The 72089-nt window shown below is 35.0% G+C and overlaps 4 protein-coding genes across 4 annotated transcripts; 2 read left to right on the top strand and 2 right to left on the bottom strand.

Moving 5' to 3' along the window:
* Positions 1-6447: 6447 nt before the first annotated feature.
* Positions 6448-6965, bottom strand: BDCG_17590 (uncharacterized protein). The gene has a single exon (XM_045426695.1). The coding sequence runs from the start codon at positions 6923-6925 to the stop codon at positions 6482-6484; it is 444 nt and encodes a 147-aa protein (XP_045282222.1). The 5' UTR covers positions 6926-6965; the 3' UTR covers positions 6448-6481.
* A 27990-nt stretch (positions 6966-34955) lies between these two features.
* Positions 34956-35805, top strand: BDCG_17589 (uncharacterized protein; the record flags this gene model as incomplete). The annotated part of the gene is made up of 2 exons (XM_045426694.1): positions 34956-35253; positions 35786-35805. 2 exons carry the CDS (start codon positions 34956-34958, stop codon positions 35803-35805), a joined length of 318 nt encoding a protein of 105 aa, XP_045282221.1.
* A 20990-nt stretch (positions 35806-56795) lies between these two features.
* On the top strand, positions 56796-58573 carry BDCG_07612 (NAD-binding Rossmann fold oxidoreductase). Its single transcript, XM_045423397.1, has 3 exons — positions 56796-56968; positions 57036-57145; positions 57227-58573. Exons 2-3 carry the CDS (start codon positions 57100-57102, stop codon positions 58216-58218), a joined length of 1038 nt encoding a protein of 345 aa, XP_045278805.1. The 5' UTR covers positions 56796-56968; positions 57036-57099; the 3' UTR covers positions 58219-58573.
* BDCG_07611 (tryptophan synthase) lies at positions 56863-62510 on the bottom strand. The gene is made up of 5 exons (XM_045423396.1): positions 62093-62510; positions 61570-62013; positions 60725-61028; positions 58300-60519; positions 56863-58194 (listed from the first exon to the last, which is right to left on the bottom strand). The coding sequence occupies exons 2-4, from the start codon at positions 61703-61705 to the stop codon at positions 58785-58787; spliced, it is 2175 nt and encodes a 724-aa protein (XP_045278804.1). The 5' UTR covers positions 61706-62013; positions 62093-62510; the 3' UTR covers positions 56863-58194; positions 58300-58784.
* Between the last annotated feature and the right edge of the window lie 9579 nt (positions 62511-72089).

The raw sequence follows: 72089 nt of genomic DNA, 5'->3' as shown, positions 1-72089 counted from the left end.
TCTTCAAGAAATTTATTTCAGCAGTCTATTTTAGCTCTTTTAATATCTGAAAAATATTCATTTCTGACAGCTTTTAACTCTTCATCAGATATTACATCATTCTTTCAATCTCTTCTAACAGTAGCTAATTCTTTCCTTTTAGATGAGATATTCTCATTTCATCAAGATTTTAAATACTCAGAAGATTTTCTCTTTGAAATATTATCTCTAATACTTATTAGAATAATAGATGTAATAAGCTTCACTCTATTCTCAAGTATTTCATTTGAGATATCTTGATCAGAATTCGAATATAGCTCACTCTGTCTTTCAGATTTTAACAGTTTTATGCTTTCTTCAACTGCTTTTCAATCAGCTTTTTCAAAGTTAAACTGATTAGAGAGAAGAGGATTTTCACTTATTTGTTTTTCACTCAGTTCAATATCAAATTGAATAATCTCATGATCTGATTCTGATGTCTCATTTGAATTAATAAACCAGTTTACAAGTCTTCTTTTCATTAGATAGTAGTACAGTCTCACTCTTTACTGTAAGTCTCTCTGTAAGTAATTTCTTACAGATTCTAGCTAATAGTTTCTATAAAGCTTTCAGTGCTATCAGTGCTCTCTGCAGCTCTGCAGATCTATAATCACTCTCTCTCTACTTATATAATTCTTGATTGAATATATGTAAATATATCTAGATTCTCAATTAACAGTTCTCACACTGTGATGCATTTCTGCAATCTTAATATTAATAGAAGATGAGTTCTTAAGTATCTGTAAAATCTGAGTAATTAAGACAATGTTAATACTATGAATTTGTGATAAGAGTTAATCTGAGTAGATAAGCTCTCTCTTTATATCTTAATTGATTCTGAGCTGAATACTTCAGTATAACTGAGAAAGTGAATACAGCTTTATAAGAAATATCTGATTATATATATAGATGATCAGCTCTCAAGACTATATTATAACTGTATATACTCTGATATTTAACTCTCTTGAAGTCTATGCATTTCTAACAGTCTTTATATCAAATATAATAATTATCTGTATCACAGATATAATACTTTCTACTTCTTTAAAAAAGAGAATTGATAGTTATAAGAGAATTAAGTGTCACAGATATTGAAAATATAAGTATGAGTTTTCTTTACTTTTTCTTTATTAGTTTGTAAATTATATTCATAGCTCTATTTTTATTTTTCTTTATTTTTAACTTTAATAATAATATGATTTCTTCTTCTCTTTATATATACTATGAACTATTCATCTCAGTAGAAATTTATTATCTTTATAAACTAGAGTTTATAAATAACAGTGTTAATATTTTTATTATAATCAGATTCTTAGTGAAGACTATATTATTCTAACTTATCAGAATTTATAGTATAAAAGTTATATCTCAGCTTCTACAGATATCTTATCTATCTGAATAATTCTTAAGTGAACTCATTCATCTTATCAGAATATTCTTATCACTGAATCTTGAATCAGAGCTTATAATCTTACTTCTCTAAATTAATAATTTCTTTAATCTAATATTCTCTTTCACTCTTTAATACTTTATAAACAGAGTAATAAGTTACAGAATTCTCTTCTGAGAATTTCTTATATTCATAGAGTAAAGAGATATAAAAAATATTGTATATTTATAACTCAGATAATAGTTTTAATCTATAGAACTGTAAACTAACTTTCTTTATAATCTTATAAGACTCTGTCTGTAAGAGATTCAGCTTCTTACTAGATCTTTATATAATACTATTTTTCAGACTTAGTCAGACTTTATTATCTTTCTTAAAACTCTTTATAATATACTTAAAGTTATAGTATCTATTCTGATACTCTTAAGTCTTTCTCAAGAATTCATAGACTTTCTCTTAGATATTCTGAATTCTCTTAGTCTGTTCATAGATATCATTGTACTCTATAGTATACTCTCACAGATTTATCAAGATTATCTGTAGATAAGTCTCAGTGAGTATCTTAAAGAGAGTTTTATCTGTACTGATATATTTTAAGTTATTATATACAAACTCTGTAAGTAATAATTAATATACTTAGTTATTCTAATTATACTTAATAAAACACTGTAGATACTTTTTTAATATACTTATTAAATATTCTATCTAATCATCTGTCTATTAATAAAAAGTCATACTTAAATCTTATAAGATCTTCAGTATAATTATCAGATCAGATCAGAACTTCTCTATAAAGATTAATTCTCTATCTGAGATAATATTTATAAGTAATTCATATAACTGAATTACATCATAGATAAAGATATAAGTTAAATTCTTTGACTTTAAGTTTCTATAAGTGAGTATAAAGTATACTATCTTGATAAAGTAATCTACTATTATCAGCACACTGTTAAATCAGATATTATATATATTCTTACTTTCAGAGAGACTTATAAGAGTGTTCATTTCTAGCTGTTTTCAAGATTTCTGTAAGATGAATAGAGAAGTAAGTTCTTTATATAGTCTGAACTGTACTACTTATAAATTCTAATAAATAGTATAAGAATTTACTATCTTCTTCATAAGTTCTTATATCTTTGATTAGAAGTATTTTCTTATAAGTAACTTATAAGTTCTAGTATCTATAAAATAATCTATTAGAGAAGAGTTATAATATCTTTTAATAAGTTCTATATATAGAAACTCATTTATAGATACATAAATTCAGTTTTCTCTTTATAAAAGACTATTTAAGTCTCTTTAATTCTTTATTTCTGTAGAATTAATCTCTGTTATAAGCAGTTTTCAAATATACTGAGTATATTTATTCTTCAGTTATAGTTCTGATAATTTGAATAGAAGATCTTATAAAGACTTATACTCTGTTATCTTTTATATCAGATCTTCTACAGTGCTTCTCAAAGTCTGTAAACTCTAAAGATTATAGATACTCTCTTCAAGAATTCTTACAGAGATTCTCAGAGTGTTAACTCTCAGTATTATAGAGAGTAATTATACAGACTTCTTCTCTCTCTTCTTCTTCTTCTCTTATAGAGAATTGAGACACTCTTTAGTTAATCTCTTTATAATACTCAGATTGAGTATCTTATAAAGCTTTTCTATCTTCTTTAATCTCTCTATGTCTGTTATTCTGATCTTCTTAATATAGTCAGATCTGTGAGAGAGTCTATCTACTGAGTTCTTAGTTTTCTTAATATACTCTATCTTGAATCAGAGCCCCGGTGGCTGAATGGTTAATGCGGCCACTCAGTAGCGCCTTGGCGTGGGAAATCAAGGCGCGTGGGTTTGAAACCCGCAGGGGATATATTAAATCCGGAACTCAAGCCCCTCAGGTTTCTAATAAATACAGAGGTGTACAAATCTCTTCAATGAATCACTCTATGTTTCTAGACTAGGAAGTTATTATTGCATGTATTTAATTGTCACTTCTTTGTATTTTCCTATGTTCTTGTTATCTTGATATGATCTCAACATCTGTATTTCCTCCTGTATAATCAAAACTTGGCCTGTATTTAACATCACGCAAGGACTCATCATAAGCTCCGCTTGTATATGAGTATAATGAAAGAATAATAATAATAATAATATCTTAAATCAGAACTTACTCAGTCTCTGAGTTCAGTGAATCTGCTACTGCAAGAGTTTCTTAATTGAAGTAAACTATTATAAGCTGTTATAATCAGTTTTAATAGTAATCACTGTTCTAAGACTCTTAAAGTAGTAATATCAGTGATAGAAGAATTTCACTATTATAAGATGCTTCTGATTATAAATATCATAGTTAATCTTCACAGATTGTATCTTCTATAAGAAAAAGATCATTAAAATCTAGTTCTTATTTAACTGTAGTTATGAGATTATTTCTGAAATTATAAAGAAAAAGATATCTGTCTTCAATCTAATTAAGAGTAAGAAATTAAAGTGAAATAGTATTACTGTATCTATGAATATCTGTTTTAATCTTATAATAGTCTTATAAGCTTCTAAAATAAGAAAGTTCTTACAGCTCTTTCTTCTTAATAATCTTTTTATTCTTTATTTATAAGATAACTTCTTCTTATTTTCATTCTTCAGTATGTCTGTAAGAGCTAAGAAGATTCTTATAAATATAAAGATAAATTATCTATAGAAATTTATAAAGCTTAGAAAGATTTAAATCTTATAAATACTAGTTAACTTCAGTTATAATAGAATAGTCTCAATTTATAAAGATTTTATCTGAATATTATCTGTGATAATTATGTATTCTAGAAAATTAATTCAATAGATACTGAAGTTATACTTTATAAGCTTAATATACAGTTCTATCTCATCTAAGATCTTTAACATAGTTTATATATACTCGGTGTGTTCTTTCTTCTTTATAAAGTACATTATCACATTATTTAAATATATTATTATAAAGACATTGAGATATATATAAAGTATTTTATTAATAAAAGACTGAAATACTGCAGAGATATTAGTTAAATCAAAAGATATTACTAGATATTTAAATAATCTCAGTGCAGTTTTAAAGACAGTCTTTTATTCATTCTCAGATTGTATTTACAGCTGTGTATATATATTAATCATATTTAGTTATGTGAATATAACAGCTGTTATAAGATAATTGATTACATTCTCAATCAGAGACAGAGAATAGCAACTCTTTATAGTCTTAAAGTTCAGATTATAATAGTTTATATATAATCTGAAATCTTTATTCTTCTTTTTTATAAATATCACAGAGACTTCTGCAGAGATCTGTGAAGATTAAATGAAGCTATTCTTCAGATTCTTCTTTATATAAGTCTGTAAGATCTCTGTCTTATGATGAGAGAGCTTATAGATTAGTTCTCAGAAGAGTTTCTATTCTTCTATTAAATTTATTATCAGATTCTTCTTATAATGAGATAAAAGCTCAGCTATCTTAACTAAACTGAATATTTCTATAAAATCTTAGTATTTCTCTGATATCTGAAGCTCAGTTTTTATGACTATGAAGTTCTCAGATATTTACAAAGTTATTATATAGATAAGCTTATCTTCTCTAATTAACTCTACAGTATCAACTGATTCTATCTCTATAAGTAAGTAGACTGACCGTGTGATCATGTCTGAGATCAGAATCAGATTTTTTAATAGTTTCATTATCAATTCAACTAATTCTATTACACAGTTTTAACATTAAATAGTAGTTTCATACTGTCTCAGTGAGACTTACTGTCTACTCTTATTGTATTTTTCAAATGAGATTATGATTTTTACTTCTCAATTTAAATTATTTTTATTGCTTTAAATGACTTTAAATCTCATTTGAGCATTACTAAAAAGTGTTACTTTTTAAAAAATTAAAAATAGTCTAAAAAAAACCTTAAAATGTCTAAAAATAGTAACTTTATGTCAAGAATGAGACTAAATGAGATCAAATGAAATCACTTTCTCATTTTTTTCAAGTCATGATTTCATTTTAAGATCTGATATATAGTCACTTTGCATGTTTTTTTAATGACTAGTCTCAGCAGGATTCATACTAAGAAATGTATGAGATCAGATCAAATGAAATCAAACATAAAATTCATAGTCTCAGTAGTTAGTCTATAAGTAAGTCTATTAACACTGATCAGAAGTTTAAATCTAACTTATAAATAGCTATATACAGATTATATCTTTGAAGTTATACAAGTCTTAAGTATATATTATCTATGATATTCATAATAATCATAGTTTTTATAAATCTTCTTCAAGTTCTGAAGAGATCTTGTAATTTAAAGATAACTCTTATAAGTCTCTCAGTTCTCAGATCTGAGTTCTCATACTCTGCTTATTATAAGAGTAGATTCTCAGTTTTCATCATTCAGTTCATTTACTCTGTAAGCTTTAGAAACACTACAGTAATCTGAGATTCTAAGTTTATTAATACTTTTCATACTTGTGAGATAATAGTATTATAATACAGTCTCTTCTCATAAGTATATATTTTTATTAAAAGAGTAACAGATTCAGATGTCAGCTTCAAGACTCTGAAGAAGACAGTTACTAACTCTGTTCATAACTCTTTAAATTTCTATTTTAATTTATTCAGACAGTTTATTTGCGGAGCAAAGTGAAGTAAATATGATGAAAACTCTGATTATTAAAAGTGAAGAATTTTCTTTTTAAGGTTCTTAGCGCGAATACAGCTTACTGATTGATATAGAATTAAGTGAAGTGTAATTCTGTAACATTGCACTATTATATTATCTACTCTGTACAGATTGTTGAATAGATAATATATCTGATTAACAATCTACTCTGTACAGATTCTTGAATAGATAATGCATCTGATCAATCATCTCTCATAGATTCTCAAGAATAAATAATATGTCAAAAGTCTGTGTTCACTGCTTGCAAAACCAGTCTCTTGATTAATTCATTTCTTTACAGTGTTCTACTACTTCTACAGCTGTATGTCTTTAATATCACACTCAGAGAACTCAGGTATTATAATCTTCTCTCATTACATCTTTTCTATCACTGATTATCTCTTTACACTGTGTAGAACTGTAAATGAATCAGACAAGTCAACCGCTCCACCACGAACTCGCTCGATTTTTTGAATAAGAACCCGCCGATAGATCCATCGAAAAGCCCTCGATCATACGAGCATTTTGACCCCATCGCCGACCGCATACCCCGTGTGGTGGTGGAGTTATCCAGCCAAACGTGAACCAGACGTTGTTCAAAACTCCTGTGTGGGATTATCCCCCGTTCTCCCCTACCACACCACAACCCCGGGCCAAATTGCCATACAAATTGTAAGGTGAAAAGACCTAGCCATATGCACCAATCTTCTCGATTTTGGAAGATCCCCGATCTGTAATTGTGGAGATATCTGAGGAGCGACATCCGCGAAAACCCTGTCCATCTTTGATGTTCCAAAACATCAACGCCAAGTCCCACCCTCGTACCGCCCTTCCCAATCTGGCCCATCCCCGGCAGAAAAATACAAAAAGATACCTCGGCAATAATATCAAGCACATAATCAACAGACACTTCTGAAGTGCAATCTCTGTGAATACTCTGTCTGTCTTCAGTGTATCTAGACATCTACACCAAGTCTCACCCTTGTACCGCCTCTCTCAATCTGGCTCATCCCCGGCAGAACAATACAAAAAGATACCTTGACAACAGTACTTGATACATGGATATCATTCTGAATGCTGGAGAGAAGCCACTGAAGTGATTCTTGCAAAACCTAATAGAAAAACTTCAATTCCTAAGTCATATAGAGTAATATCTCTATTGAACTGTTTAGAAAAGGTTTTAGAAAAGATAATAGCTACTCAACTATCTTTTATAAGCTCTATAGATGATTCTCTTTTATTCAGTGAATAAATGAGAGATAGAAAACAGTGTTCTGCAATTGACACTGTTCTCTCAGTTGTTCATGATATTCAAATAGCAAAGCATGAGGGTCTGGTCTCAACTGCAGTTTTTATTGATATAAAAGAAGCATTTGATCATGTTTCAAAGTCAAAGTTAATTCAGACATTGAAGATATTAAAACTGTCACTTTCTCTAATAAAATGAGTTAACTGTTTTATATCTAAAAGAATTATACAACTCTTCTTTGATGGAATGAAATAAGACAAGACTGAGATAAAAATAGAAGTATCACAGAGATCTTCAATCTCACTCATTTTATTTGCAATATACACTGCATATCTATTCAAAAATAGAAATATGAGAATAGTGTGATCTCTGAGTTATATGGATGATATTGGTCTAGTCTACAGCTCAAAAACTATTAAAGAGAATTTGAAAGTAATTGAAGAAGCTGTAAAGGAAATCTTTGTTAGAGCAGATATCAATCAAATTCAATTTAATATGAATAAAACTGAGTTAATTCATTTCTTTTCTAGATTCAATGAGAAAGAACTATCTCTAACTCTTTTAAATAGAGAGATTAAACCCAGTATAAATGTCAAATGATTAGAAGTATGGTTAAACTCCAAGTTGAATTTTAAATATCACATTCAACAAAGAACTGTCAAGGCAGAAAGACTATTGAACAACATAATCAGACTATCAAATACAGAGAGAGGTCTATCCTTCCAGGCTATGAGATAGTTATATATAGCCTGTATTATCTCAGTAGCTGATTATGAAGTTCAAGTTTGATGAAATAATCAAGAAAATTTCACTGAACTCTTTCAAAGTCTGTAAAACAGAGCCTTGAGAAGAATTCTGAGAGCATTCAAATCATCTTCTATTAAAGCAATGAAAATTGAAGCTTTAATTCCTTCTTCTGCTATTAGATTTGAAAAGGCCTGTATGAACTATGCTCTGAGAGTTGTAAAGATGAGCTTAAATTATATAATCAGAGAAAGAGTCTCTTCTTCATTTTCATCAATTAACTCTGGAAATGAACTGGATTGAAATAGATTTCTTGATTGAAATGAAAATAATTCTTCAAAGAAAATGCCTTCTCAACTGTACAGACTATGCTCTCTGATTAAAAATCAATTTTCTTCTTTAAATGTTGAAAAAGTTGATCATGAGAAGTTATCTCTCTGAATAGAAAAGCTTGAATCTCTTATAGACTTATAAATAAGTGAACTATCAAAAGAGAAAGAATATGAACAGCATTTGAAGAGAATTTCTACAATCAATATAAAAGACTCTATTCTGATTTATTCAGATGACTTAAAAAATGAGAACTTGAATAGATTAGATGCAGGCATTGCTTATACTGAAGATAATATTAATTTTATCTCAGATTTCTGGAATCTAGGCTCTGAATGTGAAGTCTTTGATGCTGAACTATTTGCAATAGTGAAAGCTTTCAAACTCATTGAAATAAAATCTTATAAAAGAGAAAATTGTTTGAAAGAGATATGAATATTCTCTGATAGTCAAGCTGCTTTAAAAAGACTTAGAAATAGTCAGATTCATAATGATCAAATGAATCTTGAACTGATCTTAAACTCTGTTTTGAAAATTCAAAAGAGAAGAATATCAAAGCTGATAATTCATCTGCACTGAGTTCCTACTCATATGAATATTCATGGCAATGAATTGGCTGATTCAGCTGTAAAAAAGGGTGCAGAATTAAGCAGATCTATTCAAAAAATTATATTCTGATCTTTTATGAAGAGAAAAATAAAAGAATCTTGTTTAGATAAGTGAAATGAAAGCTGGCAGAAATAAAAGAAGAGTATACATTATTCAAGATTTGAAATAAAACCCAAGTGAAAATCTTGTTTAATTAAATGTAAAAAGAAAATATTCTCATCTATAATACAGCTGAAACTAGGACATGGCTATTTCAAATCTTATATACAAAGATTTGATGATAGATTTGACTTAATAGAATGCTCATTCTGCAATACAAATGAGAATCCTGAGTATATTGTAATACACTGTGCATTATACAATAGTCTCAGAGCCAGATTGAAAGAGAAGTATGATCTAAATTAATTAAATATGAGATTCTTATTCTCAACTGAGACAGGAATTAAATACTTAATAGACTTTCTATCAGAAACTCAAGCAGCTATAAGAAAATAGCTAAATTCAGAATTATCTGAATATGAAGAGGAGGAAATTAATCAGATATAGTCTGTTAAAACAGCTATACACTCTCTTTTAATAATTTGTCTTGTTATAGTCTCTCTTTACTTTATCTTTTTCTTTATCTTTTCCTTTCAATTTCTTTCTATCTATCAATTTAATGTGTCTATCTTTGAGACTGTGTTCTTTTTCTCTTTTCTTTTGTCATGATATTGTCAAATGATTTCAAAGTATCAAAAGATGTTAAAACACTGTAATTTGTAAACAGTTTTTGTATTCTGAGCTAGAATTTTCTGATTTTACTTATCTGAAATTGATGAATGTATAATAGTTAACTTTACAGACATAGAAAAAACCCTGAGAACTAAAGTTCTCAGGTAGATGTTATAGTCTCTGACTGCATACATCTATAATTGAAGAATAATAATAATAATAAGTACTTGATATATAACCAGTGAATAACAAGTCTACAGAACAAGTCAACAGCACATCAACAACTATAAATTCAGTATACTTCAAGGTCTGACTGAGCCTTTGATCCCTGCACAGTGAGATATATTAAATCTAGTTTTAATATCTCAATATTCAATAGATTCTGCAAGAAATTGAGAATAGTAATACTAGGTTTCTATTGAATTTGAGAATTAACTCTATATTAATATAATCATTGACAAAGTCTTCTATTTTGAGATATAAATAACCAGTTTCTCTACATTCTGCTGATAATATTTATATTATTATATAGAAACAGACTTATATTCTCTATAATATCAAGACTCTGAAGAGGGAAAGTCTTGATAGAGAGTATATATGTAAGAGGCCTACGCCGATTAGATCGGTATAATATTGATAGGTCTTATATAACAAAGATAAAAACGCTAGAGAAGGAAAGAAAGAGAAAGTGCGAGAATCAGCGATCGAGGTGGATATTTATACACATATGTGGTGGCGTACGCGGTGGAGCTTCGGGGCGGAAGAATATACGCGCGTTCGTAGCGGCCGAGGATCGGCGATCGAGAATGGCCGAGGATCGGAGCGTACGTGGAATCTGTGGAGTGTAACGGAATAGTCTATATGATTGATCGGGGTGGCGGCCGAGGATCGGCGATCGAGAATGGCCGAGGATCGGAGCATACGTGGAATCTGTGGAGTGTAACGGAATAGTCTATATGATTGATCGGGCGCAGCCCGCCACAATATAGTAGTGTATATCTTAGCAGTTTCTATCTCATTCTTCTGCAGCAGTTATTGCAAAAAAAAGATCTTAGAAATAGTTTTTTACTTCTCTTGAAAAAATAAGGTGTTTTTCTCTGAACTTTACACAATATTCTTACAATTAAAAACAGAGCTGTTTTCTGTTATAGTTTCATATTCTTTTAAGAATTACTTTTTCAGTGACTGAAGAGCTTTCATTAATACTTAATTCTTTTTTATACTCTTTATTAACTGATTTGAGTTGCACACTTGTTGTGTGAGAAGAATTGAATGATTTAGAATAAAATTGAATAGTTTTAATCAATTTCTCTGCAAAAAATTGATTTATTTTTTATCTGTTTTTCTCTCAAAAACTGTCATATTATCTGATTTATTATCAATTAATATCATACTTTTCCTCACTGTATTCCAAGAAAGAGATTGTAAAGATTTTATTAATTTATCTTAAAAATTAATTTTAGTTTATTAGATTCTCTTCAAAAATCTAATCTAGTTACTGAACTAGTGTGAAAAAAATCAGGTGTTTTATACACAAAAGTCTTTTATTCTTCTTTTGAAACAGTCTGATCAACTTTTCAATTGAAAACAGACTTAAAAACCTCTTAATTGAAACAGTCTGATCAACTTTTCAATTCAAAAGAGTTTAATAAATATCTCAATTGAATCAGTCTGACCAACTTTTCATTGAGTAAGAACAATGAGTTCAAAAGTACACTCAGTTGATGTGAAAAAACATGCTTTCTCAAATGCTATTCCTGAGATTGAAATTCTGAAGAGAAGAAAGAAAGAAGAAATAGAGAAACAACAAGTTCTTGAAATACAGAAACTTGAAAAAGCAAGCAAGATTCTTGAAAAGCAGTGTCTGAATGAGATGAATAAAGAAGTTCTGTTAATTCTTCATACTCAGACTAGACAACTACAGAAAGTAATTAAGTTCAAACTTGGAATTTCAAACACAGTTCTAAAAACTTTGAAAATTTCTAATACAATTACTGATTCTTCAGTTTACTCTTCTTTCTTTTCTACTTCTTCTTCTTCTTCTTTAAATTAGAAGAAAACATATACTCAAGCAGCTGAATCTGCTATCTCTAAACCTGCTGTCTCTAAATCTGCTGTCTTAAAATCTGCTCAAAATTCTGAGAAAACTGAGAAGAATACTGCTCATACTTCTATTAATAGAAGAGTGAGAAAAAAAATGTAAAAAGAGAAAAATCTTCAAATCTCCAGAAATAGAAGACTTATTCTCAAAGTTTCAAATCAGGACATCTTGCAGAGAAATAAGCTAAACTTAAATCTTATTTTCAGAATTAGAAATGAAATCAATCAGCAGTTCTTTTCTCAGTTAATAACTGATATTGAAGTTCAAAAATCAGTTATAACTTCAATTGAGTCATTCTTCTTTGAAAACTCTATTATTCTGATTACAATGTCTGAATTCAGTGCAGAATTCCTTATTCAGAATGAGAATCTCTGAAAATTAGTAGTAGAATCTTTGTTAAATACAATAATTCTATCTGAGAGAGATGAAAAGTGAGATAAATTCATTCTTCATAATATTTCAGTTGAAATTTTTGACTGTGAAGAAGAAATTCTACTTATCAAAAATGAATTAGAAGAATACAACTCTATTCAACTGAGAAAAGAGCCTGTATAACTAAATTCAATTGAGTTCAGATAAAGCAGAAGAAATGCCTCTGTTCTAGTATATATAAAAACACTTAAACAGTCAAAGATCTCTGAAGTAAGAGTAGCAGGTTTGAAAATGAGAGTTCATGAATACAAAGACTCAAGAATGAATCTCAAAGCTCAAACACAGTGTTCAAACTGTCAATGATATGAATACTTTGCAATCTTTTGTTTTAGAGACTCAAAATGTGCATTCTGTGCCAGGGATCACAAAACTAGTGAGTATAAATGTGAAACATGCTCAAAAAGAGGTGAAATATATTAATACACTCTACTTAAATGCTATAATTGCAAAGAAAAACATGTGTCTAGCTTAAAAGAATGTATATTTACTTCAAGAACTCAAAAGAACTGGAGAAAAGATGAAGCTCAAAGCAAATCTAGAACTGTGTGATTCAAAGGTTGCTTAAGCCAGCGTACGATTACAGGCGTACGCCGGCTTCTTATATTGTAATATCATACGCTAAATTAATTAGCGGCCGCTATGGCCCCTTTACACTCGTACATGTACACTAGTAGTTCGGAAGCGGCCGCGTTATTATCTGACAGTCATACATTCTTCCAAATCACATTCTTTCTCACCAGATTCAGTCACACTCACATGACCATGTTGTATGTCCTAGCTTCATGTGAATTAGCTTGTCACTAGTGTTTCGCGATCATGTGATCTATCCCTGATTCAGCTAGCATTCTGTATACATTCTCACAAAGAAACTTTCACTATATTATATCACTCATTCACTAACTTTTCTCATTCTTCAATCATTATCTTCATCATTGTCATCATTAAATATTATCATCTCATTCAAGATTTCTATCTCTTCTTCTGTCTGACTCTTTTCATCTGTCTCTCTATTATATTATACATATTTCTGGCAATGATCTCTCATTCTCATAATAAGCATTATTATAGTGTTCATACCAGGCAGTTCATTAGCAGTAAGTGTAACATGTTGTGAAATGTGATCAGAACTTGTTTATCTTTTAACAATTATCAGAATATATTATCATGAATGATACATCTTCTTCACCTTCTTATACACTCTCAATCATTTTCTTCTCAGCGGGTTTCTGATCATGTTTTCTAACATGATTTTGTGTGAACACAGATGCTGATATGTTTGTTTTTATTCATGTAGAATCTTCACACATTGACAGATTCATATTCATCAATAATAGTAAACTCAATATTGAATTATTAATCAAGAACTTGAAGAATGTGATAATGAAGAAATTGTCTGTATTATGTGTAATAAAGTCTTCTGTGTTCTCTTCTGCTTCTTCTATCACTTCTTTTCCTACTGCTTTCTCTCAATCTTCTACACTTATCTCTGTGTCTGATTCTTCTACTCTCTCTACCTCTGTTCTCACAATCTCTACTCTCACTACTTCTGGTTTTGCTGTCTCTGCTTTCATTACCAGCTCTCCTCATTTCAAGGAGATATTGTATAGGCTTAATAAATCACATCTCTCAGTATATACACTCTCACTCTTCTTACTGACTCTCAGAATGATTTATTGTATAAAGACTGTGTATAATATAATTATCTGAAGCTCAGTCACAGACACTGATTATTACATTTGTTTTAAATATTCATGATAAGAAAATCATTCATTTATATCAGAGAATCATCTCTCTTCTCAACAGTATTGAGATTATAAGTTTTTTTCTTTTCATCTTTTCTTTCTAACACTGATTTTTCTGTTCTTAGAGAAAATTGTTATGAATTTTACTGTGTATAAAGTCATAGCATTCACAGACATCAAGAAACTTTTCACAATTATTAAATTCAATATTACAGATACATCTACTCTGATTAATATCTTCAGAATGATCAATCTGTATCAGCCTATTCTCTGATAGTTATCATCTGACTTTGTGATGCAGGCGAAGAATATCTGTGTTTTCAGAAACAGAAACATGAATATCATACTCTTTTACACCCGCGGGTGTGAGGCTTGTACACCTTGTCTGAGATGTCATCATGGAAATGAGTTATTTGCATGCTGCATTCTGCTTCCTGCATTCTCTCATGTCTCTCTCTCTCTTTCTGAGAAGCCTCATATGTGTTGTAATTATGTGTACAATTCTAAGACCAGCAGGTATTTGTTCAGTAATTGTTATCTCTGCTTTTGCAATTTTTGTATACTAACAATGATTCTTAGTTGCTTCAGTGTCAGAGGCCATTCTGATTGAAGATGATAATATCATCAAGACTATCTTCTTCTGCTCTCAAGCTTCTCTCATCACTTTCTCTTTCTTTCTCTTCTCTGTGAAGAAGATTGTGTGCACATCAGATTATAAGCATTCAGCTTCAGATAACTTCTACTATCATTCATTCAGTTCTGCATCTTCTCTTTCTTCTGTTTCTTTCATCTTCACTCTCTCTACTCTGACTCCTGGTTCTGTGAGTTCTGCACTCTTCTTCAATTTCTCTACATGTATGTGTGCGCATTTCTATATTAGCATTCCAGTCAATCTTGTAATAAATGACATTAATGTTATATATAAAGCAGTAGAGGAATCAGAGATGTGCACAGTATTATTACAAGAGCAGCTTATAACTCTTGAATTTCTTATGAATCTCAAGTTTTGAGATTTCCTTTATTTTTGACATTTTTCAGATGATGTGATGTTGAAAATAGATTAAATATGTGATGTATGAAAATGAATGAAATATGTATAATAATATTTATCTTTTACAGCTGACTCTTACAGTTGATAATTAATTCATTATTTCTTTTCTTTTCTTATACTTTTTCTTTATCTGCTAGTCACTACTCTTACATGATCTCTATATAATACAGTGTTCAGTGACTAGGTTCAGCAGCTTTCATCTTTTGTAATTCTGTCTTATGCATTATACTGTCTCTCTTCACCTGCTCAGATCACTACAGTAAATAGCTCATTGAAACTAATCTCATCTGATCTCTGAGTATCTTCAGAGATTGAGATGACTTAATCTCATATATCTGTAGATGTTTCAGATAGTTCATTCTCTGTGATCTCTGTAATTAAACTGATATAAACAGTTAAATTCAACTCTGAATTCCTTTTTCTTCTGTGATCTGACTTATATACAAGTCTGTCACTTTGAGACTGCTCTTTATCATGTTGTATCTACTATCTGTGATGTGTTATTATACAATCAGCTACAGTCTCATCACTTATTAAAGTATGATATTTATCTGATTTCTTCATTTCTTTCTATTCTTTTCTTATATTTGTGAAAAGATTGAAATAAGTGAGATCATCTGATTCATAAGTGTCTATAATTTCTCTTACTTCATGAGACTTTTTAATTGTAAGTCTCTTCTTTTTCAACACTGATGATAGTGCTGTAAATAATTATAATTCACTCAAGTCTTACATCTTTACTTTTACAAGTTATAAATCATTGATTAAGTTATGTAAGATCTGTCTCTCTGATTCTTTCAATGCATACATTCTCAGAGAATGTGATTTGAGTATTTTATATAACTTAAATCATCTAGGTTGAAACTTCTCAGAATTCTCATTGTATACAAGAACTCATGTTCTCATCTTAAGACTTAATTCCTTAACTAGTGAGTCTCATATTCTTTTCAATTGAATTGCTCAGTTCAGAAGTAACTTGTTAGCTTTTGCACATGCATGACTGATCTCTTTCAATCTTGATTTCACATCTGTGACTGTTGTGTCTGCAACTGCTGTTTCTACTGTGTCTGCAACTGCTGTTTCTGCTGTGTCTGCAACTGCTTTCTCTCTCACCTTTTTCAAAGCATTCTTCAGAATGCGCGGATGCAATTCATACAACAGATAGAATGATGAACACTTGAAGACTGCATACTGTTGAATCTGCATGATCAATAGCACCTGCCCGAGATATTCATTTCATAGTCTTATAGACTTGCTTACTAGATATTTCATCAGCATGTTGCTCAAGATTTCATTCAAGTGTTTCATCTTTCTGTTCATTCACAGATGATATGATGTTGTTCTATGATATCTTGTCTATAACTGGCTTATAAAATGCCTCACTACTTCTTTCACAAGATTCACATTATTTTCAGTTAGAATCTCACACAGTATTTCATAGTTGATATAGATCTCATTGTATAGAAACTTCACTATTATCTTCTCTATTGTCTCTGAAACTGCTTTCATAACTGACCAGTCAGTAGTGTAATCAATAGCAGTGATTATTCATCAATTTTCATTTGACATTTACAGTAATATGTCTATGAGATTCATCTCTCATTGTTTAAACAGTTGTATTATACACTTTATCTAATATTATACTTTCTTATGTTCTAACTCTTTCTTAGATCCTTTCACAACCTGGCAATTCAAGCACTCATAAGTGTACATCTGAATATTCTCAGTCATGCTTGATCAGTATACTCTTGATTTGAGTACACTCATGAGTTCAGAGCTTTCTAAGTGACTGAATTCCTTGTGCATGTGAGCCACTAAGTTACATCTAAATGAAGATTCTAGATAGAGAGCTTCTATGTATTCTAGATCACAGTAAAGCACAACATCATTTTTGTTTCTCAATTTCTTCAGCTTGAAGTTTGAAAGCATCTCTTCTACTACTCTCATGAGATGCTTATCATTCAACACCTTGTCATTCTCTAAGTAAGAGATCATGGTGTTCACTCATTCTGATTCCTTGCATTCTCTCAGTGTGTTTAACATGAACATCTCTTATGCCTGGTTCATAGAACTCTCACTTATGAAATCAGGTCTGTGACTGATTGCATCAGATATCACTGTGTTCAATTTCTTTCAGTATTTGATATGAAGATTATACACTTGAAACTCTGAGATTCAATGTGCTAAGTGTTTGAAAGGTTTTATCATCAATTGTAGATAGATAAGGCTTTTATGATTCATGATCACTGTTATTGTATATTCATTATCAATATATCTATTTCACAATACCAGCATGTGCTTGATTGCTAGCAATTTCTTTTCATACACTGAGTAATTGAGCTTAATACCTGATAGTTTTCTACCATTGTATGCCACTGAGTGCAGCTTGCTGTTCTTACTCATCTGTAGAAGAGTGTCTCTGATAGCTCATTCAGATATGTCTGTCTCAATGTAGAAAGGTTTATCACAATCTGATTGAATAAGCACTGAGAATGTTATTATACATTCTCTCAGTGTGAGAAAAGCCTCTTCACACATGACATTTCAGATGATTGAATGAAACTTCTTCTTTCACAGATTTGTATCTGTTTCTCTTCAGAGATCTGAGAGTGATGCAGATATTCATGCAAAATCCTTGATGAATCTGCAGTAATATGAGACTAACTCAAGAAACTATTATACATGATATATGTTTCTCAGCCACAGTTAATTCACTATGATATTCAATTTCTTCAGAATGAGACATATACAGTCATCACTCACTATATATTCTATGAACTTCAACTCTTTCATTTCAAACACACACTTGATTAATTTAATATAGAGCTTATACTTTGTCAGAGTTATAAGCACTTCATCAAGATACTTCAGATGTTTATTATATGAGTTTGAAAAGACTAGAATATTATCAAGATATACAAGACATGAGATTTTATTCTGTTTATAAAGAATTATATTCATCATCATTTGAAAGATGATAAGCACATTTGTCAGACTGAATGACATTATCAGGAATTTGAACTTCTCTTATTGCATATTAAACATAGTTCACAGGACTGACAGTTTATCTACACAGATCTATCAGTATTCTGAGAGAAGATTGATCTTCAATAGATATCAGACATTTCTGATCATATTCAACTGTTATTGAATCTATGACAGTGAATATTCATTCTTGATCATAAGCTTGTTAAGTGCTTAATAATTGATACACATTCATCACTTCTTATTCATCTTTTTCATGAATAGGACTGAAAAGCCTCACACACTTGATGAGAGTTGTATAAGATCATATTCTAGAAGATCTGTGATCTGATACTTCTGTTCTTCAAGATGTGTTTGTGACAGAGAGTACACATTCTGATTGACTGGTTTTGCATCTCTCATATCAATCTCATGTACAAATCCTCATTCTGGCAGCAATTTCAGTGAAAGATCTGTTCAGAAGACCTTCTCATACTTCTTCAGAAGCTTCTTCATACACTTGTTCTTCTGTATATCTTTTATCTTGGTTTTCTCCACTTCCAGGTCCTGTATGACATACAGAATGCTTTCAAATGAGGTCTTGTGAATTGTTCTCTTTGCTTGTTGATATGTAAGCAGATTTAATCCTTCTATATCAGAGATGTGAAATGTCCTTCTCATATCAGTTGATAGAATTGTATGAACTATTTTCTTTCTATCAGTTAACTGCATATAACATGTACATCATTGAATCTGCAGATTGAATCTTTGAAATCAATCAAGTTCAAGAATAAGATTGTATTTCATGTTCTGCAGCTCTCGCGCTCAAATATAGCAAGATCATTCTTCAAAGTGCAAGAGAACTCTTACTTTTACAGGTGATATTAAATATCAGTTATTAGATAATCTTATGTATCAGAGATTCTTCACTCAGCAGACCTCTTTCAATCTTCAGATTATATAATTATCAATATATTGTATAGAAGCTTCTGTGTTCACTAACACTTTTGCAGCCATCTCTCAATTCTTACTCAAGTATTCCTTATACATTAATATTTCAGACCTCAAGGCATTGAGATGAGCATTTACTTCATCCTCACTTACTTCTCAGTCAGAAGCCTGCTTTCTCTTTGCATTTACAGGATTCAGAGAGTCATCTAACACAGGCATCTCTTTCACTTTAAAGACTTTTCATAGAATATCAGTGAGTGCCTTCAAGCTCACTGATTCTACTAGTTTTTTGACTTTCTTGCTTCTCTTGACTGCAAACACTGAGTGCAATCTTTTATATCATGATTTTAGCATCTACAGTTGAAGCAAGCTCAATACTCATAATATCAAGATTTTCACTCAGAGAATTCCTTTTTCAGAGAATTCAGCACTTTAGTGATGACATTCAGATCTAGATTTATCATATCTGAGTGTATAACTTGTGTTATAGAAGTCTGATTACTCATTCTTCACTGAGACATACTTGATTGCAGTATTTTCTGTCACAATTGACTCACTTGTTTCTGTATAATGAGAATGTTGTATGCTTCTTTCACTGTGTCTGATTATAAGATTAAGCATTTTCATTTCACTCTTAACTCAGATGTAAGATTATGAATGAAGATCTGTAAATAGAAAGATATTGAAAGCTCTTCATTCAATATAAGATAGTGTAAACTGAAGTGTGTAAAATACAATGTAAGATTACTTACTTATCTACACTCAGTGAAGTGTTTTATAACACTTATCTCACACATTCACTTTCTCAAAGTTATGCAAGATTCATTTGAAAAACTCATTTCATATTTGTGAGAATGAATATTGCTTCAGATCTGTGAGATTCATCTTTTCATCAGTCATTTATAATGACTTCACTTTTCTGTGTAGAAACACAGCAGATCTTAAGACTTGTTAAAATTTCATTGACTGTCTGTCTGTGAGTTTGTATTCAATCTGATAATATGATTGCATCTGACTTAGTCAGCTGATTACAGCATTATTTTTTCAGTTGTCATTGAAGCTTGATAACTTCAGCAGATCTTTCAGCTTGATATATTTCATGCTCAGATTCTCATTCTGCATAGTGATCTCTGATAATGTGTACACTTCTGAAGAGATTGTGAACAATCATGATGAGATCTTTAGATTCAGTGTAGTTATCTATCTGTATAAACATTTGATCTCTCACTGCAGGTCTAAGATCTGGTTTTCTCTATTCTTATTAATGATGATGATTGTGTCAGTGAAGCTCTTCATAGTGAATACTTGATCTGCAGTGAATGTCAATTGTTACTTGACTTCTGCCTCAGTCTGTCACTGTGTACACAAGGCCTCAATCTCATTTAGAATTCTTGTACATGTATGAAGCTTCAATTCCAGTTCAGTGATTTCAGCTGCTTTTCTTACTGCTTTAAGTAAACTCTCTGAGAGGTTCTGCATATCTTTCAGTTCAGATAGCAGAGAAGGATGTTGTTTGTATTGACTAGAAAAGATATTCATTTCAGTGATTTCTCATTAATTATACAATGTCTATTATTATATCACTATGTTATTATATCAGTATATCATTCTATCACTATATCATTATATCACTATATTATTATATGATTTCTGTTATCATTGTATGACTCTGATGATGATTATGTCTCTCTTTTATTATTATTATTATTATTATTCTTCAATTATAGATGTATGCAGTCAGAGACTATGACATCTACCTGAGAACTTTAGTTCTCAGGGTTTTTTCTATGTCTGTAAAGTTAATTATTATACATTCATCAATTTCAGATATGCAAAATCAGAAAATTTCAGCTCAGAATATAAAAACTGTTTACAAATTGCAGTGTTTTAACATCTTTTGATACTTTGAAACCATTTGACAATATCATGACAAAAGAAAAGAGAAAAAGAACACAGTCTCAAAGATAGACACATTAAATAGATAGATAGAAAGAAATTGAAAGGAAAAGATAAAGAAAAAGATAAAGTAAAGAGAGACTATAATAAAACAAATTATTAAAAGAGAGTGTATAGCTGTTTTAACAGATTATATCTGATTAATTTCCTTCTCTTCATATTCAGATAATTCTGAATTTAGCTATTTTCTTGTAGCTGCTTGAGTTTCTGATAGAAAGTCTATTAAGTATTTAATTCCTGTCTCAGTTGAGAATAAGAATCTCATATTGTAAGAAATCCCGCTCCTCGCGGATCTCTTACCCCTATTCCTATCTCTCGCGTAATCAATAGGGCTAGCGGCCCTTGGCTACACACAACTATATAGACTGGAGTTCATGAATACTATTCACAACTCAGCTTGAATGCTATTATACATTTAATCTCTATATTTATCTTTCTATCATAAACACTTCTAGTAGTTAACAGTACATATTACATCAAGCTGCAAACATCTGAATAATCACCTGTGAGCACTTATTCTTATATTTCAAGCTCAGTCAGTCAGCAATCACTTATTATGACTGGAAGAACTAGAAACTTGTGTGCTTCAACTTCTGTGAACTCTACTGCAGGCACTCAGAAGCAGTCACTCAAATCATGAATAACTTCTGTGAAAGAAGTTTCAGAGAACTTATCAATCACTTACAGAATATCATTCTCTGCATCTGTGACAGAGAAACTCTCTGAACTCATGAATGAATCAATCTCAGTAAAGAACATTCTTGAGCATCTCTCACAGAATCAAGCTATTTTTCTACAAGAAATGCTTACTGTCTGCAAACACTCTTGAATCAAGTCTCTAGACATGATCTTCAGAGATATCTACAAATTAAAAAGAAACTTTCTCAAGCTGTAATTACTTAAGATTATCTATCAAACTACAATCTATAAAAGCTTTTACAAGTTTGTATTTGAAATTGACTCACAAGCCTGACTGTGTGACATGAAAGATGAAGAAGCTGTTATCTATATAATGACAGACCTCTATTACACTGAAGTCAAGAACTGGCTGAATCATCTAGAGAATGATCATGAGAGATCTCAATAATCTGTTCTTAAGACCTATCTAGAGAACAAGTTGAGAGACTCTGCAAGCTGAACAGAGAACATCTGAGCTGTGATTATCAATATTAGAAAAAGAGATGAGAAATCTGATGAAGACTACTCACAGTGCTTTATGAAATTGTAATATGAATTGAGACCTGTGAAGACAGGGCTCTGAAACAAGACCTGAATGATGATGTTTATGAAGAGACTGAATAAAGATATGCAGAACAAGCTCATTAAGCAAGACTCTAAGTTCTTGACTCTGAAGAAACTGATGACTCTCATTCATTACTTGCAGATCACTGTGAGAGTCACAGATCTGTGAAGAGTGAATCATCAATCAGTCTCATAAGAATCAGAATAACAGAGGACAGATTTGTTAGAAAAAGATGATAAGACACAGAGAGATTTGTATCTGACTGCTGAGTAGAGAGAGAGAGCTTCATAAGCTTCTGTGAACAGAGTGTATAATAGAGAGATTAAGAAAAAGAGACTCTGCTTTATCTATTTTAAATCAGAATATCTTCACACAAACTGTCTGAATAAATCAAAATAGAAATTTGAGAAGTCATAGACAGAGTCAGTAACAGCCTTCTTAAGAGTCTTGAAGCTGACACCTGAATCTGTTGCTTTCTCAATGAAAATACTTGCTTATGAGAAGAGACTGTGCTGCAGTACTGCTGCCTTACAAGCATGAAAAGTATTGATGAACTCAGAATCTCAGATCACTGTGATGTCTCTAAAGCTCACAGAGTGAATAAGCTGAAAGATGAAGACTGAGAATCTGCTCTTATAATAAGCAGAGTGTGAGAACTCAGATCTGAGAGCTGAGAGACTTGTAAGAGTCATCTTTGAATTACAAGATCTCTCTGAAATCTGAAGAAGATTTACAGAAACTGTGATTATCACAGACATCACAGATGACATGTATTTGAGACTTACATGACTTCAAAGACACAATTCACACATAGCTGTTCATGAGTCAGGTTTATACTTCTGATCAGTGTTAGCAGACTTACTTACAGAGATAGAAGCAGTTGATGCTGCAGAGTTAATTAGAGAAGACAAGCTCATCTATATAATGACTTTGTAAGTGTTGAAGAACCTTGTGATCATGAAAACTGAGCTTCAGATATCAGAGAAATACTGAGATCTCACAGAGATGTTCAGCTCAGCTAAGACAGCTGAGCTTTCTTCTTATCATGAGAAGAATCTGATAATAGATTTGATAGAAGAGTAGAAACCCTTCTGAGAACTAATCTATAAGCTCTCTCATTATAAGACAGAGGTCTTGCAGACCTATGTAAAGAAGAATCTGAAGAATGACTTTATTCAATCTTCACAGATCTTCATGGGAGCCTCTGTGATATTTATAAAGAAGAAGAATGAAGATCTCAGATTATATGTAGACTACTGTAATCTGAACTTCAAGATAATAAAGAGTCACTACTCTCTATCTCTGATTGAGAATGTGATCAACTGTCTCACAGAAGCTGTTATATTCACATAACTGAATGTAATCAATATATATACACAGCTGTAAATACAGTCTGAGAATGAATGAAAGACTGTCTTTAGAACTGCACTGAGATTGTTTAAATATCTAGTGATGTCTTTTAATCTGACTAATATCTCTGCAGCATTTCAGTCTTTCATCAATAAAATACTTTATGCATATCTGAATATCTTTGTGATAATATATCTGAATGATGTGATAGTGTACTCTGTAAAGAAGAAAGAACACACTGAGCATATGCAAAGTGTGTTGAAGGTCTTAGATGAGGCAGAACTGTATATTAAGCTTATAAAGTGTAACTTCAGTGCTCACTGAATTAATTTCCTAGGATATGTAATCACTGTAAATGATATTCAGATGAAACCTTCACAGATTGAGACTATTCTATCATAATCAGAGTTAACTAGTATTCATGAGATTCAGATCTTTCTAAGCTTTGTGAATTTCTATAGATGATTTATCTTTGCATTTATAAGAATCTTCTTGACTCTTACAGACATGCTGAAGAATGAAAACAAGAAGAAGTCATCTCATGAACAGAGAATGAAAAGATTATTAAGAAGAAAGAACTGTAAGAACTTTCTTATCTCAGAAGCTTATAAGGTCTTTGCAAGATTGAAACAGATATTCACAGATATAGTGATGCTGTTTCACTTTGATTTCTTACTCTTAATCAGATTGAAGACAGATGTCTTCTTCTTTACAATTTCAGAAATAGTCTTGCAACTACAGTTAAATGAGAACTGAGTTTCAGTGATCTTTTTCTCATGAAAGATGTAATCTGTGAAGATTAACTATAACATTCATGATCAGAAGCTTCTTACAATAGTGGAATTCTTTTATCACTGATATCACTACTTCAAGAACCTTGCAATAGTGATTACTGTTAGAATTAATCATGATAGCTTACAACAGTTTACTTCAATTAAGAAACTCTCATAATAGCAGATTCACTGAGCTCAGAGACTGAGTAAGTTCTGATTCAAGATAGAATATATCAAGAGAACTAAGAACTCAGCAGACAGACTCTCTCACAGATCAGACTATATTAAGAAGATCAGGATGACAAATATAGAGAGACTAGAGAAGATAGAAAAGCTTTGCAGAATACTTGAACTGAGTGTTATAAAGAGATTGACTGAAGAGTCTCTCAATCCTCTGTGAGAGAAGAGAGAAAAGAGAGAGAAGAAGTCTGTATAACTACTCTTTATAACACTGAGAGTCAACACTCTGAGAATCTCTGTGAGAATTCTTGAAGAGAGTATCTATAATCTGAAGAGTTTGCAGACTTTGAGAAGTACTGTGAAAGACCTGATGTAAGAAGAAACAGAGTATAAGTCTTTATAAGATCTTCTATTCAGATTGTCTGAACTGCAACTGAAGAATGAATATACTCAGTATATTTAGAAACTGCTTACAGCAGGGATCAATCCTGCAGAAATAAAGAATTGAAGAGACTTAAATAACCTCTTATAAAGAGAGAGCTGAATTTATATACCTGTGAATAAGTTTCTATGTATAGAACTCATTAAAAGGCATCATGACTCTTCTCTAGCAGATCATTTTACAGATACTAGAACTTATAAATTACTTATAAGAAAATACTTCTGACTGAAGATGTGAGAACTTATAAAGAAGATAGTGAATTCTTGTACTATTTATCAGAGTTCATGAATAGTGTAGTTCAGATCATATGAAGAACTTACTCCTCTATTCATCTCATGAGAACCTTGAAAACAGCTAGAAATAAATGCTCTTGTGAGCCTCTCTGAAAGTAAGAACATATATGATGCCTGCTTTGACAGTGTGCTGATAATAGTGAATTACTTTATCAAGATAGCACACTTTATACTCATCTGCAAGGACTTGAAGTTAAAGAATTTAACTCATATCTTCATTTACAATGTGATTCAGTTGCATGAATTATCTATGAATATTGTCTCAGACAGAGAATTAATCTTTATAGAAGAGTTCTAATCTGATCTGATAACTATACTGAAGATCTTATAAGATCTAAGCACAGCTTTTCATCAACAGACAGATAATCAGATAGAATATCTAATGAGTATATTAAAACAGTATCTGTAATATTTTATTAATTACAATCAGAATGACTGAGTGCTTTGATTATCACTCACAGAGTTCATATACAATAACTTAAAGTATGTCAGCACAGATAAAACCCTCTTTGAGATGCTCACTGAGACTTATTCACAGATGATCTTGATAAATTCATGAGAGTACACTATAGAGTGTGATAATACCTGTGAACAGACTGAGAGAATTCAGAAGATTCAGGAGAAAGCCTGTGAATTCTTGAGAAAGACTCAAGAGTATCAGAAGAGATACTATGACTTCAAGTATATTATAAAGAGTTTCAAGAAAGATGATAGAGTCTAGTTAAGTCTAGAAAACATCATCATATAGAGATCTAGTAAGAAGCTGAATCTCTTGCAGACAGAGTCTTGTAAGATTATGAAGAAAGTTAGCTCACAGTTCTATAGATTGAAACTGCTACCTGAGTTACAGATATATAATATTTTTCATGTCTCTTTACTTCATGAATATAAGAAATTCTCAGAAGAGAACTCTGTAACTCATCACCCTGTTTACAAAGCATTAGAGAGTGAAAGAGAATATCAGATTAAAGAAATTGTTAACTCAGAGAAGTGAGATTATGAGCTCTGATTCAAGGTTCAGTGACAAGAGTATTCTGACAAGATGAATGAGTTCACTTGAGAATTATTCAGACAGATAAGATATCTGCAGAAGCTGAGACATAACTTTCATACTGTGAATTCTGATAAGTCAGAATAATACAGTCTTCACTAAGAACCTGATTATAATAAAGATATTAACACTGTTATTTATAAATTCTAGTCTATAAGATAATGAGTTTCTACTGAGATGAACAGTCTGCAGTGTATGTAAGGAAAAAAGAAAACATGTTCTTATTAAAGTTAAAAAATAAGAAAATAAACAGGGCTGTGAATGCAATTTAGAGACTAATAAAGAAAAAATAAAGAAAACTCACACTTATATTATCAATATCTATGACACTTAATTCTCTCATAACTATCAATTTTTCTCTTTAAAGAAGCAGAGAGCATCATGTCTATAATACAGACAATTATTACATTTGATGTGAAGACTGTCAGAAATGCACAGACTTCAGAGAAGCTGAACATCAGAATATACACAGTTATAGCAGAATCTTGAAGACTGGTCATCTGTGCATGTGACTAGATATCTCTTATAAAGCTATGTTCACTCTCTCAGTTATGCTGAAGTATTCAGTCTGAAAACAATGAGAATATAAAGAGAGAGCTCATCTGTTCAGACTAACTCTTATCATGAATTCATGATATTTGCATTGTCTTGATTATTCAGATTTTGCAGGTACTTGAAGACTTATCTCTCATTGACAATGAAATTGCAGAAATGCGCTGCAGCGCGAGGATCATTGATAGAGAACCTAGACATATTTGCATATACCTGATCAGAGATTGTGCAGACAGGAGAGAGGTGATTATAGGCTCACAGAACTGCAGGAGACACTGACAACACTGAGAGCTTTATAAGAACTGTCAGTTAAAATCTGTAAGGAATTACTTATGAGAAGACTTACAGCAAAGAGAGAGACTGCACTGCTTGAAGCCAGAGACTGGCCTGAGAAAGGCAGGGGATTGACTGCTGGTCTGAAGATCAGGTGCAGTGACAGGGCTGAGAGAAGTGAAGACACAGTTATGAGCAGTGATGCCCCTGCTTCATCAGCCAGTAAAAAGCAATCAGAGAAGTCACAGAAATGCTCATAAGAAGCTCAGCAGCAATCAGACATTGTTTATAAAGAGATTGAAATTGAAAAAATTTTTATTCTTGAGAAGTTCTTGAATCAATATATGAATATTGTCAGAAATACTCTCTCTCTGTTATCTGAGTGAAAACACTTCACAGATGAATAAGAATACTCACAGTTTATAAGAATGAAAGCTGTTATAGAAAAAGAGAAAAGAAGATGAGATTTCATAGATAGATCTGAAATATTTATACTACTCTAGAGAGATTTACTTACACTGTGAGTGATTCTGTGAAACAGTCAGATTACTCTAGTAAATAAAAGTGATTATGAATCACAGGCCTGAATCTTTCTATATAACTACAAAGAGTGATTGCAGACTATGAATATCTTGATTCTACAATTCTACAGAGTTAGTGAAAGAATGAAAAATTCCTCACAATTCTACAGTGTTAAAGAGCAATGATTTATAAGAATGAATGAAAGATTAACTTATAAATATTTCTCTTTGATAAGAATGATCTCATAGAGAGTGATTCACCTGTAAGATGAATCTGTATGATGATTACATAAGAATCTCATAAAAATGATTGAGAGTCAATCAGAATTCTTCTGTATGAAAGATGTGAGATGAATCTGCATGATAATCAGAGAAGAATCTGTAGATTATAAAGAATCTTATGAAATAAGAAACTGAGTGACAGACTCTTTTCTCTTTGTGATAATAAGGGATTTTTTCTCACTGAGGTTTTTTATAGATATGAAGAGTTTTTAGTGAGTATCACTGCAGTGCTGAGCTGACTATGAAGTCACTCAGTGAAAGGCTTCGCGGATGAAGCCTTAGAGAGAGAGAAGTATGTAAGAAATCTCACTTCTCACAGATCTCTTATCTCTATTCCTATCTCTTGCATAATCAATAGAGCTAGCGGCCCTTGGCTATACATAACTATATAGACTGGAGTTTGTGAATACTATTTATAACTCAGCTTGAATGCTATTATACATTTGATCTCTACATTTATCTTTCTACCGCGAACACTTCTAGTAGTTAACAGTATATATCACACCAAGCTGCAAACACCTGAATAATCGCCTGTGAGCACTTATTCTTACACATATTTAATTGATTTAGATTATACTTCTCTTTCAATCTGACTCTGAGACTATTGTATAATGCACAGTGCATTACAATATGCTCAGAATTCTCATTTGTATTGCAGAATAAGCATTCTATTGAGTCAAATCTATCATCAAATCTTTGTATATAAGATTTGAAATAGCCATGTCCTAGTTTCAGCTGTATTATAGATGAGAATATTTTCTTTTTACATTTAATTGAACAAGATTTCCACTTGGGTTTTGTTTCAAATCTTGAATAATGTATACTCTTCTTTTGTTTCTGCCAGCTTTCATTTCACTTGTCTAAACAAGATTCTTTTATTTTTCTCTTTATAAAAGATCAGGATACAATTTTTTAAATAGATCTGCTTAATTCTGCACTCTTTTTTGCAGCTGAATCAGCCAATTCATTGCCATGAATATTCATATGAGCAGGAACTCAGTGCAGATGAATTATCAGCTTTGATGTTCTTCTCTTTTGAATTTTTAAAACAGAGTTTAAGATCAGTTCAAGATTTATTTGATCATTATGAATCTGACTATTTCTAAGTCTTTTTAAAGCAGCTTGACTATCAGAGAATATTCATATCTCTTTCAAACAATTTCCTCTTTTATGAGATTTTATTTCAATGAGTTTGAAAGCTTTCACTATTGCAAATAGTTCAGCATCAAAGACTTCACATTCAGAGCCTAGATTCCAGAAATCTGAGATAAAATTAATATTATCTTCAGTATAAGCAATGCCTGTGTCTAATCTATTCAAGTTCTCATTTTTTGAGTCATCTGAATAAATCAGAATAGAGTCTTTTATATTGATTGTAGAAATTCTCTTCAAATGCTGTTTATATTCTTTCTCTTTTGATAGTTCACTTATTTGTAAGTCTATAAGAGATTCAAGCTTTTCTCTTCAGAGAGATAACTTCTCATGATCAACTTTTTCAACATTTAAAGAAGAAAATTGATTTTTAATCAGAGAGCATAGTCTGTAAAGTTGAGAAGACATTTTCTTTGAAGAATTATTTTCATTTCAATCAAGAAATCTATTCCAATCCAGTTCATTTTCAGAGTTAATTGATGGAAATGAAGAAGAGACTCTTTCTCTAATTATATGATTTGAGCTCATCTTTACAACTCTCAGAGCATAGTTCATACAGGCTTTTTCAAATCTAATAGCAGAAGAAGGAATTGAAGCTTCAATTTTCATTGCTTTAATAGAAGATGATTTGAATGCTTTCAGAATTCTTCTCAAGACTCTGTTTTACAGACTTTGAAAGAGTTCAGTGAAATTCTCTTGATTATTTCATCAAACTTGAACTTTATAATCAGCTACTGATGTAATACAGGCTATATATAACTGTCTCATAGCCTGGAAAGATAGACCTCTCTCTGTATTTAATAGTCTGATTATGTTGTTCAATAGTCTTTCTGCCTTGACAGTTCTTTGTTGAATGTGATATTTAAAATTCAACTTGAAGTTTAACCATACTTCTAATCATTTGATATTTACACTGGGTTTAATCTCTCTATTTAAAAGAGTTAGAGATAGTTCTTTCTCATTGAATCTAGAAAAGAAATGAATTAACTCAGTTTTATTCATATCAAATTGAATTTGATTGATATCTGCTCTAACAAAGATTTCCTTTGCAGCTTCTTCAATTACTTTCAAATTCTCTTTGATAGTTTTTGAGCTGTAGACTAGATCAATATCATCCACATAACTCAGAGATCACACTATTCTCATATTTCTATTTTTGAATAGATATGCAGTGTATATTGTAAATAAAATGAATGAGATTGAAGATCTCTGTGATACTTCTATTTTTATCTCAGTCTTGTCTTGTTTCATTTCATCAAAGAAGAGTTGTATAATTCTTTTAGATATAAAACAGTTAACTCATTTTATTAGAGAAAGTGGCAGTTTTAATATCTTCAATGTCTGAATTAACTTTGACTTTGAAACATGATCAAATGCTTCTTTTATATTAATAAAAACTGCAGTTGAGATCAGACTCTCATGCTTTGCTATTTGAATATCATGAATCACTGAGAGAACAGTGTCAATTGCAGAACACTGTTTTCTATCTCTCATTTATTCACTGAATAAAAGAGAATCATCTATAGAGCTTATAAAAGATAGTTGAGTAGCTATTATCTTTTCTAAAACCTTTTCTAAACAGTTCAATATAGATATTACTCTATATGACTTAGAAATTGAAGTTTTTCTATTAAGTTTTATAAGAATCACTTCAGTGGCTTCTCTCCAGCATTCAGAATGATATTCATTTTTCAAGAGATTGAAAAAGAGCTCAAAATATTCATTCTTTAAGTAGGAATATGTATTTTGAATAATCAAGTGATTAATTGAATCAGGACCTGCAGCAGTTTTAACAGAACTTGAGAAGATAGCTGACTCTAATTCATCTTCTGTAAGATCAGGTCATTCCCAGTCATTTTCATCAATGTAGTTAAGAAGTGATATATTCTCTTCCTCTGAATCTGACTCTGAATCTGGTGAGTTCTGAAAGAGAATTCTCATGAAAGCTTGACATTTTTTCTCAAAAGAGTTTGCTGTATATAATTCATTCTGAAACTTATATTCTAAGACTGGAAGTTTTGCTACACTTCTTGTTTTAGTATAGTTAAAAGCTTTAAAAATTTCCTTCTCTTGTGCTTCTTCAAGAAATTTATTCCAGCAGTCTGTTTTAGCTCTTTTGATATCTGAAAAATATTCATTTCTGACAGCTTTGAACTCTTCATCAGATATTACATCATTCTTTCAATCTCTTCTAGCAGTAGCTAATTCTTTCCTTTTAGATGAGATATTCTCATTTCATCAAGGTTTTGAATACTCAGAAGATTTTCTTTTTGAAATATTATCTCTAACACTTGTTAGAATAATAGATGTAATAAACTTCACTCTATTCTCAAGCATTTCATTTGAGATATCTTGATCAGAATTTCAATATAGCTCATTCTGTCTTTCAGATTTTAACAGTTTTATGCTTTCTTCAACTGCTTTTCAATCAGCTTTGTCAAAGTTATACTGATTAGAGAGAAGAGGATTTTCACTCATTTGTTTTTCACTCAGTTCAATATCAAATTGAATAATCTCATGACCTGATCCTGATGTCTCATTTGAATCAATAAACCAGTTTACAAGTCTTCTTTTCATTAGATTTTATGACATGAAGGTTAGATCTATAATAGACTTCTGTTTCATGTCTTTTCTAAAGAATGTTTGTTGATCAGACTTATTAACCAAATCTATTGAATGCTCAAAGATTCATTCAATCAGATTATCAGCTCTCACTGCTCTCTTACACTCTGAATTTCATCAGGAATGATGTGTATTGAAATCTCCTACAATTATAGAGTTTCTTGATGAAGTTATGTTCAGAAATCCTCTATCAATTGTTCAGATATTGTTATTTTTCTTCAATGACTTTTCATTATAGATATTTATGAGCTGTATAGTATCAAACTCATTTTCTTTATCTATAATATCACTCACCAGAATATCAGAGTCAGATATGATATTAAATCTTAGATTAAATTGATATCTTGATCTCTTTCTTTCATAGATCACTACTCTTGACTTTATCTCAGACTTTTGAGGTAAAAAGCAGTAGTAGCTTGAATAAGAAATGACATATTTTTGCTCAGCATCAAAATTCAGCTCCTGAAGCAGTATAAAATCAACTTTTTATTCAAATGCAATTTGAAGACAAGAATAAATACAATTTAAGTTTCTATCCACATTATTTTGAATAAATGTGATTTTTGAAGAGTTTTTAAACTTTTTTTATTGTTTTTGTTGTATATTCATACTAAAAGAGAGTAGAGTAGAATCTAATCACTATCATCAGATAGTAGATTATAACTGTTCTGAAAAGTAGAAATCTCAACTGTTTACATTATATCTAGTTTATCATCAGAGTCATTTCTCAATTCTCTAATCTTAACAGAAGTTTGAGGATTCAAGTTCTGTTTACATTTAGCTGGAGATTGAAGTTTGAAGACTTAGATAGTTGAGAGTTTCTTCTTTTTGAGCTTGCAGTTATGAGTTTACTGACTTGACTCTTCTCTTCAGTTCTAGATTGACTTTGAGCTTCATCTTTTCTCCAGTTCTTTTGAGTTCTAGGAGCAAACATACATTCTTTTGAGCTAGATGCATGTTTTTCTTTGCAATTAGAGCACTTAAGCAGAGTATATTGACAAATTTCATCTCTTTTTGAGCATATTTCACATTTATGCTCACTAGTTTTGTGATCTCTGGCACAGAATGCACATTTTGAGTCTCTAAAACATGAGATTGCAAAGTGTTCATATCTTTGACAGTTTGAACACTGTGTTTGAGCTTTGAGATTCATTCTTGAGTCTTTGTATTCATAAACTCTCATTTTCAAACCTGCTACTCTTACTTCAGAGATCTTTGACTGTTCAAGTGTTTTTATATATACTAGAACAGAGGCATTTCTTCTGCTTTGTCTGAACTCAATTGAATTTAATCATACAGGCTTCTTTCTCAGTTGAATAGAGTTATATTCTTTCAATTCATTTTTGAGAAGTAGCATTTCTTCTTCACAGTCAAAAATTTCAACTGAAATATTATGAAGAATGAATTTGTCCCACTTTTCATCTCTTTCAGATAGAATTGTTGTATTTAGCAAAGATTCTACTGCTGACTTTCAGAGATTCTCATTCTGAATAAGGAATTCAGCACTGAATTCAGACATTGTAGTCAGAATAATGAAGTTTTCAAAGAATGATGACTCAATTGAAGCTATAACTGATTTTTGAACTTTAATATCAGTCATCAACTGAGAAAAGAACTGCTGATTAATTTCATTTCTGATTCTGAAAATGAGATTTGAGTTTAGCTTGTTTCTTTGCAGAATGTCCTGATTTGAGACTTTGAGAATAAGTCTTCTATTTCTGAAGATTTGAAAGTTTTTCTCTTTTTGCATTTTCTTTTCCACTTTTCTATGAATAGAGGCATGAGCAGTATTCTTCTCAGTTTTCTCAGGATTTTGAGCAGGTTTTGAGACAGCAGGTTTAGAGACAGCAGATTCAGCTGCTTGAGCATATATTTTCTTCTGATTCAAAGAAGAAGAAGAAGTAGGAAAAAAGAAAGAAGAAGAGCAAGATGAAGAGTCAGTGATTGTACTAGGAATTTTCAAGGTTTTTTGAACTGTGTTTGAGATTCCAAGTTTGAACTTGATCATCTTCTGTAGTTGTCTAGCCTGAGCATGAAGAATTAACAGAACTTCTTCATTCATCTCACTCAGACACTGCTTTTCAAGAATCTTACTTGCTTTTTCAAGTTTCTGTATTTCAAGAACTTGTTATTTCTCTATTTCTTCTTTCTTTCTTCTCTTCAGAATTTCAATCTCAGGAATAGCATTTAAGAAAGCATCTTTTTCCACATCAACTGAGTGTATTTCTGAACTCATTGTTTTCACTTAATGAAAAGTTGGTCAGACTGTTTCAATTAAGATATTTCTAAGTCTGTTTTCAATTGAAAAGTTGATCAGACTGTTTCAAAAGAAGAATAAAAGACTTTTGTGTATAAAACACCTGATTTTTTTCACACTAGTTCAGTAACTAGGTCAGATTTTTGAAGAGAATCTAATAAACTAAAATTGATTTTTGAGATAAATCAATAAAATCTTTACAATCTCTTTCTTGAAATACAGTGAGAAAAAGTATGATATCAATTGATAATGAATCAGATGATATGACAGTTTTTGAGAGAAAAACTGACAAAAAATAAATCAATTTTTTGCAGAGAAATTGATTAAAACTATTCAATTTTATTCTAAATTATTCAATTCTTCTCACACAACAAGTGTGCAACTCAAATCAGTTAATAAAGAGTGTAAAAAAGAATTAAGTATTAATGAAAGCTCTTCAGTCACTGAAAAAGTAATTCTTACTTAAAAGAATATGAAATTATGACAGAAAACAGCTCTGTTTTTAATTCTTTGTAAGAATATTGTGTAAAACCCAGAGAAAAACACCTTACTTTTTCAAGAGAAGTAAAAAACTATTTCTAAGATCTTTTTTTTATGCATTGACTGCTGTAGAAGAATGAGATAGAAACTGCTAAAATATGCACTACTGTATACTCTCTATCAAGACTTTCCCTCTTCAGAGTCTTGATATTATAGAGAATATAAGTCTGTTTCTATATGATAATATAAATATTGCCAGCGGGATGTAGAGGAACTGGTTATTTATATCTCAAAATAGAAGACTTTGTCAATGATTATATCAATATAGAGTTAATTCTCAAATTCAATAGAAACCTAGTGTTGCTGTTCTCAATCCCTTGCAGAATCTATTGAATATTGAGATATTAAAACTAGATTTAATATATCTCACTGTGCAGGGATCAAAGGCTCAGTCAGACCTTGGGGTATACTGATTTTATAGTTGTTGATGTGCTGTTGACTCGTTGTCCGTTGATTATGTGCTTGATATTATCGCCGAGGTATCGTTTTGTATTTTTCTGCCGGGGATGGGCCAGATTGAGAAGGGCGGTACGAGGGTGGGACTTGGCGTTGGTGTTTTGGAACATCAAAGATGGACAGGGTTTTCGCGGAGGTCGCTTCTCAGATATCTCCACAACTACAGATCGGGGATCTTCCAAAATCGAGAAGATTGGTGCATGCGGCTAGGTCTCTTCACCTTACAATTTGTATGGCAATTTGGCCCGGGGTTGTGGTGTGGTAGGGGAGAATGGGGGATAATCCCACGCAGGAGTTCCGAACGACGTCTGGTTCACGTTTGGCTGGATAACTCCACCACCACACGGGGTATGCGGTCGGCGATGGGGTCAAAATGCTCGTATGATCGAGGGCTTTTCGATGGATCTATCGGCGGGTTCTTATTCGAAAAATCGAGCGAGTTCGTGGTGGAGCGGTTGTGTCCTCAACTGCTTATATTATATACTTAGCTGAAGAATTGAAGTTTGAAGATCTAGATAGTTGAGAATTTCTTCTTTTTAAGCTTACAGTTGTAGATTTACTAGCTTGACTTTTCTTTTCAGTTTTAAATTGACTTTAAGCTTCATCTTTTCTTCAGTTCTTCTGAGTTCTTGAAGTAAATGTATCTCTCTCTTTTATTTCTTTGAGTGAAGAGTGATCTTCTTTGAATCTGATTCACTACTTTCATTTCTTTTCTCACATCTCATCTGTTCACATATGTGGCATTTGCCTGAGTGTGGAGTTTTTCTTCAACAAGTGAAGCAGTATTAATCAGATACTCTTTCACTCACTGCTCTTTGTACACTATCTTTTGAGATGTTCTAGAACCACACTGACATGATAACTACAAATCACTTCATAGACAGAATTATCACACTCTGAAGAAGCCTGCACTTCTCACCAGTTTTTAGACATGCTATCAGATATGATTCAAAGGTTGCAGAAAGCCAGTGTACAATTACAGGTGTACACTGGCTTCTTATATTGTAATATTGTACACTAAATTAATTAGCGGCCGCTATGGCCCCTTTACACTCGTACGCGTACGCTAGTAGTTCGGAAGCGGCCGCGTTATTATCCGACGGTCGTACGTTCTTCCGAACCACAACTGAAGAGAATAGTCAAGTCAGTAAACTCACAACTGTAAGCTTAAAAAGAAGAAACTCTCAACTATCTAAATCTTCAAACTTCAATTCTTCAGCTAAATGTAAATAGAATTTGAATTCTCAAACTTCTGTTAAGATTAGAGAATTGAGAAATGACTCTGATAATAAACTAGATATAATGCAAGCAGTTGAGATTTCTACTTTTCAGAATAGTTATAATCTACTATCTAATAATAGTGATTAGATTCTACTCTACTCTCTTTTAGTATGAATATATAACAAAAATAACAAAAAAAGTTTAAAAACTCTTCAAAAATCATATTTATTTAAAATAATGTAAATAGAAACTCAAATTGCATTTATTCTTGTCTTCAAATTGTATTTGAATAAAAAGTTGATTTTGTACTACTTCAGAAGCTGAATTTTGATACTGAGTAAAAATATGTTATTTCTCATTCAAGCTACTACTGCTTTATATCTCAAAAGTCTGAGATAAAGTCAAGAGTAGTGATCTATGAAAGAAAGAGATCAAGATATCAATTTAATCTAAGATTTAATATCATGTCTGACTCTGATATTCTGATGAGTGATATTATAGATAAAGAGAATGAGTTTGATACTATACAGCTTATAAATATCTATAATGAAAAGTTATTGAAGAAAAATAATAACATCTGAATAATTATTATTATTATTATTATTCTTCCATTATACTCATATGCAAGCGGAGCTTATGATGAGTCCTTGCGTGATGTTAAATACAGGTCAAGTGTTGGTTATACAGGAGGAAATACAGGTGTTGAGATCACATCAAGATAACAAGAACATAGAAAATACAAAGGAGTGACAATTAGATACATGCGATAATAACTTTCCAGCCCAGGAACATAGAGCAATTCATTGAAGCGATTTGTACACCTCTGTATTTATTAGAAACCTGAGGTGCTTGAGTTCCGGATTTAATGTATCCCCTGCGGGTTTCGAACCCACGCGCCTTGGTTTCCCACGCCAAGGTGCTACTGGGTGGCCGCATTAATCATTCGGCCACCGGGGCACATCTGAACAATTAATAGAGAGTTTCTAAACATAACTTCATCAAGAAACTCTATAATTGTAGAAGATTTCAATACATATCATTTCTAATGAAATTCAGAATGTAAAAGAGCAGTAAGAGCTGATAATCTGATTGAATGAATCTTTGAGCATTTAATAGATTTAGTTAACAAGTCTGATCAACAAACATTCTTTAGAAAAGACATGAAACAGAAATCTATTATAGATCTAATCTTCATGTCACAAAATCTAATGAAAAAAAGACTTGTAAACTGATTTATTGATTCAAATGAGACATCAGAATCAGGTCATGAGATTATTTAATTTAATATTGAACTGACTGAGAAATAAATGAATGAAAATCCTCTTCTCTCTAATCAGTTTAACTTTGAAAAAGCTGACTGAAAGGCAGTTGAAGAAAGCATAAAACTGTTAAAATCTGAAAGATAGAGTGAACTATATTGAAATTCTGGTCAAGATATCTCAAATGAAATACTTGAGAATAGAGTGAAGCTCATTACATCTATTATTCTAGCAAGTATTAAAGATAATATTTCAAAGAGAAAGTCTTCTGAGTATTCAAAATCTTGATGAAATGAGAATATCATATTTAAAAGAAAACAATTGACTACTGCTAGAAGAGATTGAAAGAATGATATAATTTCTGATAAAGAGTTCAAAACTGTCAGAAATGAATATTTTTCAGATATTAAAAGAGCTAAAATAGACTGCTGAAATATATTTCTTAAAGAAGTATAAGAAAAGAAAGTTTATAAAGCTTTTAACTATACTAAAACAAGAAGTGTAGCAAAACTTCTAATCTTAGAATATAAGTTTCAGAATGAATTATATACAGCAAACTCTTTTGAGAAAAAATGTCAAGCTTTTATAAGAACTCTCTTTCAAAACTCATCAGATTCAGATTCAGAGATAGAGAATATATCACTTCTCAACTATATTAATGAAAATGACTGAGAATGACCTAATCTTACTCAAGATGAATTAGAGTCAGCTATCTTCTCAAGTTCAGTTAAAACTGCTGCAGGGCCTGATTCAATTAATCACTTGATTATTTCAAATACATACTTCTACTTAAAGAATGAATATTTTGAGCTCTTTTTCAATCTCTTGAAAAATGAATATTATTCTGAATGCTGGAGAGAAGTCACTGAAGTGATTCTTATAAAACCTAATAGAAAAACTTCAATTCTCAAGTCATATAAAGTAATATCTCTATTGAACTGTCTAGAACAGATTTTAGAAAAGATAATAGCTACTCAACTATCTTTTATAAGCTCTATCAGTAATTCTCTTTTATTCAGTGAATAAATGAGAGATAGAAAACAGTGTTCTGCAATTGACACTGTTCTCTCAGTTGTTTATAATATTCAAATAGTAAAGCATGAAGATCTGATCTCATGTAAGAATAAGTGCTCGCAGGCGATTATTCGGGTGTTTGCAGCTTGGCGTGATATGTACTGTTAACTACTAGAAGTATTCATGGCAGAAAGATAAAATGTAGAGATTAAATGTATAATAGCATTTAAGCTGAGTTGTGAATAGTATTCGCGAACTCCAGTCTATATAGTTGTGTGTAGCCAAGGGCCACTAGCTCTATTGATTATATGAGAGATAGAAATAGAAGTAAAGAATTCATAAGAAGTGAAATTTCTTACATATTCTCTTCTCTCTAAGGCTTTATTCATAAAGTCTTTCACTGAGTGACTTCATAGAATCAGCTCAGCACTGCAGTGATACTCACTAAAAATTCTTCACATCTATAAAAAAAACCTCAGTGAGAAAAAATTCCTTATTATTATAAAGAGAAAAGAGTCTGTTACTCAGTTTCTTATTTCATGAGATTCTTTATAATCTACAGATTCTTCTCTGACTATTACACAGATTCATCTCACATCTTTCATACAGAAGAGTTTCAGTTAACTCTTAACTATTTTCATGTGATTCTTGTATAATCATCACATAGATTCATCTCACAGATGAATCACTGTCTGTGAGATCACTCTCATTAAAGAGAAGTATTTGTAAGTTAATCTTTCACTCATTCTTATAAATCATTGTTCTTTGACACTGTAGAATTGTGAGAAATTTTTCATTCTTTCATCAACTCTGTAGAATTGTAGAATCAAGATATCTGTGATCTGCAATCATTCTTTATAGTTACATAGAAAGATTCAGGTCTGCAATTCACAATCATTCTTATTTACTAGAGTGATCTAGCTGTTTCACAGAATTACTCACAGTGTAAGTAAATCTCTCTAAAGTAGTATAAATATCCCAGATCTGTCTGTAGAATCTTATCTTCTTTTCTCTTTTTCTATAACAGCTCTCATTCTTATAAACTGTGAGTATTCTCATTCATCTGTGAAGTGTTTTCATTCAGATGACAGAGAGAGAGTGTTTCTAACAATATCTATATATTGATTCAAGAACTTCTCAAGAATAAAAAATTTTTTCAATTTTAATATCTTTATAAATAATGTCTGTCTGCTGCTGAGCTTCTTATGAGCATCTCTGTGACTTCTCTGATTGCTTTTTATCAGCTGATGAAGCAGAGATACTGCTGTTTATAACTGTATCTTCATCTCTCTCAGCTCTGTCACTGCACTCAATCTTCAGGCCAGCAGTCAATCTCATGCCTTTCTCAGATCAGTCTCTGACTTCAAGCAGTACAGTTCTCTTCTTTGCTGTAAGTCTTCTTATAAGTAATTTCTTACAGATTCTAGCTAACAGTTCTTACAAAGCTCTCAGTGTTATCAGTGTCTTCTACAGCTCTGCAGATCTATAATCACTCTCTCTCTGCTCACACAATCTCTGATTAGATATATGCAAATATGTCTAGGTTTCTCATCAATGATTCTCACATTATGATACATTTTTACAATCTCATTATCAATGAGAGATGAGTCTCTGAGTACTCATAAAATCTGAGTAATCAAGATAATGTGAATATCATGAATTTGTGACAGAAGTTAATCTGAGTAGATGAACTCTCTCTTTACATCTCAATTATTTTCAGGCTGAATACTTCAGCACAACTGAGAGAGTGAATACAGCTTTATGAGAAATATCTGATCACACATGCAGATGATCAGTTCTCAAGATTCTGTTACAACTGTATATACTCTGATGTCTGACTTCTCTGAAGTCTGTGCATTTCTGATAATCTTTGTGTTAAATGCAATAATTATCTGTATCACAGATATAATACTCTCTGCTTCTTTAAAGAGAAAAATTGATAGTTGTGAGAGAATTGAGTGTCACAGATATTGAGAATATGAGTATGAGTTTTCTTTATTTTTTCTTTATTAATCTCTAAATTGTGTTCACAGCTCTGTTTATTTTCTTGTTTTTTTTTAGCTTTAATAAGAATATGATTTCTTCTTCTCTTACATACACTGCAGACTATTCATCTCAGTAGAAACTCATTATCTTATAGACTAGAATTTACAAATGACAGTGTTAATATCTTTATTATAATCAGATTCTTAGTGAAGACTGCATTATTCTGACTTATCAGAATTCATAGTATAAAAGTCATGTCTTAGCTTCTGCAGATATCTTATCTGTCTGAATGATTCTCAAGTGAACTTATTCATCTTATCAGAATACTCTTATCACTGAACCTTGAATCAGAGCTTATAATCTCACTTCTCTAAGTTAATAATTTCTTTGACCTGATATTCTCTTTCACTCTCTAGTACTTCACAGACAGAGTGATGAGTCACAGAGTTCTCTTCTAAGAATTTCTTATATTTGTGAAGTAAAGAGATATGAAAAATATTGTATATCTGTAATTCAGATAACAGTTCTAATTTATAGAACTGTGAGCTAACTTTCTTCACAATCTTATAAGACTCTGTTTATAAGAGATTCAGCTTCTTACTAGATCTTTATATAATGATGTTTTCTAGACTTAGTCAGACTCTATTATCTTTCTTAAAGCTTTTTATAATATACTTGAAGTCATAGTATCTCTTCTGATACTCTTGAGTCTTTCTTAAGAATTCACAGGCTTTCTCCCAGATCTTCTGAATTCTCTCAGCTTATTCACAGATATCATCACACTCTATAGTGTACTCTTGCAGATTCATCAAGATTATTCACAGATGAGTCTCAGTGAGTATCTCAAAGAGAGTTTTATCTATGCTGACATGTTTTAAGTTATTATATATGAACTCTGTGAGTGATAATCAATGCACTCAGTTATTCTGATTGTAATTGACAAAGTACTGCAGATACTGTTTCAATATACTTATCAGATATTCTATCTAATCATCTATCTATTGATGAAAAGCTGTGCTTAGATCTTACAAGATCTTCAGTATAGTTATCAGATCAGATCAGAACTCTTCTACAAAGATTAATTCTCTATCTGAGATAATATTCATAGATAATTCATACAATCAGATCACATCACAGACAAAGATATAAGTCAAATTCTTTGACTTCAAGTTCTTGTAAGTGAGTATAAAGTGTGCTATCTTGATAAAGCAATTCACTATTATCAGCACACTGTCAAAGCAGGTATTATATATGTTCTTGCTTTCAGAGAGGCTCACAAGAGCATTCATTTCTAACTATTCTCAAGATTCTCACAGAATAAGTAGAGGAGTAAGTTCTTCATATAATCTGAATCATACTATCTACAAACTCTGATAAAGAGTATAAGAATTCACTATCTTCTTCATAAGTTCTCACATCTTCAGTCAGAAGTATTTCTTTATAAGTAACTCATGAGTTCTAGTATCTGTAAAATAACCTGCTAGAGAAGAGTCATGATATCTTTTAATAAGTTCTATACATAGAAACTTATTCATAGACACATAAATCTGACCCTCTCTTTACAAGAGATTATTTAAGTCTCTTCAATTCTTTGTTTCTGCAGAGTTGATCTCTGTTATAAGCAGTTTCTAAATATACTAAGTATATTCATTCTTCAGTTGTAGTTCAGACAATCTGAATAGAAGATCTTATAAAGACTTATACTCTGTTTTCTCTTACATCAGGTCTTTCACAGCACTTCTCAAAGCTTACAAACTCTTCAGATTATAGATACTCTCTTCAAGAATTCTTGCAGAGATTCTCAGAGTGTTAACTCTCAGTGTTATAGAGAGTAGTTGTACAGACTTCTTCTCTCTCTCTTCTCTCTTCTCTTACAGAGAATTGAGAGACTCTTCAGTCAATCTCTTTATAACACTCAGTCTGAGTATTCTGCAAAGCTTTTCTGTCTTCTCTAGTCTCTCTGTATCTGTTATTCTGATCTTCTTAATAGAGTCTGATCTGTGAGAGAATTCATCTGCTGAGTTCTTAGTTCTCTTGATATGTTCTATCTTGAATCAGAACTTACTCAGTCTCTGAGCTCAGTAAATCTGTTACTGTGAGAGTTTCTTGATTGAAGTAAACTGTTATAAGCTGTTATAATCAGTTCTAACAGTAATCACTGTCATAAGACTCTCAAAGTAGTGACACTAGTGATGAAATAATTTCACTATTATAAGAAGCTTCTGATCATGAATGTCATAGTTGATCTCTGCAGATTGAATCTTTCATAAGAAAAAGGTCACTGAAACTCAGTTCTCATTTAACTGTAGTTGTGAGACTATTTCTGAAATTACAAAGAAGAAGATATCTGTTTTCAATCTGATTAAGAGCAAGAAATCAAAGTAAAACAGTATCACTGTATTTATAAATATCTATTTTAATCTTGTAAAGACTCTGTGAGCTTCTGAGATAAGAAAGTTCTTACAGTTCTCTCTTCTTAACAATCTTTTTATTCTTTATTCATGAAATGATTTCTTCTTATTTTCACTCTTCAGCATGTCTGTAAGAATCAAGAAGATTCTCATAAATATAAAGATAAATCATCTATAGAAATTCACAAAGCTCAGAAAGATCTGAATCTCATAAATACTAGTTAACTTCAATTATAATAGAATAGTCTCAATCTGTGAAGATTTTATCTGAATATCATCTGCAGTGATTATATATTCTAGAAAATTAATTCAACAGATACTGAAGTTGCACTTTATAAGCTTAATATACAGTTCTATCTTATCTAAGATCTTTAACATACTTTGCATATACTCAGTGTATTCTTTCTTCTTCACAGAGTACATCATCATATCATTCAGATATATTATTATGAAGACATTCAGATATGTATGAAGTGTTTTATTGATAAAAGACTGAAATACTGCAGGGATATTAGTCAGATCAAAAGATATCACTAGATATTCAAATAATTTCAGTGCAGTTCTAAAGACAGTCTTTCATTCATTCTCAGACTGTATTCACAGCTATGTATATATATTAATCACATTCAGTTGTGTGAATATGATAGCTCTCATGAGACAGTTGATCACATTCTCAATCAGAGATAGGAAATAGCAGCTCTTTATTATCTTGAAGTTCAGATTACAGTAATCTACACACAATCTGAAATCTTTATTCTTTTTCTTCATGAATATCACAGAGGCTTCTGCAGAGATCTGTGAAGATTAGATAAAGTTATTCTTCAGATTCTTCTTCACATAGATCTGCAAGACCTTTGTCTTATAATGAGAGAGCTTATAGATTGATTCTCAGAAGAGTTTCTGCTCTTCTATTAAATTTATTATCAGATTCTTCTCACAGTGAGAAAGAAGCTCAGCTGCCTTTACTGAGCTAAATATCTCTATAAGATCTCAGTATTTCTCTGATATCTGAAGCTCAGTTTTCATGACTGCAAGATTCTCAGACACTTGTAAAGTTATTATATAGATGAGCTTGTCTTCTCTAATTAACTCTACAGTATCAACTGATTCTATCTTCATAAGTGAGTCTGTTAACACTGATTGAAAGTATAAACCTGACTCACAGACAGCTATGTGTGAATTGTGTCTTTGAAGTTATACAAGTCTCAAATACATATCATCTGTAATGTTCACAATAATCACAGTTTTCATAAATCTTCTTCAGATTTCAGAGAGATCTTGTAATTCAAAGATAACTCTTACAAGTCTCTTAGTTCTCAGATCTGAGTTCTCACACTCTGCTTATTATAAGAGCAGATTCTCAGTCTTCATCTTTCAGCTTATTCACTCTGTGAGCTTTAGAGATATCACAGTGATCTGAAATCCTGAGTTCATTAATACTTCTCATACTTATAGAGCAGCAGTACTGCAGTGCAGTCTCTTCTTATAAGCAAGTATTTTCATTGAGAAAGCAACAGATTCAGATGTCAGCTTCAAGACTCTTAAGAAGGCTGTTGCTGACTCTGTCTATGACTCTCTAAATTTCTATTTTGATTTATTCAGACAGTTTGTGTGAAGATATTCTGATTTAGAATAGATGAAGCAGAGTCTCTTTTTCTTAGTCTCTCTGTTATATACTCTGTTCATGAGAGCTTGTGAAGCTCTCTCTCTCTGTTTAGTAGTCAGATATGAATCTCTCTATATCTTATTATCTTTTTCTGATAAACCTGTTCTCTATTGTTCTGATTCTCACAGAGTCAGTCAGTGATCTGCTCTCTGCAGATCTGTGACTCTCACAGTGATCTGTAAGTAGTGAATGAGAGTCATCAGTTTCTTCAGAGTCAAGAGCTTAGAGTCTTACTTAATGAGCTTGTTCTGTATATCTTTATTCAGCTTCTTTATAAATATCATCATTCAGGTCTTATTTCAGAGCTCTGTTTTCACAGATCTTAATTCATATTATAATTTTATAAAGCACTGTGAGTAGTCTTCATCAGATTTCTCACCTCTTTTTCTAATATTGATAATTATGATTCAGATGTTCTCTGTTCAGCTTATAAAGTCTCTTAACTTATTCTCTAGATAGGTCTTGAGAACAGATCAGTGAGATCTCTCATAATCATTCTCTAGATAATTCAGTCAGTTCTTGACTTCAATGTAATAGAGGTCTGTTATTACATAGATAACAGCTTCTTCATCTTTCATATCACACAGCTGAACTTGCAAGTCAATTTCAAATACAAACTTGTAAAAGTTTTTATAGATTGTGATTCAATAAGTGATCTTAAATAATCATGACTTAAGAAAGTTTCTTTTCAGTTCACAGGTGTCTCTGAAGATTATGTCTAGAAACTCAGTTTAAGAGTGTTTACAGATAGTAAGCATTTCTTATAGAAAAATAGCTTGATTCTGCAGAAGATGCTTAAGAATGTTCTTTACTAAAATTGATTCATTTATGAGTTCAGAGAGTTTCTCTGTCTGAGATGCAGAGAATGATGTTCTGTGAGTAATTAATGAGTTCTCTGAGACTTCTTTCACAGAAGTTATTCATGATTCAGATGACTGCTTCTGAGTGTCTGCAGTAGAGTTCACAGGAATTGAAGTATACAAGTTTCTAGTTCTTTCAGTCATAACAGGTGATTGCTGAGTGACTGAGCTTGAAATGTAAGAATAAGTGCTCACAGATGATTATTCAGATGTTTGCAGCTTGATATAATATGTACTGTTAACTACTAGAAGTATTCATAGTAGAAAGATAAAATGTAGAGATCAAATGTATAATAGTATTCAAGCTGAGTTATGAATAGTATTCATGAACTTCAGTCTATATAGTTGTGTGTAGTCAAGGGCCGCTAGCCCTATTGGTTACACAAGAGATAGGAATAGAGGTAAAGAATCCGCAAGGAGCGGGATTTCTTACATCTCAACTGCAGTTTTTATTAATATAAAAGAAGCATTTAATCATGTTTCAAAGTCAAAGTTAATTCAGACTTTGAAGATGTTAAAACTGTCACTTTCTCTAATAAAATGAGTTAACTGTTTTATATCTAAAAGAATCATACAACTTTTCTTTGATGAAATGAAATAAGATAAGACTGAGATAAAAATAGAAGTGCTGTAAGAATCTTCAATCTCACTCATTTTATTTGTAATATACACTGCATATCTATTCAAAGATAGAAATATGAAAATAGTATGATCTCTGAGTTATGTAGATGATATTAATCTAGTCTACAGCTCAAAAACTATCAAAGAAAATTTAAAAGTAATTGAAAAAGCTGTAAAGAAAATTCTTGTCAGAGCAGATATCAATTAAATTCAATTTAATATGAATAAAACTCAGTTAATTCATTTCCTTTCTAGATTCAATGAGAAAGAACTATCTCTAACTCTTTTAAATAGAGAGATTAAACCCAGTTTAAATATCAAATGATTAGAAGTATAGTTAAACTTCAAGTTGAATTTTAAATATCATATTCAACAAAGAACTGTCAAGGCAGAAAGACTATTAAATAACATTATTAGACTATCAAATACAGAGAGAGGTCTATTCTTCCAGGCTATGAGACAGTTATATATAGCCTGTATTATCTCAGTAGCTGATTATGAAGTTTAAGTTTGATAAAATAATCAAGGAAATTTCACTGAACTCTTTCAAAGTCTGCAAAACAGAGTTTTGAGAAGAATTCTGAAAGTATTCAAATCATCTTCTATTAAAGTAATGGAAATTGAAGCTTCAATTTCTTCTTCTGCTATTAGATTTGAAAAGGCCTGTACAAACTATACTCTGAGAGTTATAAAGATGAGCTCAAATCATATAATCAGAGAAAGAGTCTCTTTCTCATTTTCATCAGTTAACTCTGGAAATGAACTGGATTGAAATAGATTTCTTGATTGAAATGAAAATAATTCTTCAAAGAAAATGTCTTCTCAACTGTACAGACTTACTCACTGATTAAAAATCAATTTTCTTCTTTAAATGTTGAAAAAGTTGATCATGAGAAGTTATCTCTCTGAAGAGAAAAGCTTGAATCTCTTATAAACTTACAAATAAGTGAACTATCTAAAGAGAAAGAATATGAACAGTATTTGAAGAGAATTTTCACAATCAATATAAAAGACTCTATTCTAATTTATTCAGATGACTCAAAAAATAAGAATTTGAATAGATTAGATGCAGGCATTGCTTATACTGAAGATAATATTAATTTTATCTCAGATTTCTGAAATTTAGGCTGTGAATCTGAAGTCTTTGATGCTGAACTATTTGTAATAGTGAAAGCTTTCAAACTTATTAAAATAAAATCTTATAAAAGAGAAAATAGTTTGAAAGAGATATGAATATTCTCTGATAATTAAGCTGCTTTAAAAAGACTTAGAAATAGTCAGATTTATAATAATTAAATGAATCTTGAACTGATCTTAAACTTCATTTTAAAAATTCAAAAGAGAAGAATATCAAAGCTGATAATTCATCTGCACTGAGTTTCTGCTCATATGAATATTCATGATAATGAATTGACTGATTCAGCTGTAAAAAAAGATTCAGAATTAAGCAGATCTGTTCAAAAAATTATGTTCTGATCTTTTATAAAGAGAAAAATAAAAGAATCTTGTTTAGATAAGTGAAATAAAAGCTGAGAGAAACAAAAGAAGAGTATACATTATTCAAGATTTGAAACAAAACCCAAGTGAAAATCTTGTTCAATTAAATGTAAAAAGAAAATATTCTCATCTATAATACAGCTGAAACTAGAACATGACTATTTCAAATCTTATATATAAAGATTTGATGATAGATTTGACTCAATAGAATGCTCATTCTGCAATGTAAATGAGAATTCTGAGTATATTGTAATACACTGTGCATTATACAATAGTCTCAGAGTTAGATTGAAAGAGAAGTATGATCTAAATTAATTAAATATAAGATTCTTATTCTCAACTGAGATAGTAATTAAATACTTAATAGACTTTCTATCAGAAACTCAAGCAGCTACAAGAAAATGACTAAATTCAGAAATATCTGAATATGAAGAGAAGGAAATCAATCAGATATAGTCTGTTAAAACAGCTATATACTATCTTTTAATAATTTGTTTTGTTACAGTCTCTCTTTACTTTATCTTTTCCTTTCAATTTCTTTCTATCTATCTATTTAATATGTCTATCTTTAAGACTGTGTTCTCTTTTCCTTTGTCATGATATTGTCAAATGGTTTCAAACTATCAAAAGATGTTAAAACACTGCAATTTGTAAACAGTTTTTGTATTCTGAGCTGAAATTTTCTGATTTTGCATATCTGAAATTGATGAATGTATAATAGTTAACTTTACAGATATAGGAAAAACCCTGAGAACTAAAAGTTCTCAGGTAGATGTCATAGTCTCTGACTGCATACATCTATAATTGAAGAATAATAATAATAACTGTAAATGAATATGTACAGTGAAATCAGATTCTTCTACAGTCACAGATTCTGTGATAAATGAGTCTGAACTCTCTCTGTCATTCTAGATACATCAATACTTCATGTAATCAACAGTTGTCTCTTAAGCCTGTGAATAGTCTATTGAAACAGATATATTATCTGAGATTAAGTTTTATCACTATGAGATTTATAGTTCTGATACATATTCATTGACAGCAGTCAGTAAAAAGAAAACTGTCATTCAAAGAGTCAACTGTATTATCAGATATTATAGAGAACATCTCTTATTCACTTCATTCTTAACTCAATTGAGAAAACAGCTGCAGTCATTATCTTTGATAATTAATTTATCTCTCAGTTCTGTAGATCTCTCTTCAGTCTTTTATCAATTATCTATGTTATTATTCAACTCATTCTCAAGTCAATCTTATTTCACTTTTACAAGTATGCTTTCACTGTAGTTACAGTTCTATCTCTTCTATTAATAAGCTGTAAAATCAATCTTGCAGAGTCTTCTGTTTTGAGCTTAGCTCTGCAATGTATTTGTACATAGAGACTTATATGCATTAAGATATTTTGTAGAGATATTCTGATTTAAAACAGATAAAGCAGAGACTCTTTTTCTTATTCTCTCTATTATATACTCTGTTTACAGAAGCTTATAAAACTCTCTCTCTTTACTCAGCAGTCAGATACAAATCTCTTTATATCTTATTATCTTTTTTTAGTAAATCTATTCTCTGTTATTCTGATTCTTATAGAACTGATCAGTGATCTACTCTCTGTAAATCTATAACTCTCACAGTAATTTATAAGTAATAAATAAGAGTTATCAGTTTCTTTAGAGTTAAGAACTTAGAGTCTTACTTAATAAGATTATTCTATATATCTTTATTCAGTCTCTTTATAAATATTATTATTCAGATCTTATTTCAGAACTCTGTTTTCACAGATTTTAATTCACATTATAATTTTATAAAGTACTGTAAGTAGTCTTTATTAGATTTCTCATCTCTTTTTCTAATATTAATAATCATAGTTCAGATATTCTCTATCTGACTTACAGAGTTTCTCAACTTATTCTCTAAATAAGTCTTAAGAATAGATTAGTAAGATCTCTTATAATTATTTTCTAAATAATTTAATCAATTCTTGACTTCAGTATAGTAGAGATCTATTATTCTATAGATAATAACTTCTTTATCTTTTATATTATACAGTCAGACTTGTAAGTCAATTTTAAATACAAACTTATAAAAGCTTTTATAGACTGTAATTCAGTAAATAATCTTAAGTAATTATAACTTAAAAAGTTTCTTTTCAGTTTACAGGTATTTCTGAAGATTATGTCTAGAGACTGAGTTCAAGAGTGTTTACAGATAGTAAGTATTTCTTGTAGAAAAATAACTTAGTCTTATAAGAGATACTCAAGAATGTTCTTTACTGAGATTAATTTATTCATAGATTTAAAAAGTTTCTTTATTATAGATGTAGAGAATTTATATTCTGTAAATAATTAATAAGTTCTCTAAAACTTCTTTTATAGAAATTATTCATAATTCAGATGACTACTTCTGAGTATCTGTAGTAGAGTTTAGAGAAATTAAAGTATATAAGTTTCTAGTTCTTTCAGTTATAACAGATGATTACTGACTGACAAAGCTTAAAATATAAGAATAAGTACTTATAGGTGATTATTTGAGTATTTACAGCTTAATATAATATATACTATTAACTACTAGAAGTATTTACAATAGAAAGATAAAATATAGAGATTAAATATATAATAGTATTCAAGCTGAGTTATGAATAGTATTTGTGAACTTCAGTCTATATAGTTATATATAGTCAAGAGCCGCTAACTCTATTAATTACATAAGAGATAGAAATAGAGATAAAGAATTTATAAGAAGTAAAATTTCTTATATTTTTATATACAAGAGAGAATATAATCTGATAAAAATAATATTATAGAGTAGTTAATTATATTACTAAGATCTAACTACTATACAGTCTTTTATATATAATAAGCATTTGCTGAGTAATTAGTAAATATCTTGCTTAGACAGAAGTAGTCAGTCTGTAGAAAGAAAATCTAATAAAAGAGATTATAACTATACTTTATTTTAAAAATATATATTAAATAAACAATTGTATTAATTAAAGAGATAAAAATAAACTTAATCTGTATATTCAAATAATTAATAATTGATTGAAAATCAGTTAATAATTAATTCAGTATAAATTATATAAATACTTATTTTATTATCAGATTTAAAAACAATTTCAGTATTAAAAAAAGAATTATAATTATCAATAAAATTAGTAAAGTCTTTTTCATATATAAAGATTATAATAAGAAAAGAATTGTTCTACAATTAATTAAGAATTGATTATAGAATTGATAATAACTAATTAAGAAAGAAAGAATGATTTTAAATTATAAGAAAAAATGTATTATATGAGGTTAGATAGGTGGCACAGGCTACATTTGCAAGGTCAGCTTACATAATGAGGTCAAGTCACGTACTTAGTGAGGTCAAGTTTTCTGCTGTAAACTTTTATCTCAGTGAGCTCAGATCTCTGACTTAGTTTGAACAGATTGCAGTATTATTATTAACTAATCTGACATGATACTAATCTACTTTTAATACAAGTTATGTGCTCAGAGCAATTCTTATCAGAGAATCTGAGAAGAAATGATTTTATCTTCAATAAAGATTTCTGAGATTTATAAGAATTTTTCAGATTCTTTAACTTTGACTTTCTATTACTATATATTCATATATCTTTGAGATTTGAAAATCACCTTAGCTTATAGCTAAAGAGAAGAAGAATAAAAATATTTCTTTAATATTTCAAAAAAATCTATATTTAAGATAGATGTATACTCTTGAAAATGATTATATTTTTTAATCTCAGAATTTCTAAGAGCTTTTTTTTATATAAGAAATTGAATCAAAATTCCTGTGTTTAAAAACACACTAGTCAACTTTGAGATGATACTTCTATTCTAAGAACTTAAGATATAAATATAAAAATCAGATACATCATGAGAATATTGTTATTCTAAGATTTCAAGATAATACAGAAATGATGAATCTATGAAGTTGAGTTGAAATTCTCTTTCATACTCAGAGTACTGAGTAAATCCTTCTTATATTACTAATAATCAGAAACTGTTTCTGTAGCATCCGCCCTAGTGGCGTTGCCGTAGCGACCGCTCCGCCTACACGTGATCTCATATGTAATATATATAGCTAGCTCTTCCTACACAAATACAACAGATTAACCATCCCACAGGTTATAGCCTGGATAGCATGTTTTTACTTTTGTTTAAAAACACCTGCATAAGCATTGGATGTGTTCACTCTGGATAGGAGAATTCTTTTACCATGTTTACATTGCATGTTTCAAGTGTATCTGCTTGGCTGGTGATTGAAATAGCAGAACTCTACAGTATAATATAACATGTTTTTTTCTTTTTGATTCCTTCATTCAATCCTTCTTTGACTGATGAGTGGTATGCCTATGTCACAGAGTGATAGAAGAAGAACTTTACATTCACATCCTCACACTCAGGCACCTATCAATGAAGAATCAGAGAAAATAGATACTACACAATACACAGAAGTCACAGAAGAGATCATGGAGTCATCTGCAAACAGTGGAGCAGACCATGGATCAGATGATGGCACCTCAAGCCCACAAGCAACGCGTACAGAAGCGCGACACACAAGTACCATGCCTAGAATGGGTTCAGATGGTATGATATCAATGACATTCAATGACCTGATGGCATTCTGTGACAGAATGAGCGCGTGTCGAGTAGCCATCCCTGCGGCAGATGATTCCAAATCTGAGATCCGCGAATATCAAAAGGATGTTCAAAAAGCCATGGATACCAAAGCTGTAACCACATTTGATGACAATAACTATGAGATCTGGTGTACAGGAATCCTTGCGGACACTGAAGTCATCAGCAGATCTGACATTCTTATGAAGAACCAATGTATCTGTTCAGAAGACATCAGTCAAGACATGTTAAGTGCTGAAAAATGAAGCATTTGCACCAAAGCACTGTATCAACATATGTTGCAGTTCTTATTAGAACCTGTACATACAATTATTGAAACCCTTGAGCCAGATAATGCAGCCGCGCTATGGGAAAGGATTGGAGTTGAATATGCTGTCTCACTTGCGGAGGAACATATGAATATTGTGAAAGAATTCACTATCTTACATGTCAGAGATAATGATTATCTGGCATTTCAGAGGAGATTCTGTTATCTAGTTGCATGTCATAAGGAATTGACAAATAACTTGAAAGACTTCTACCATGATCTCTTCCTTGTTGATCTGAAGGAGCATCAAAAGTCTTTTATCAAGACATGTTTAGATGATTTCTACATGTCTGGCCAGGACTCTATATACAACATTGATATTGATGATCTCATGAAACAGTTGACAAACTGTACAAGCAAGTTCAAGAATGAAAATCCTAAGCCTCAGTGAGTCAATGCAACTACTATGACTCCCTCTACATTGTCCGCACACAGTTTCAAATGTGAGATATGCAGTTCAAGATAACACTGGAAAAACACCTGTTGGTGTCTGCATTCAGAACTTGCTACTGAACAGTGATGTGAGTTAAACAAGGAATATATCATTACACCTGAGAAGAACAATAGCAACAATGCCAGTACCAGCGGACGCGGCAAGTGGAAGGGTAAAAAGAAGGATAAAGATGATAAGAAGAAGGAATTCTCTGACCTTATAGCCTCACAACCTGCAGCTGTCAATGCGGCAATTGCTTTTTCAGCAACTATTGATACAATAAGCAAACCTTGGTTTCTTGACACATGTGTGAGTTTTCACATGACAGGTGAAAAGCAGTCTCTCATCCAGCAGAAGATGTACAATGACAATATGAAGGTTCACACAGTGGATGGAGGTTACAGCCATGTCAAAGAGATCAGTGATCTTCTCCTAGAATCTGAAGAAGGGGATATCACTGTCTGCAATGTTCATTATGTTCTCAACCTCACAGTCAACCTATTGTCATTCACTAGGTTGGAGGACCAGGGTTTTCAATATAAGCTTTCAAGCTTGAACACCTCATTCTATTTCATCATTAAAGTATCAAGTGGAGTGATTTTCACTGCAATTTGTACATCTCAAAACTCAATTTATAAAATAGTTGAAAGAATGTCAGAAGTTGATGTACATCATGAGTCTAAAGCAGTCTACTTCACAGTGAAATCATATGTATATGATAATGACTATGCTAAAGCCATGGCCACTATTGGTGACAATGATCCCACCATTGATCAACCTCAACATTGAGAATCACCTACAACCGTGAAAACACTTGCGGAGTGACATGTTGACCTGAAACATATACACGCGGGAGCTATTATAGCATTGGCAAAGAATCCACTATCTGGCATCTGCATCAAAGGCATCAAGACCAATTTCTTTTGCAACATCTGTGTTAAAGCGGGCATGACATGTAAATACTCAATCACCCCCATGCCATGGGCCGTACGCTCAATGGAGCGGATCCATATTGATCTTGCAGGTGGCGGGCGGATGTTGAGTGAGTCTACAGACCACTCTGTTGAATCGCGGCAGGGTAATAAATATTACATGTTAATCACAGATGACGCGACCAGATATAGATGAATCTATTTCTTACACACCAAGGACCAAGCTTACAATTACTATGCACACTGGGTTCAATTCATGAAGAACCTAGGTTTTACTGCACCAGCATATGTCAGGACTGATGTTGATGATATGTTCAGATTCATGAAGATTACAGCATTGTTCATCAATCATGGCACAGTATGAGAATCAACTACTTCTCAATCACCACACCAAGATGGCGTGTCTGAGCGCGGAATACATACAATTATGGCCCGTGTCAGGGCAGTTCTTATCAGCAAGAAGATTCTGAAGAAATTCTGGATGAACATTCTGAAAACAGTTGTTTCAATCACAAATAATACACCCACATCTACAGTTCTATATAATGAAAAGTATTGGCCTGCAGTTGCAGATGATGATAGCAAAGAAGCTGTTCATAGCTCTCATATGATTCCTTTTTCAGCATTGATGAACACCCCACCGCAGATCACACATTTCCATGAGCTTGGAACTGATGTTTTTGCTCACCTTCATGAATCACAGAAGCTGTTGGATAAGTTGTCCGCACGGGCTGATTCATATAAACTTATTGAATTCTGTGGATGTTCAATCTATCGCTTGTGAAGTCCTACAACAGATAAAATTATTGACACAAGTGATGTGGTTTTCTCTGCAAAAGTGCAAGAAATGCTGAAGATTACTACAACTACAACTGCAGCAACTGACACTGTTTCTATCACCTATTTGGTGGAGGATTCCGACATTCCTGAATTGATGAGTACAGATTGAATGCAGTCAGTGAAGGCATTTGCAGCTTACACTCTCACCCCCATTACCAGTTCCCTTCCAAAATCACACAAGGATGCTATGAGTAGATCAGGGATGGTGGAAGATTATTGAAAGAAATCAATGCAACACAAAATATCTGACCTTGAGAGGCACAAGACCTGGACACTTATTCCATGTTCTGATGTCCCATATGATGAACCAGTGGCACCTGATCACTGGGTATTCATTGAAAAGGACCGCCCTGATGATCCCAATGCTGATGAGAATGATATATTGCAAAAATCTTGATGGGTTGTATGTGATAACTGATTAAAGAGAGGCACTCGCCAGGAGACTTATGCCCCTGTGATTACAGATACAACAAACTGAATGATGTTCATAATTGCTGCAAAGCATGATTGAACCCTATGACAAGTGAATATAGTAATGGCATATCTGCATGATAGATTAGGGAAAACAGTCTATATGAGACAACTCACAGACTTTGAACAAGGAACTCAGTGTACACTCATCTGTGCAGTTGAAGGATCTCTATATGAATTGAATCCAGCTGCTAAAATATGGTATGACTACTTGACAGCTATACTGTGAGAAAATGGCTTCAGTCTGAGTTCTTATGACCCTGCTCTTTGGAAGCATTCAGCCTGAAAACACCTGTATATGACCATATATGTTGATGATCTTCATATCTTTGCGGATGCCCTGAAGGATGCTGATTGACTTGTTGATATTTTGCAGCAAAAACTAGAGATCAAAGACTTAAAGAAACCCACAAAATATCTAGGAATGAAAGTGGAACATATGAAGAGTGAAATCAAATTGACACTCTGATGTTATATCAATGGATTGATAGAAGATTTTCACCTAGATGATGCGACTGCTGTCTGTACACTCATGAATGAGAACCTATGTCTAGATGACTCCTCCATTCTCAAAAAAGAAAGTGGTTTTACAAAGTGATGATTCCAGCATGGTGTTGGGTGCCTGCAATACTTAGCTGTCAAGCTGCGGCTGGATATCGCCCGCGCGGCATCTCTACTGGTGCAGAAGAACACTGCTCCCACCTCTAAGGTGTGGAAGGCCCTATTACATGTCATTCGATATTTGAAAGGAACGCGCGAGATTGGCATATTCTATGTGAAGGATGATGATGAGGGATCCAAGAATGAATTCCTGAACATGGCATACATGCCGGTCGGATATACAGATTCCGATTGGGCCGGCCTGTTGAATGATGATTATAAATCTACATCTGGTTACATCTTCAAATTGGGGAACGCGCCGATTTCATGGCGATTGAGCAAGCAACCCTGTGTATTCTTAAGCTCTAATGAGGCTGAATATGTGGTGTTGAGCGATGCTGTACGCGAAGCAACATGGTTGAGAAGTATGATGATGAATCTGGGCTTCATTGGAACAGAAGACCCCCTGCCAATCAAGGCAGATAATAAGGGGGTGATTGATCTTGTCACAGTGACTGCAATCACCGCGAGGAGCAAGCATATTGACACTCAATTCCATTACACCCGCAGCCAATTGAACAATGGCATAATCTCAATTGATTACATCTCAACTGAAGAAATGGCAGCAGATGGATTGACTAAACCCTTGAGTGCAATTGCATTTCATTGATTCCTTGATTTACTAGGTTTTACAGGTGAAGAGGGACAGAATACACAAACTCAATGCAGGTAGCATGATTTGGATGGATTTGAGAATGGCATAGCTAGATCTGCAAGAGATGATTGATTCTTTATTATGGTGTTTGTGATCTCGCATGGCGATGCGAGGGGGGGTGTAGCATCCGCCCTAGTGGCGTTGCCGTAGCGACCGCTCCGCCTACACGTGATCTCATATGTAATATATATAGCTAGCTCTTCCTACACGAATACAACAGATTAACCATCCCACAGTTTCTTCTCAGACACTTTGTAAGATATCATCACTCACATGACCTGATTTTACTATTTGAGTTAGCTTATTGCTTATTTGAGATTAGCTCATGACATAATCATCAATCCAGTGTTAAAACAGCAATGGATATCTGGAGAAGCGTCTGAGCTTGCTGAGATAATGTAAACCCTAACAAGATATAAAGTAGTTACTTCATGTAAAACCCGTCCTTGTACGGGCATGGGAATATATATAGTAAGCCCGCGTTTCTTCGATTTAAACGACGGAATATCCGACATTGCCCTCGGCGGTAATGCGGGGCGCTCCGGACTTCCTAATCCATGAATAGCCTTTACATGCTTATAGTTCAGGTTGATATCCAATGGCTCTTTGAATGGCTCAGATAAGTAAGCTGACCTATCTACCTCCTGCTTCCAGGATACTCCCATATTCAAAAGCTCAACATCCAATCCCTTTCCTTTGGGAGCAGAAGCAGTAAATAATGGTTGGAATCGCGCTCTTGGGCGCCGGCATCTTTGCGAGGGAAGGTCAGCTTAGATATTTATGCTCCGTGATATTATCCCTATAAAGCACCTATGGAAATACTAAACAACGGCCCCGCTCCACAGCCCACGTCCCCGCGATACTCAAAAATGCCGCAGCAAAAGTCCTAGCTGTGTACTCTCGTTCCGAGAATTCTGCAAACTCGGTAGTCGAGGCCCTAAACAACACCACTACTCCCATCGATGTATATTCCGACGAGAAGCCCGGCCACGGGCTCGATGAACTCCTCCAGCGCCCAGACATCGAGGCAGTCATCGTCCTGCTTCCCATCCTCGTCCTGCCCGCCGTCGTCCGCAAATGCCTCGCAGCAGGCAAACATGTCCTGGCCGAAAAGCCCATTGCAAAGGACATAGCCACCGGCCGCGCCCTGATCACCGAGTATGAAACCACCTACGCGCCGCGCAACCTGGTGTTCTCGGTCGCAGAGCAGTTCCGCTATGACACCGGGTTTCTCAAGGCTAGCGAGGTCGTCGCTAGCGGCACGATCGGTGAGCTGCACCATGTCCACGCGCGCGTCGCGACCAGCATGGCGCCGGAGAACAAGTACTTTCAAACCGCCTGGCGCGCTGAGCCCGGGTACCAGGGCGGCTTCGTCCTGGATGCGGGTGTTCATTTCGTTGCGCTGGTGCGCATGGTTGCCGGTCAGGAGATTGTCGAGACGAAGAGCTTCACGGCCCAGTTCGCGCCGCACCTGCGGCCCCTTGATACCGTTAATGCTGCGCTGAGGTTCTCGAAGGGTGCGCAGGGGACGCTGAGTATATCCTTTGCGGCCGCGACGTATATTGCGGACTTTGTCTTTATCGGCACCGCGGGTGTGTTGACTGTTAAGTGTGCAGGCGTTGATACGACGGTTCGTGTTGAGGGAGGGGATCGCAACGTTGTTTCTGAGGAAGTCTTCCCGGCGGATGGGAATGTGAATGAGATCCGTGCTTTTGTACAAGCAATTGCTGCTGGTAAGGGGGATAGGGCTGGGAGTCCCCGTGAGGCTCTGGCGGACGTTGCTGTGATTGAGAGTGTATGCGCTGGTGGTGGCCTTGTTCAGTCTCATGAGATATAGAGTCAGTTAGAATGTGAAAATGAAATGAAAGTGTATCTTCCTCAGCCTTCCACTCTCAACATAGTTAGAAGTTTACCATACATAGCTAGCTGTCTCAAAATGGTTGCCAACAACAAGTTTCTTTCAGATCAATAAAACACAGCTGTACTTTACCCGTTTCCTCTAACATTAGTGACACTGTTTTTCTTGTTAAGATACATACCTGCGAAGGTTAGTTAATTTGAATATGTACCTGCAGATACTGTTTCATAATTAAAGGCATAATGAAAACCTCAACTACCTTCCCAGATGTGGAGTTAGTTCCAAATGCTTCACTTTCATACTTCCTTCTTTTACTCGAGCAATAGATAATAACCAAGTACGTGTACATGGCACTGTGCGATTAGCAAAAAGCTACGCAACAAATAGCTATACGGATATTGTCTATTTATCCAAAAAATTTCTCAGATATATAATCTATCTAAAAAAATACCCCACCAACTCAGAGAAAATTTTGCTTTTTCCTTTCCCTCGTCAAATCAAAACATGAAACAACACAAACCATCCTGCTTCACCCTCACCACTTCTCAAAACCTCAAATCCCATCCAATCTTCGGCCCCAACTCCGGCAAAGCATCCGCCACGCTCTGCACATCCTTATCCCCCCGCCCACTCAGATTAAGCACAATATTCGTCCCCTTCTCCATCGTCTTCGCCAGCTCCACCGCACCAAACACCGCATGCGACGACTCCAGCGCAGGGATGATACCCTCCAGCTCGGTTATGAGCCGGAAACCCTGTAACGCCTCTGCATCAGTCGCAGCAATGAAGCGCGCCCGGGAATCGTCCTTCCAGGACGAAAGCTCCGGTCCAACACCGGGGTAGTCGAGGCCGGCGGAGATGGAGTGCGTGTCTGCGATCTGGCCGTCTTCGTTTTGCAGGATGTAGGTGCGCACACCGTGCAGGACACCCTTGGAGCCGTGCGAGAGGGTCGCGGAGTGGCGGGCGGTGTCCGTGCCGTCGCCGCCGGCTTCGACGCCGAGGAGCTTGACGGTGGGGTCCTTGGAGAAGGGGTAGAACATGCCGACGGCGTTGCTACCACCACCCACGCAGGCGACGACGGCGTCGGGTAGCCTGCCTGTGAGCTTTAGCATTTGTTCCTTGGTCTCTTCACCGATGACGGATTGGAGAGTGCGGACGATGGTGGGGAAAGGATGTGGTCCGATGGCAGAGCCAATGACGTAGTGAGTTGTATCGAGATGAACGACCCAAGCGCGGAGTGCTTCGTTGACGGCATCACGGAGGGTGCGCGAGCCCGCTTCAACGGCGACAACTTTGGCTCCGAGGAGTTTGATGCGGAAGACGTTCAGGGCTTGGCGACGGACGTCTTCAGCACCCATGTAGATGACGCACTCCATGCCAAATTTCGCGCAGACGGTAGCTGTGGCCACACCATGCTGGCCAGCCCCTGTCTCTGCGATGATTCGCTTTTTGCCGAGGCGGCGTGCTATCAAAACTTGGCCGAGCGCGTTGTTGATCTTGTGGCTTCCTGTGTGATTCAGGTCTTCACGCTTGAGGTAGATGTTGGCTCCACCAGCATATTCGGTCAGGCGTTCTGCAAGATGCAGGCTGCTTGGTCGACTCATATATGGATAGTACGACCGAAACTCTTCCCAGAATTTGGGGTCATTCCTAGCCTCATTGAATCCTGCTTCAAGCTCTGACAGGCTGTCCATGAGGGACTCTGGCACGTACTGGCCACCAAACTCGCCAAAACGGGCAGGCATTGCGGCCTGATCTCCGGTCACATTGAGCGCTTCCAGCTGATCAGCTAGTCCGGCTCCAGACTCGTTTTCGCCATTATCGATCGCCTTGTCGACTTGGGCGTTCCTTGGCTCCTGGGCGTGAGCAAGAGCTTCAGTAAGTCCCACTTCTCGAGTCATAGGCTCGGCCTCTGTGTTACGTTCCACTTTCCTGCCAGTGATACTAGTGCAATATTCTTCGATCTTCTGGGCTCGTTGGCCAGGAGGTGCTTCACTCAGAACGTTGATCATCTGGCTACCGATGACGGCGCCTTCAGAGATCTCCTGCACCTTGAGGAAATGTTCTCTTGTGCTAATGCCGAACCCTAACGCAGTGGGAATGTTTCCCGAGTAGGAATGGACCCGGGCAAGGAGCTCCGGGAGTCCTTCGCTTAGTTTCCCAGTTGCACCTGTAACACCCATTCGAGAAACGACATAAATGAAGGAATCAGCGATCTTGCAGAGTAATTTCATTCGAGAATCGGAGGTGGCGGGTGCAATCAGTGGAACGTAAGATAACCTGCACCCCGGGTCAGTATGACACATAACGAATCACCAAAAACGATAACGTCGAGATAAGATTCTAGACTTTCAAGGAGAAAAGCCAATCGAGTATTCCGAAAAAAAAAAAAAAAAAAAAAAAAAAAAAAAAAAAAAAAAAAAAAAAAAAAAAAAGGAATGCAGCGAAAGAAAAAGGAGAGGGAAAATAAAATATTCGTGCGTACCCCTCCCTCCGGCACAGATCCCGGAATCGTAGCGCTTCTTCAGGTGGAAGATCAACCATGATGAATCCATTTACGCCAGCCGCCCTCGCGTCCTTCAACATTCGTTCCTCCTTGTACTGGAGCAACGGGTTATAGTATCCCATGAGCAATACGGGAATCCTCAGCCCCCGGCTCCTCGCGGTGCGCACCATATCCAGCACCGACGTAACGGTCACACCATTCTTCAACGCTTGCGTGTTGGCTCTTTGGATGGTAGGACCGTCGGCGATAGGATCTGTGAAAGGCATACCCAGCTCGATCAAATCTAATATTTTCGCAACGAGGAGCGACACAACCAAGTCAGCAATTTTGTGTTTTTCGAGACGTTTTTTTTTTTTTTTTTTTTTGTCTTGTTCTCTTTCATCCTATTCGTTTACTCGCCCCACCCGTTTCTCCCTTTCTACATTTCTTGCATAGGGAATAACTGCGATAAATAAGAACAGGTAGCGAATACAGAGGATAGTTGGAAAAATAGAAAGCGCTATAAAGCTTGCACGAAAGTGCGGGAGACGCGGATATCGTATAGTAACTTGATTAAAACACACGTATACCAGCATCACCCTCCCTCCCTCTCCCTCTCCCTCTCTCCCTCCCACCTTCGCAGTTCAAAGGCCGGCTGCTGTGCCATTTCCCACCGCATAACAGTCGAGAAACGACAACAACAACACAAATTCCAACATAAGAAACAACAAACGAGAACAAGTGGTGAACGAGAACAAAAGCTATCAAGAAAAGAAAAAGAAAAAAGAAAAAAGAAAAAAGAAAAAAAGAAAAAAAGAAAAAAGAAAAAGGAGCGTCTGACTCACCAGCCCCACCAGCTTCCATCCCGAGCATGACATCTGGGGTGTCATGCTTCTCGGGGTAACCAGCTGTAACATAGGCGACGAGCGCACAGCGCTTCTCCTTCTTGCATTGCGCGAATGTCTGCTTTATCTTCTCCATTGCCGGCTCACGAATATGTCACGGGCTTTGCGATAGTTTGTGTGGGGGAGGGCGTGTGTTGTGTGTGTTGTGTGCGGGGTGGAATGGAATGGAGCTGTCGAAAGCAAATCCGAAAATCCGAGGATGGTATAGGACGAATGGAAGAATTCAATTCGATTTCAATTCCAACTCCAATCCGTAGCGGCGTATAATCGAGAGAGTGAGTGGAAGAATGCACATGCGGTGTCTGTGGGGTATTGTATTGGGAGTTGCGGCGCAATTCTATTCTAGGTAGGACGTTTTGCCTTTTCTTTTTCCTTTTCCCGTTCCTTTTTCCCCCTCGTAAGTTGGTAAGTTAACTATCTTAAATTTGAAGAGAGATACAATGAGCAATTGGGCTTCCTTTACCTCAGTTCAGCAGTGTGTAATCTGTCGAGAGGCGCACACACGGAGAGAAGAGAGAGAGAGAGCGAAATAGAGAGTGAGATAAGCTTTGCTCTTGTCTCTCTCAATATAAAAGGGTGGGTTGAAGTGGGGAGTGACTCAACTCTGGCCTGATTACATAAGTTTCTGATTCCCGAGTCCGCCACTGCACTGACTGGTGCCTCCTCGATGACTAAGCGGGTATAGAGCAAGAACTGTAATGTATGTATGTATGTACTGCAGTATACAATGTACAGTACAATGTACAGGTACAATGTATGCACTCTGTATGTAGGTGTGGGATGGCGTGCAGGAAATGCGCGACGGCCGTTTGGAAACAAAGATCTAAGAGAGTTGGTTACCCAGTCCTGTTTGTCGTATAATGTAACTAGTTGTGTCTTCGCGATCTTCGTCTCTTCGTATCCGAAGGTTACTCAACAAGCAAAAAAAGTTCCAAAACAACTTTTAATGAACACATCTAGTCAGCCATGTCATGTTGCAACATTTGATAACTTACATTATTTTTTAAAAAGGTAATCACTATATCTGAAATAATACGCAAGAGTAGTATTTATCTTCGAAGATGCATAAATACAAGAAGCATTTTAGATTCATTGATCAATTAAATAATCCGTGTGCAATTTAGAACTCTGTATGTTAGTCTGATAGTGAAAAGGAAATAGTGAAAAGAAGTTACTGAAAGAAAAATGAATTAGGAGATATCGAGATAAAAAAAACATAGATTATGGAAAATATGAAATTAGATAGACTAAACAATCAAAGGAAACTAGGAAAACAAAAACCAAAAACATCCTGCACATATATCCCATTGCCCAGCCATAAAGAGAACAAAGAAAACAAAATAAGACAACACAAAAACAAGACAACATAGATAAAAATAACAAAAAATAACATATCCCAAGCCCAATTCCTTAAAGAGTAGAAACACACAAAATAGTTAAAAATACCAAGAAAGGAGTCCCAGATCCAAATCCCAATGCAATATTTATGCAAGCAAAAGGTTCAAAAAAACAACAAAAAACAATTCCCTCCCCGATGCATAAAACATAACAAAAAACAAGGGAAGCATATTCGTCAAAAAATATGGCCCTAGCGCTAGGTTTCAAAGGAGTGTGACCTGTGATGCATGCTTATTGTATATGAAAGGATAGACCAGAAAAAATAAAATAAAAATAAAATAAAAAAATGCTCGAAGGGGATTCCCGTACCCTGAGTGCTGTGCACGCGAAGAGGGGGAAAGAAAAGAACAAGCAAGTATAGCAACCGATCGAAGGTGTGGGTGGGTATGTCTGGCTGGCCCTGTTTGGCGGAGCGAGGCAAGTATATAAAAAAAATCACCCGCAGCAAAAACAAGCCTGATTTGAGAGTTGCAGCCGACATTAAAATTCGGAATTGATGAGACACAAGCCGCGGGGGGGAGGAGGTGGGGAGCGGGGGACGTGTATGATAGGCGGTAAGTAGCGGATGTAGAAGAAGGGGGGAGGCGTGAGAGAGGTAGGTATTGGTAGTTAGTAGTTGTGTATTGAAAAGGGGGGGTGTGGTTCGGCGTGCGTCGAAAATATAAAAATGTCTAGAACGGGGTACGGGAATCGTCGTAAAGGATCGACATGAAATGAAAGATGAAATGTAGAAAAATAACGCCGCCGTGAGTTTCCTTCTGTTTCCCAATCCCCTCTCCCCTTATATACGCCTAGTCAACTTTCGCTGGGAAGCAAGATGTGACAAAACGTATACAAAAAGGGACAAATGAAGGGATAAGCCGAAAGCTTGAATGAAACAACGCACACACAAAAAACGCCGCGCTCGTGTTGTTCTAAAATGGGGTTCGTTAAAGGAGTGACGAGAAAGGAAAATCGTTGAAGATGAAAAAAGATCAAAAACAAATGTCGCTATGCATCGGATGGTTTAAAGGAGTGGCTGATTGGATGGGGACGCCGAGAAGTTCGAAAAGAAAAACAAAATTGAGGCGAAAAAAAAATCAAATCCGTTTTACCCATGGGCTGGCTATGCAATGAATTAGGAAAATAAAATCGAAATACTTGGAACAAGGCGGAAAAAGAGGAGTGTGACGGGTTCGTGCGTAGGTAGGTAGTTGAGAGGGAAAATGTCGGTTCCCTAGAGAGATGTATCGAAGTTTTCTGTCGTGTTCATGTTGTGTAAGGAGGATAGGAAGATCAGGAGCGAATCGAGCAGGATGTTGTGAGAGGAGAGAAAAGTGCAAGGATGAGCACATCATAACGCATTACGACGCAACAAGAGTTCTGTTCGAACAAATGACAAGGGCATTGAGCGTGGCCCACGCAAAATGATCGGTGGCATAAAAAAAAAGCATTGGTAAACTGTGTTGCATGACTGAACCCATGTATGTCCCGGAGAACAAGTCACTCAAAACATAGCCAAGAGAACCCAGGTAGTGACCAAGCATTTGCCAAGTGAGGATCTGAGGTTTCAACCCAACTGTAGCAGGGCAATTGCAGGATCCCGATTGGCTAGTAGCCACCACAGAGTTCTTCTCAGAACCTCTATGGTCCGGTGGTTGGATGGCCCAGCGAATATACTGGCGGGGCCGCATAATCCTGGCTAACATGGCCAAGATGGCTCTGGCGCGCATAACTGAGCGAATGGTTGGGAGCAGCAGTAGTACCTGGACTGGAGTTGACGAATGCGCCAAAGTCCCACGGACCACGATTACCAGGTGCAGTAGGGGCCGCCTGAGGCTGCTGGTGGTGGTTTATATTCTGGTAAGGGTACGGAGCCGGTAGGTTCGAATAATGGCGGCTGTTGTTGGTTACCATTAATCGAAGGTCAACTGCACCAGGAACTGGAGAAGTATCCAGAACCGCTTTTGGTGCGTGGAAATGGGGAGATATGCCGCTGGCGGACACGTTGGTAGCATATGTAGTGGAGGCACCCGTTTCGGAAATTGATCGTGGAGATGTGGCATGAAGATCTGCGCTGCCATCTGATGCGCTGCTGGTGCCAACATAATTTGAGCTAATGGTCGCCGTAAGAGCACCCGCAGTAGACGAGTAGCTTGCGGACTGTCATATAAAGGTCAGCTTTCGCATGTTCACAAAGTTCTCGTTTTGGGATATGGAGAGAAGAATAAAGGTTGGGGGAAAAAATAGAGAAAAATAATACATACGTATTTCCCAATAATCTTCTTGAGAGCATGAGAAAGGATCCTCCAGGGGAAAACTTTTACATCCTTTTCGATATTGCGCGGTTTCGGATTCGGAAAGCCCATGATGACTTTGAAAAAGTCTTCGCTGTCCGGTTTCGCTTTGGAAACTGTCAAGGGACGGAAACCTTCCAGGTTCCTCCGAATGCGATTCTTCTCCTCAACTGTGAATCTGACTCCAACAAGCGATTCAAGAAGGTAGATGGTGTCTACGCTGGTCACATAGCACTCTTTCTTGCCATCCCAATAGATGCAGCTAATGCAGATGCTATTAGGGGCGCGATCGGCCGGTGCGACCGCCTTGAAATCAGCATGGATAATGCTACCACTCTGGCGTCTAGTGAAATGAACCAATCTTCTCTTGGAGGTGCGCTCTTCTGGCGACCAATTCTCTGTCATGGAATCCAGATCGCCGTCGATCTTCAGAACAGCTTTGGAAGGATACATGGCGTAGGGGTTGAATGCTTGATTTGGGCCTGCGCCTGCCAAATGCTGAATGGTAGAGGTCCGAATGAGAATCGGATTCATAGTTTTGACAGGAGACGGCATCGAAGAGGAATGAGAATTAGGGGTCATGGACAGCCCAGGGCTGCGAGCAGATATATTGACCGTAGCGAACGAAGGGCTCCATGATGATGCTAGAGGAGACGGAGCTTTGATCATGGGCTGCGATGTACCTGTAGTTCCAGGGTATTGTAGCAGAGATGGCCGAGGAGACACTGGATGGTATTGAGCTGGATAGACATTTGCTGTCGTTGGAGTTGGAAGATAAGGAGAATATGGGGATCCCGAGAGGCTTTCGCTGTATGTGAATGTATTTGTAGGCTCCTTAATCCGCAGCTGCTTCACGGGCGCTGATCGGGCAGATCTTGATGTTTCGTCTGAGGCGTCAGAGAGTCGTCTCTTCCGCGATGTCCCGGCAGGGGAGACCGCAGACTGAGGATTATGGTCGTAAGTAAAAACACCAACATGGACGGCTTGGGCGCCTTGGCCCTCGCTCTCTTCCATAATCATTTGTAGAGGGACTGTGAGTGAAGGACAACCTGTAGCTGCAAAGGGCGGCACGTCAACAGACAACACATACTGAAAGTTGGATTTAAGGAAGCCTAATGAAGTAACGACACATTCGCACCGTTCCGACCCAAAGAGAAACGAGACAGAAGTCGGAGCAGCAGGTGAGAGGAAGTCGTACGGGCACTGGAGATAGACAGAGAGCTTTGATCCTTCATGGCCAGTGAGTGGAGTGTACGATGCGACTTCCGGCAGCTGACGGGAACCCAAGTCCAAAACAGGAGAGCGGGGCAAGTCAAAGGAATGAGATCCGGAGTATCCTTCATTGGTCACGTAATGTACACTATCGTCGTCCGGGATGGTGTGGCTTTCCAGGGCGGAGGGAAACAGATGTGTTACGTAGGGTGGCTGAGCATAAGCGGAGAATCCAGCCGTGTCATGGAGTGCCCGCGTGGCATCATAATCTGGCAAACCGAAAAAAAAAAAAACAATACAGCCGTCAGTTTAAAATAAATCCATACCATGTGTGACCCCCTTTTTCCTAATCTGAAAATACCGCAGTGTGATTGGTACATAGCCGAAATAAAAATTCATGTTTTTTGTCTTCTTTTCCGTGCAAAAAAGATTTCCATAGCCAAAATCTGTCTTGGCAAGGGGATGGACCATAACATAGGCCACCTAAGGATGAAAACGGGGGGTAACATAAAAACATCATTGCACTCACCAAGGAAATCGGCTTGTGGTGATTTCTCGTAAGCTGACATGGAAAATAATCCCCCAGACTTGGCTAGAAGCCCGTCTGAAAAGGCTCCAGCGAATCTCGATTCCTCAGGATCGGAAAAGTCGAAAGATTCGTCTAGGATCAATGGAGTCTGGAAATCCAGATCCAGCTAATCATGGGCGGAAACAGAGAAAAGTTAGCAAATGGTAACACAAGAGGGAAACGAGTGTGAGAACGGGTGTCAGATGTTCCGTTGGAGCAGGTACGCGCGCGGAGCGAATGACGAATATGCGTGGGTAAAATGTACGATAGAAGAAGAATCAAACACAGATGGAAAACGAAGAACATGGGAGACATAGACTTACTTGAGCAGAGTGACTCTTTGGGAACGCCAGGGTGACGGTGTTGCAATACATGCAACGCGGGAAAACTGTTTAAATAAGCGAGTGGACGAGATTCAAAAATCTCAAAAAAGGACGGTAAAAGAAATAATGGTGGAAATCCTCAGGCGGTTCTCCGAGACAAAAAAACGAGCGACGAGATGAGGAGTGCTAGTCAACCTCAAAAAAATAAGTAAAACAAAGACTCCGAGTCAGCATATAGAACCGTGGGTTCTAAAATGTGAGACGCAGCCCAGTGCTTGCCACAGGCTCACGAACTCTAGCGAAAGAACCTTGAGGAATTTGTAAATTTGTATTCCTCAGATATTTAAGTGCAAGAGATGTGGACAATGGGCGAGCTAGAGTGATGAGACAGAACGAATATTGATGGTCTTTTTGGTACGTTTGGTATAAGGTGGTCCGGTAGATTTGAGCTAACAACGTAGCCGTCCGTGGAGACTACCGACTGTTTCTTAACACTCTTAGCTGGTTCGAGTTTCGGGAAGCTGAAGCAAGCTGAACGATAGTTGAGAAAGAGAACAATTGGCGCGATGAACTACTTCATTCATTAGCATGGGACTCATTCCCAAACAGAAGCGCCGGCCCTATTGCACCTGCCAGAAAGAATCTCACCGAGTGACTAAAGAACGAATAAAAACGGTGCCGCTACAAGGGTAAAATCTTTCAGATTTTCAAAGAGACGGCAAAATTGGCGGTGATATAGGTGCTAGAATCACGGAAATGAAAAAAAAAAATTAGCTCTTTAGGAACAAAAAAATAAATCCGTCAAACACATTGGAGTGGAACCGTGGGTACTGGAAATGACTTTGCACGGTAAACCGATAATGGTAATGAAATAATTGAACACAAAAAAGAATAAACAAAAGGTCAGGCGGAGAAAGAACCATAAGATTAGGCGGATAATGACACCAGGCGGGAACCAGTGCGTAAGCGCTCGCCTGGAGCCATTCATATTAAAATAAAAAAAACAATAAAACATAATAGTCACATAAAATCATCAAGACATCAAACCAAAAATATGACCACTACTAACCTCAACAGAATTCACAAACAAAGGGAGCAGGGATCCCTGCTCTTCCTTCTTTCCAAGACAGTAGCAAACTAGTCGTCCAGTATATGCCGGAGGAGACTGATGGAGATAATAATAATATCACTAAACTGCAGCGTTTAAAATACTGGTATCATGTGACCGCAAGTTGATTTTGGTACGGGGATTGAGATTGTCAATAGTTTTGAATGGCGTATATATAAAACGGATAGAATGACCTTGCCGAAGAAAACGATGCAGAACCGACGCGGGAGAGGGAGGTTTTCCTGGTTGTAATAGATTTTTGATGGATGATTGGCGGAGAACGATCGATTATTCCTCTATGAGAGAGAATCCAGGCGGGTAGAATAGTTAAATTTAATTTCTCTTCTTTGGCGTCGGATGAGGTGGGGAGGGGGGGATAATTGCGTCTCCTGCTTCCCGTTAGAGTCCACAGGCAAACGACCGACACGGCAAGTTTCTATGATAGCCTTAAGAAGAGGGAACTGGATAATGAGAGCCAATAGAACCTAAGGAGGAGCTGATGGCTTGGTGAGACGGAAGTCGATGACGGACAAGAACTGTTGCTTTGGCGCTGTTAGAGATTCCGGTGTCGTATGCAGCTGTCAGATAGGGCTCTGTTGATCTTCTTTTCTTCTTTTCGCTTCTGCTTCTGCTTCTGCTTTGGTCGTCTCAGCACTAACTTCTTCCTTCTTGCCCTCCGCTTCCGGAAAATATTCTAGGCCCAAAAATGGGTTTGCGGTTTTGGCCCTTTTTCCTTCCCCCGCCGGGGGGGGGGGGGGGGGGGGCGTTTTCGCACACGACGTTCAGTGATACAGCGGGCACACAGAGCGAGAGATATGTTGTCCAACGACACTCCAACGATGGCAGTCAGACAGGCGAAGCCGATCGAGTCCGAACGAAAGAAACTTAAGCAGTGAGGGGTTGTTGTTATTGTCGTTGCGGTTGCGGTTGATGTTGATTTTGTCGTGCTATGTAGTCGTAGTTGTTGTATCCAGTTCGTTTTAATAAGGTCGAGTTTCCTCTTTTTTTTCCTCTTCGTCTTCCAACTTCTTTTCTCACTCTTTTTTTAAAAAATTTAATTTCGAACAAAGTAAAAGGAACAATGAGGACACAAGAAAAGGTAGCGAGCGTAATTCCGTTGAACCCAGAGCGAGCGTTGGGTGTGCAACGAAAATGAAAACAGGAAAGGAAAAAATAATTATTATAAAATTCACGTCGTCATTTAGATGGTGGGTGGAACAAGAGGGGAGGGAAGGGGAAGATAAGGACCAGAGGAGGAGAACCAGAGCTAAGAAGAGGAGAGAGAGGAGAGAGAGGAGAGAGGTAAAAAGTAGAAGAAGAAGAAGAAGAAGAAGAAGAATAAGAAGAAGAAAAAGAAAGAAGTAAGAAACAGAAGCAAGCGGCAGAAGCAGACCAGCAGCGGACGGCGCAAGGGCTAAAAAAAGCCGGCCAGTTTGGAGGGAGAGACGGACGAGAACGGATGGTTGGTTGGTGGGGGAATAATGGCCATATCAGTGGTGGCAGTGGTGGCAGTGGCCCAGCCAGTGGTGGCCCAGTGGGGGGGGGGGGAGGGGATGGGATGGGATGGGATGGCAACCAACCTGTGACCCATACATACTACCATACCATACCATACCATGCCATTCATCATCATCATCATCATCATCATCATCACCATCACCATCAACCACCACCATCACCACCACCACCACCACCACCACCACCGCCGCCGCCGCCCAGGGCCCCCCCACCACACCACGGGTAAGAAACCCCTACAACACACATACATACGCTGTACACACTCATCAACTCACTCAACTCACTCACTCACGCTAAAGCCGGACTGGCGCTGAGTGGGCACTGGGCAGCGGGCCCTTTCCCGGCAATCCCAGTTGCTTTTTTCCCCGGCTAGCGAACCCCCCAAACCAAGCGAGGAGTTCGAGGACAAGGGTCGGTCCCGGCAAGTAGTGCATAGTATTGTATTATTATTGAGTTTTAACCAGACCTTGGGAAGGGCAGCCTGGTGATAACTTATGACTGAATGAGCTTAGTCGAGTTAAACTAACTTATCCGAATGCAGCTTACAATATTAATCATTAGTTGGGCCGAGCACTCCGATCCGGGGTGGGCGTCGTCTTCTATCAAAGTTAGGGAGGGGGTTTATCTTTGTAGCTCGCTAGGGGTTTGCAGGCGGGGAATGGACTAGCGGGGTTGCTCAGGCGCCGCTTTAACTAATGGCTAGGCAGTGCTCAGGCGCCATCCCAGTTAAACTCTAGGGTCGTTACGGTTAAAACTGCCTTCTTCCTCGGTTATGGTATGCACAACACAAAATATACAGTTTGATAAGCATAAGTATCGAAAAATTGCTCAAACTACTACACACATGCTCTTTTCCATCCTTCATACGCATTATTGGTCTATTATTATTGAATTAACTATCTGATGGGATCATAGGCCTGTTGAAAGGGCTTCTCCTATCTGGCCTCCTATCTGGGGCATATTGGAAAAAGCACCGTGCCCGATGGCTCTGACCTGTCCGGCAAAAATCACTGAATTCATCAGACACACCACGCACGTATTCGGATGGGTTCTCGAACTGCAAACAATAATAATAAAATGCAGCGAATACACCCTTAACATTATTACTATTATTCACTTTGCACACAAAGGAGCCCTTTCAGAGTGAAGTCAAACCAGAAAACCAGTTCACGGGGAAATACCGTACCCACGATGAGATCTCTGATCATGATATCGTATTTTGCGCAGTCCGTCGTCCACTAATAAACTTCCGTCTCCTCTCCACACGAGTGGCGTTAACGCCAAGTCCATCCGGTGTAATCTATACGTTTTGGCGGTACATTCATACATACAGATACCACGTCAATACCGTGGCTACAGGAGGGCTGCATCTGTATCCCACGGGTTTCTTTGCAAATCACGATCCTCCTCCTGGCCTGTCATCCATTCTTATTTTTTTTTTCCGCCGCTACACCACACTCCCACTTGGAACAAGAAGTTCCGGAATGGTGCTGTGGCCACAATCATACATAAGCTGCTCTAAGATAAGAGAGAGAGAGAGAGAGGGAAGGAGAAGAAGAAAGGGCGGGAAGGGGAAATAATACTCAAGCAAAAAGCCTGCAAGATGTCATCATCATTGACCTCCGTCTTGTAACCGTAACATTCTTGAACGCATGGTTAAGAATCTTCCTTGCTTATCCGTCCACTTATTACATCGTGTACCTACTCTTCCCCATCCTTTTTCATCATTTTCTTCTTCCAAACGAGCAGCGAAGAACTTCAGGAAAAGGGAATAATCCATCTTCCCAAAAACCAATGATATATGCCAATGACCTTTTCCTGCTTAGTTCCGTACCTTACCGATCCCCGCCGCCGCCAGCTAAATACTATTCCCTCCCTCCTGCCACATCTCGCACAGCTTGACCGCCCGCAAAGGTGAGCTAGGCTGTGCAAAAAAAAAAAAAAAAAAAGTCGCTAGAAGGAATTTTGCAGTAGGCGTTTAAAATGGTGTGAATGATGTTTCATTTTCGGTGTTTCCAACAACTACCCAACCAACCCCCCTTTCTTTACCTTTGAAT

Source organism: Blastomyces dermatitidis (genome assembly GCF_000003525.1).
Source record: "Blastomyces dermatitidis ER-3 genomic scaffold supercont1.9, whole genome shotgun sequence".
Lineage (NCBI taxonomy): Eukaryota > Fungi > Ascomycota > Eurotiomycetes > Onygenales > Ajellomycetaceae > Blastomyces > Blastomyces dermatitidis.
The sequence above is the reverse complement of the archived record's forward strand: the minus strand, read 5'-3'. Positions and strand labels throughout refer to the sequence as shown.

Excerpts from the sequence above, each read along its gene's own strand:
- BDCG_17590 (XM_045426695.1), bottom strand. The coding sequence starts at position 6,925 with ATGGGCCAGATTGGGAAGGGCGGTACGAGGGTGGGACTTGGCGTTGAT.
- BDCG_07612 (XM_045423397.1), top strand. The coding sequence starts at position 57,100 with ATGGTTGGAATCGCGCTCTTGGGCGCCGGCATCTTTGCGAGGGAAG. Across the intron at positions 57,146-57,226 it reads CGGCATCTTTGCGAGGGAAG|CCCACGTCCCCGCGATACTC; the intron begins GTCAGCTTAGAT and ends CCCGCTCCACAG.
- BDCG_07611 (XM_045423396.1), bottom strand. The coding sequence starts at position 61,705 with ATGGAGAAGATAAAGCAGACATTCGCGCAATGCAAGAAGGAGAAGCGC. Across the intron at positions 61,029-61,569 it reads GATGGAAGCTGGTGGGGCTG|ATTTGATCGAGCTGGGTATG; the intron begins GTGAGTCAGACG and ends CGAAAATATTAG. Across the intron at positions 60,520-60,724 it reads GATCTGTGCCGGAGGGAGGG|GTTATCTTACGTTCCACTGA; the intron begins GTACGCACGAAT and ends CCCGGGGTGCAG.